This window comes from Gymnoscopelus microlampas (genome assembly GCF_963454915.1).
Source record: "Gymnoscopelus microlampas genome assembly, chromosome: 6".
Lineage (NCBI taxonomy): Eukaryota > Metazoa > Chordata > Actinopteri > Myctophiformes > Myctophidae > Gymnoscopelus > Gymnoscopelus microlampas.
In genome coordinates this window covers 35,290,028-35,362,116 of record NC_139943.1, presented here as the reverse complement: position 1 = coordinate 35,362,116, position 72,089 = coordinate 35,290,028, and the positions used below count along the sequence as shown (strand labels likewise).

The window sequence follows — 72,089 nt, the reverse complement described above, 5'->3', positions numbered from 1 at the left end:
TGACGTTTCGGTCTTTCGACCTTCCTCAGAGTACTCTGAGGAAGGTCGAAAGACCGAAACGTCAGTCAATTTATACTTGCACCTAAACAATAAAGGGCTTAAAATGTCCGTGTTGCTCCAGCGTTGATCTCTTCTCCATTTTAACCATGTTAGAATCATTGAAAACACCTGTCCTTCGTTCTGGGGACTGATATTGGCCTTCTAATGCGTGAGGGGACCGTGTTTTTTCGATTATTTTTTTCATTTATTTTATGAATTGTTTGGAGAAGAAAAAAAGTAATAGAAAAACACGGCCCCTCAAGCATTAGAAGGCCAATATCAGTCACCAGAACCAAGGACGGGTGTTTTCGACGAATCTATCATGGTCAAAATTGATTTAGATATTTTTGGGGCTTTTTCAGCCTTTATTTGATAGTATACAATACACTGACAGGAAATGGGGAGAGAGAGATGGGGAGTGATACGCAGCAAAGGTTGTCGGGATCATTAGCAGCCAACCGTCCGGCCCGGTTAAAATGGAGTTCGTAGTTACAGGGGGTTTTAGGAATATCAAATACCTAAATATTGAATCAAGCAACTTAAAAACTGTCTGGCGTGCTCACAAAAGCCCGACTAGACGTTAAAATGACCCCAAACATGTTTGAAAGTGAAATAACCCTTTAAGCCCTATTGTACGTCTATTCGAAAATAGCCGATCTACGTAATTTGGTAGACTCTTTGAGTAAAATGAACACTCAGGATTTTGCTCTGCGCTGTGCAAGGATGAATAAAACGTTTATTGTTTATCAATCTTTATGATTTTGTCAGCATTTTTAATCTGAAAAGGAGAAAGGGAGGGATAGATATATGGAGAATATTAGAAATAGAGAGACAGCGACAGAACAAGAGAGAGAGAGAGAGAGAGAGAGAGAGAGAGAGAGAGTGAGAGAGAAAAGGGGGAAGGCAGGGTAAGTAGGCCATGATGCTCCCAACTCATCCTCCAGAGCTGGCACAATCATGTGAAAGTCACCCTATGCTGGGAATAAACCAGTTTTTTTTTTTATTCTTTCTTTCTTTCTGACAGGGCCACAGTGAGGGAACATCATGTTTTACCTTCACGTAGGCTACAGCTGCTGCCACACTCCCTGACTCTGTGCACAAAGTCTGACTCAAAATTACATCTTAATCCTTTATTCAACAAAACAAAATCTTCAGGATCACGGCCAGAGAACGAGAATAAGCAAGCCAAAAAAAAGCAAGCGAGAGAAAGAGAATGAGAAATTGACTTTTGTATACAAATTGGGCTTTCTTGAACGCAGACTTCAATTCAGAACGAAGTTGAACACATAATGAAGACTGCCCATCGACTGCTACAGTGATGTCACACCTTAGTACATACAAATAGGGGAAGGAAGTGAGTGTGTTGGAGGTGCAAACAAAAGCTACTGTACGCCTTATGGATTTGGCTCCTTTTTGTGGCTTAGGAGCTTGAGAAACTAATATTTGGACACCCCATCTTCATTTTTCATGTTGCAGGTCAACTACGATACTTTGTGCCGGGATAGAAAATATATCACTGTAAACGATCTGTCTCACAAACTCAATGCTGATACCTGTGTTGTTTGCACCCCAAGGCAATGGACTCGGCAACCTCCCAAATACCCACACCTGTGCGTCAAAGAATTGATTGGCAGCCCTTGTTCAAAGGGCACCTTGCGTATGTGTTCAAATCTGTCTGAAACTAGAAAACTCGACACGGTATATTGCATGTCCTGGGCAAATGCAGCTTTTCAAGCTGTAAAATATAGGAGTCTGTGTTGTAGGGGTTATAAATAATTGAGGAAGGGCCTGACTGAGGAGATTTCAAACGTCTGGCAAAAAACAAAAAAATAAGAATGTGGGTAATGAACTCCTAAACATGCAAGGTTGTGGAGGGGAGGGGAGGTGATGCCCGAGTGTGGAGGGTAAATGCGCATGGGACAAGCTGATTGGAGCCTCCGTGCTCCTAAACTGTCAGATCAAACCGCCTCTTTGGGCATCAAAGACACCTGCAGCAGCAGTGTCTCTGGTGATAAACATGCTTCTATCCCTGCTTCTCCCTCCTCTGTTTTAATTACAAATATTTATAAGCAGCTTAACTGTAAGAACAGGGGATTTTTTTTAACCGGGGAAGGGTGTGGGGGTGTGGAGAGGTGGGGTATCTACGCGGGCTGTTGGGCTCGATAAGATTATTTACATTTTTTTTTATTTGTTTATTTCATTTTAATTATTCATACCCCGCGCACTATCGCCAACCCCACTTACTTCCTCTCAATACATTTAATGAGGGAAAAAAGATACATAAATAAGTCCACGGGATAAACATTCTCACAGGAAAGCTACAGGGTAAACTTCTCTCTCCCTGGAAATCAGAATCTTGTCTTTTGGGTCTGAAAATGAATAATCGTCTCATAATGGATCTTAACCTTCTTCCTGGGAACTTACTGTAAAGTGCTCCACACTGTGCTCCTCACCGTCTACTTTCACAGATGTTACGTAAACACAACTCTACCACCATACTGTAGTTTTGCTGGAATGGATTCAGATAGCAATTTGCTTGAACGACTTGGACTCTGACAAGTTCGCTAAAGCATTGTGAAACAAAAGAGCCTTAAAGCTCCGCTCCATTCAGCTTTGTTTGAAAAGTGTTAGAGAACTGCAAGTCACCTTGTATGAGGGGAATGACAATGACAGACGGGAGAGAGAGAGAGAGAAAGACGGAGAAGCAGAGAGAAAGAGAATAATGATGGATTAGAAGAAAGAACAGGAAACAGCACAAGTGCTTTCGGCTGTCAGAACCATTACATTTCACAAAGCATTTAGCAAAACAAAGTGCGCTCACTCACATGTTCTCCAGTAAGAAAGGCTGAACGTGTCGGTCAGGTGTGTGTGTGTGTGTGTGTGTGTGTGTGTGTGTGTGTGTGTGTGTGTGTGTGTGTGTGTGTGTGTGTGTGTGTGTGTGTGTGTGTGTGTGTGTGTGTGTGTGTGTGTGTGCTGGGGAGCCTCACATTGACAACAAATTTTCTGGAAGTTTTCTGGGATGCTTGAAGCACTATAACAGGATGTGGGTGGGTATTACAGGATACTGTTCAGCGAACAGGTGGGTAGCAGGTGAAGAGATTACATTACATACACAACTGTGATCCAAATCTAAAATGAGTGTGGTTACCACTGCTGATGCCGCACAGCAGAGGCATCCAAACACGAAGGCGATGGAAGGTAATCACAGTCCATGAGTGTGAATGTGATGTGCACACAAATTCAGTATGGATTCTTTGAAGACAGGGAAACTCTTAAGCAAATGAGTCTTGCCGAGTCAAGGATATACAGTAGTTAAAATGTATTTATGGAGTCTAGTCTAGAGCAGTGATTCTCAACCTGTGGGTCGGGACCGCCAGGGGGGTCCGCAGGTGATTTTGGGGAGGTCCCAAAAGTGTATACAGGGTATCTGCTCATTTCTAAAGTGACAATTTAAGGACTTTTAAGACATTTTAATAAAAGTAATCAACACACTATACTATCATTTTTTTTTTATATTGGCCAAATTGTGAAATATTACCTGAGAAAGTGGCTGAAAATAGCCACAACGCAGTGCGAGGCGTTGTGAGCTTGTACATCGGCTATTTTCACAATATTTATCTATGGAACCGGGTCAAACAAAAACCACTGGTCTAGACTCTAGAGCATACTGTAACAAAATTGTAAAAGCCATATAAAGACGCGTCCGGTTTTGACCCACATGGGTCTTCCTCAGGGCTTATGGAAGGAATTGTTAACCTATGTTCAGTCCTTATATACTGGTACACCCACACACAGGAGGCCCAGCTACTGTACATCAGCATATCACAGCAAAATATATGTGACACATTTTGAATAGAGCTGAGTCGTCTAGGAGTTTTGCATTTTTGTTTGTTTGGGTTGCCTTCAGCAGAGAGATGCTCCCCCAAACATCACCATTCGTGAAGGTTGACAGACATCTCTGACTCTAACACTCAGGTAGTGTATGTGATCCAGCCATGTCCTTTTGATTTTCATTTTAAGAAACAAATAGACTTGCATATAGGACGAGGAGTGGGTTGGGTTGGAGCGCTCACTCTCAGAGGGTTCAGAAGGCTTTATGCTTTTAAACTAAGGATAGGTATCTGAATTGGAGATAAACAGAGAATAAAACGTTCAGGCTTTGCTAGGGAGCCCCTATGTTGACAGGAAACATGGGCCTCCTGGCCACTATGTTTGTGCATAGGGACTGCACCTTGACTATTGCTTCTAGCAGTCAAAACCAGTCAGCGTCCATAATATGGAAAAAACACTGAATATTTAGAACAAATATATTTAGAAAATATATTTTAGCTGAGAAACACTGTGTGAAAACAACACAAGATTGACAAACAGAGAAGTCACACAATGGCCATAAACATCAATACCTGCTCTGCTATCAAGCTTAAAGGTAGGGTAAGTTATTTTCTTTGGTTAAAATAATTTAGACCCTCCAGAAAAACGCGGGCAAAAATCCTTGATTATGTGGGCTAAAACTCTTGATGATGCTGGTTAAAATCCTTGATTTTGCTATGAAATATGCAATTTTATGCGGTGAAATTGCGGGAAGTTGTGAAATATGCGGAAAGTTGTGAAATATGTGGCAATGTGCGGAATATTTAAATATGTGAAAAGTTGCGAAAATTTGAAATATGTGAAAAGTTGCGGAATATGCGGTGCGAAGCGCATATTATGCAATGCGCATATTATGCGATGCGATTCGCATATTATGCAATGCGATGCTGCCTTTTTGAAAAAATATCACCCCGCATAATTATGCGCCATTTTGCTGATTATGCGGAGGGTCTATTAAATAGCTGATAGTACTCATTGCTATAGAGTATTTGTAACAGGGGTCTCCATGTCTCCATGTCTCTCCAGCTCTTAATTAAACAGAACATGCATTTTCAGGTCGGGATACCAATTTGATGGAATCAGGATAGAGAACTCAGTCAGGATACAGATTGTGATAAGTGAAATTGGATGACACAAAGAAATGAGCAGACAAAATTGGAACTGGAACTCATGTAAAAATTAAGCTGATAAATGGATACTCTCTCCTGATTGGCTGAAATCTTGTCACCTACCTGAAAATGCATTTTCTGTTAAAAGGGCTAGAGAGACAGGGAGACCTCTGTTACTGAACAAACACTATATACAGTAGCAATGATTACTATCACAATATAGAGCTATTTAACACTGTTACTGAACAAACACTGCAATGATTACTATCACTATATAGAGCTATTTAACACTGTTACTGAACAAACACTGCAATGATTACTATCACTATATAGAGCTATTTAACACTGTTACTGAACAAACACTATATAACAATGATTACTATCAGAAGTGCTTTAACAAAAAACCTTTTGTTTTAACCAAAAATATCACTTACCCTACCTTTAAGACAGAAGCTGTAGTAGATAAACATTCTCAACAAAAATATGGTTATTCTTGGCTATGGCAAGCAGGAATAACGTCTCTTTGACCGTTTCCTGGCACAGTTCCACTCACATGTGGCGATGTCAGCATAGAGTACCATTATTGACTTGATCTCCTTAAGCTGAGAAATATGTTTAATGTGGTAGTTGCACTGTCTGTTAACATTGAATACATTTCTATTTTGCGGAAAGGGAAAGAACAGTCATTCTCTTGGCACACTCACCGTTTGCCAGGATTGAGCTGAAATTGACATTTTGATGAGTACATTTTCTGTGGTTTGGGTTTGTGTCACTCATTCACGTCTGCCTCTTGACCTTGACAGAAAGTCAGTAAAATGACACTTCTAGGGAACAGCTTGGGCCCAAGTTTATTTCCTGTCAGCTATTGAATTGATATTAATAAACAATGAAACAGGAAATGTACTTGTACCTTTTCGTACAGTCATGATATTCTCCCCAAATGTGCAAGGTCCGAGCTATGAGAATCCCTGACACTACGGATATTAGAGAGAACACTTTGGGTCAGGGGTTTCCAAACTTTTTCAGCGCGAGACCCTAAAGAGAATTTGGTGTCTCCTCTGGACCCAAAGGTACAACATTTTTATCAATCAAGCAAAAGCCCCATTTCCAAAATAGCGAAAATAGCCGATCTACAAGCTATATGTTCTCCTTTATCTATTTATCTACTTTTTTTTTCACTGAATATTTACTTAAGAATGGCTCTGCTCCCTCTGTGTTTGGGAAACACTGCTTTGGGGTAGTGTCATATACAGTTTTCTTCCATTTCCCATTTTGTCTAACCACTTAAACCCTATACATTTAGTTAACTGGAGTCCTGCAGGGATCTATACTTGTCCTCCTCCTTTTTTTCCCTCTAAACCAAATCTCTTCACCGGCGAACGTTCACCCCATAATAGGGACGCTATGGTTCATGTTGTGAAGTGGTAAATCTGCACGGATGCCTGGTCTCTTTTACCTGTGTGTCCTTGTTGTCGCACCCATTAGCGACCACATACATATTTGTAACCCTTTTTTAGTTATTGCAAGTTGCCAATTTCATTATGTTATCAAGTTTATATTTCACTAATTACAAATAAACATTTTATCAAGGAATCATTAAGTTTGTGGCAGCACATAATTCACCATTCATGAGTGTTATGTTTAGTCTTCGGGGCCTCATATTTGTTTTCATAAATTGTGCAAATTTGTTATTTATGAAATAATAACAAATATTTCCCGTGGTTGTACTGTTAATTGCTCAATCATGTTTAACTGATGAGGTTGCTTGCAAAACTGAGATCATTCCACACTCACTGGTTCATCTTCAAAGTTACAGCAGGTAAGACAGCATAGCCAAGTTGGGCTTCAAAAAAACTATTTCTATAACTATTAAATGGGATTTCTCTTTCAAGGTCTTTGCCTCCTCTGCCAGGCCACCCATCCTGTTGCACTGCTAATGACTCAACACCTCCTGTAATTCTCTTTTAATCAATCTCACCAGAGGGAAGCCCATGGGCAGAGCTGAGCTGTGCCGTCAAATGCTTTCTCCAGGTTTGTTCTCTTCCTAGTTCACAGTGCCCCAAATGGGAGTGCAGGGGGGTTTATTTTGTTTTCAAATCAGTAGGGGACAGTAATTACATTTAGTCTCATTAGCTGTCCCCCTTGACTCTGCATGGCCATCAAGTTAATGTATGTGGCCCTTCCTGTTTTGGCAAAAATGGATTTGCGCTGCATTAGCTGATGAGACAGGTAAATTACATTATGTTCCCCCAATGTGATCTTAATGTCAGTCATTCTGGAATGGATAAGCCTGTGGACAGGCACAGACTTGTTAGTCTGTCCATTCACCACTCCATCTGCAGTAGATCGGAATGACTGCAACAGCATGCAGAAATTAGCAAATAAAAAATACACTTAAAATAATGATTGTCAGTCATTCTTTGGTATGTTTGACTTTAATTTTGAGCAAAAAGAATAAGCAATCTCAACAAGTTACATAAGAAAGAGAGTGCCTGAGACATAATGGTTAGAGGATCAACTTAAACGTAATGAATGATAACAGTTTGAAAGCTATTTGCCGAAGTCAATTGTATCCTTGCAAAAGATCTCCTGCCACACATGAGCTGCACTTGGTTGAAAATGGCTCATTCTCATTCTAAGGTGCACACATTTTGACTTCCTAATGTAAACGATTCTCTCTGGCTCCCTGGCTGTTTGAGCTTCTCAAAGAATGTTTCACAATCACGAACAACTATAGGTTACTGATATAGAACTGAAAACATGTAATTTTATCAATGGCTGCTACTGTATACTTAGAATGGTTTTAATTCAGTATGGCAATATAACCATGGATCCATCTTTGGGTATGGCCAGATTGGGCCAGAATGACATAAAGCAATATATAGGCCCAAAGATGTTGATGTTATTTTTCAACCATGTAATCATCCATTAAAGTTTAATGAGAACCACAGCTTTAGGCTCTAGATAGCAATGCAGCAACAATGACCACACCTCATTTTAGCCGCTCATGCCCTATACTTTTTTGTACTACAAATAGTGAAAATAATAATAATAATAATAATAGATGTTCTACCACTATGAAACTACTGTCTATATCAGCTACTGGTAACTAAACACATTTAACAGAAAATGAAAACAAACAGAAAATGGGACATGCACCCTAGGGTATCCACATTTTTGGGCACTGCATGAAAAGTGAAAGCAGAAGTACAGAAACAAATGACAGTGTGCGTACACGCCAGGACTAGACATATTGTAGATGGGGAGCCTTCACATAATGATGCTTGAACTTCATGCACAGAGACATGGTTCCATGTACCACGCCGATGACAGTATGAAATTCAACAGAAACACAATTACCCTGCTGACACAAACTTCATGTTGTCTGTTGTCTGTTGTGAGCCACGTTGAGATAATTAAATGCTCATGCCGAAAGACGACTGTCTACTTCACAGCTACTATAGTGACTTCTTAAGTCGCCCACTCACCCACATATGAGGTCACATGGAGCCATTTAATGAAAGGCACAGATAAAGACAGTTGTATGGATGTTCTTAGAAGCTCAGTGAGGGAAAAGAAAAACTTGCAGTATTTGCATCTGAACCAACTACATCCCCCAAATCATATTTTCATGGTTGTTAATATTACATTATCTCTCTTCTGTTTTGTCTTTTATAATTCATCGTACAATGATTCGCAAAAATAGCAGATCAGCTATTATTTTCTATTTTTTATATTGTTTTGCCCAAAATAGGAACACCAAGGTGAAAGTGATTCATGTACAGTAGTTAGAGCTATTCACATATCCCCATTGAGAGGCATCCATCTTGCTTTGCAGCACACATGTATTATTCTGGAGTGGTGTCTATGGATGCAACAAGGTTTGCACAATCCCCAGTGAGGGACTGGCCATCTGGCAAGGTGGGCAAATGCCAGAAAGGACCTCTGACCGGGGGCCGCTTCCGCTCAGAATGGATTATTACTAGGGGCGGACAAGGGCCAGAAATTAGCCTGGGAGTTTAAATTACAGCAGCCTCCATATTTGTCCAAATTAACATCAAAATAATAAATAACTACAAAGCTGTGCTCAGTGGAGAACATATCTCCTGACCCGACTCGAGACCGACCCAAACCATTAATTTTATAGTGGCCGGTCTTGACCTGCCTGCCAGAACCCCAGATAATTGCATCTGAAGCTTACCCGAAACCACCCGCGGGTCGAACCCGGGGCACCCACGGTAACGTCAAACTGCGTCTCTCCCTCTCTCTGTGTTATACGTGACCATATTGTGGACTTGTGAACACAAATTGAGATCTTGCAAAACGTGGCCTAAATACCAGGTTTTAACTCTGTTAATAAACAAACAGCAGTGATTTAAGTTCGGACACGTTATGTGAAGTGCACAAAAACGTCACATATTTCGGTAGGCCACCATGTTCACCATAACCCCGCCATGCTGGAGGACGGAGGAGGCGAAGAGGCAGAAATTATTGTTTTGGGATCTGGCTTTTATCTCACATAGCGGTGAAAACATATAACCTCTGCCTGCTTCCCCTGGGGGAAAACATGTACTCAAGCGTATGTGTGTGTGTGTGTGTGTGTGTGTGTGTGTGTGTGTGTGTGTGTGTGTGTGTGTGTGTGTGTGTGTGTGTGTGTGTGTGTGTGTGTGTGTGTGTGTGTGTGTGTGTGTGTGTTTGCGTGTCCATTAATGCATGCATGCGTGGGTTTGTTGTAAATGCCAGGGCCATGTTTCAATCCCAGTCATCATCACTGACAGTTACTAAGTGTATCTTTACCATACAACAATGTAAGGAGAATGTGTGTGAATATGGAAGCGCATTTTGTTTTCTTTTTATGTTTTCAAATCTTATAATGTTTTCCCCCGATTCAGCTGTTCTGCCATTTCCCTTTGTACTGTACTCCCTTGTCGCTGCTGACCCCTACTGGTTGGTTTGTTAGGGGAGGTCGTAGATGAGCACGTGTCCCCTCCAATACACAAAGTCATCACCAGCCACTTCTTTTCACCGGGAGGACATCATGCATGTGGAGGGAAACACTATTCTTCCCAGTTCTGCCTAGTGCTGGGCACTATAACTTCAAATAAATATCGCGATCATTTAAAACATTTGCCTTGATTACTGGTAATTAACAATCTATAGTGATAATAGCAGATCTACAAGCTCACAAAGTAGATTGGCTATTTTCGCTATTTTGGTTAAGTGGTTAATCAGACTAATCAATTTAGTCGATTATACAAAATCAATTAAACAATGTTTCGTGTCGATATATAATAATAAATAAAAACATGCTTCTGGATTATTCGATTAACCTACACATGAGCAAGATTAAGTTGGTTATTGGTTCTACATTTTGGTTTCAATATATTATTGGTCAATTGCCCAGCCCTAGTTCAGCCCCCCACTGAACAGGCTCCCTGACCAACCTGTAGTGCCACTAGTGCAGAGACAGAGAAGGCCCTCCACGCCTAGCTTCCCCCCTCGAACAACAACAACTCAGATGGTGCAACTTGTCAACATGTGAGGCCCTAAGGGGCGCTCGAGCGATCCGCTCGGCGAGCAAGTGCCCGTGTCGAGCGGGAGATGTTTTCCATTGGCACACTATAGGGCCCTATAAATGATGTCCTAGCACTGTTTACTAAAGAGCTGGAGGTACAGGGTGACCCCTGTTACTGAACAAACACTATAGCAATGATTACTATTGGAATATAGAGCTTTAACTTTTTAACAATACACTCTGAGAGAAATGTACCCTATGTACATGCATTCCAGTCGTGAAACTGCATCCTCCGGTATTATAGAAACCCCGTATTGTCTACACTTGTGTGTACAAGCCCAGTTTCATGGCGTTGTAATGACTTCACATCAGTTTTTGACAGTGACAGAAGATGTATGTAAATAGTTGTTCATTATGGAGCAGAATATTACAATGGGAGTGTTCCATACATGGTAACAGTGGGTCACCTTTGATACAAAATCTGGATGTCTGGCCGGGGAAGATTTACTGCTCGTCAAAGTATAGAGAGAAAGAGAGAGAGAGAGAGATCCTCTTTTTTTCTTTTTTGACTGAAACATTTCAAGGAAGGCATCTGGAACTACACCCCTTGATAGCCGGGAAAGGAAGCTGTCATTGATTGATTGATTGATTTATTGATTGAATACTTTTTAGTCAGAAACGTAAACAGCACTTGAGGTACAGTAAGACATTAAGGCTAAAAGGATAACACAAAAAAGTCCCGGGGACTTGTTTCCATTGTGGTCCTATGTCATCTGTTTCCATTCAGGAAAATATATTTTTAAATATCTTTACAATTTGTTTTAGAATTTCCATTTCTGATACTCAGCAACTAATATAGGCTTTAATTATTTTGATTTATATTAGGACATTTGTGCAACTGCAAAGGCGAAACGGAAGCGGGAGGGGGGCGAGACATCCGATTTCCTTCCGGCTAATTGTCAGCGCTTCCTTTGCACAGACTGTATGACGGAAGCATTTGAAAATTGTGTAGTCAACAGTCTGGCTCAAGAGACTAGCCTTAATCAGAACTGAAAATGTCATGTTTTTGTACATAAATAAATTATTTATTTTGAATGGCGCAAATGTTGTGCCTTTTTCCTTTTTCTGGATTATGTGTGAAGGCAGCAACCAAACAAACCTTTGTAACCACCTGTAACCAAAGTGTGCATTTTAACATCCCAAAAGATGAGCTATACCTTTATGGCCAACTGGTATGCCTTGCGCAGCAAAAAGGGGAGCAGACCTCAAGCTCTGGTTGCAACATCCACTTAAACAACACTGTAGAATCACAAAACAAACTCACAAACTCGGCAGATGAAAGCCTTAATGCACAGCCAACTTCTTGACATCCCAAGAAATCCTTGAAGCATTGTTCTACAGTTACAGCAAATGTGTAGACGGGGGAAAAAAAGAGAGAACAGATGTATATTGAAAAAGCTCCTACACTGTGCTGTCGAGTTCATTTTGTTCTGGTTTGTTTCTTTCAATGATTCTTGTTCTGCTTCCTCCTATGCAGTACCTTCAGTGGCAACAATACAAAAGAAAATCCCTACTGTTCATTTAACCCCATTTGTGTAAATGTAACCGATCGACTCATAGGGTACATTTGCGCTCTCTCAGAGTGTATTGTTAAAAAGTTAAAGCTCTATATTTCAATAGTAATCATTGCTATAGTGTTTGTTCAGTAACAGGGGTCACCCTGTCCCTCCAGCTCTTTAGTAAACATAAAATACATTTTCAGATGAGTTACAAATGTAATCCAATCGGTAGAGAGAACCCCTCAAAGATCATTTATCAGCTTGTGTTCGAGCTCCAATTTTGTCTGCTCATTTATTTATTTCTTCACTCCCAGTTTCACTTGTTTATCCTGTATCCTGTATGAGCTCTCTCTCCTGATTGGATGAAATTGGTATCCCAACTTGAAAATGTATTTTCTGTTTACTAAAAGAGCTGGAGAGACGGGGACAACGTTACTGAAAATGATTAAATATAGCAATGGTTACTATCGGCATATAGAGCCATTTAACACTTATTTTACCCCAAAAATGATATGATAAAGAACCTTTAAATGAACACTTCTCACAACATAGAATGTGGGTTCAGTGTCTGCGGTATCACTGCTCCAATTACACAGGTGTGTTGTTCATTTCCACCCATCCCTTGTTTTCCGCTTTTCTTCTTTATTTGCCCTTATGCTCTCTCCACTGCCGCTGGCACTTTCATCTCTACTCTCCTGAACACCATACTGTACCTCTTCCATCTCACCTACTGTGCCCTTTTTTTTTACCTTTCCCCCCCATTCACAAGGGCATTTTACTTCAAATAACCACCATAATTATCCGCTAGGAAATAGTTACTTGGCTCTGCCAACTGACAAGACGTTGCCAGGCATCTCAGCTGTAAGCGGGTGCCCATTGGGCTTTGAAGATGATCAACTGCATTTATCTCTGATTTATAAAATATGGCTAGAGTCTAATCAGGAGGCCACTCTTCCTTCCACACTCTATTCCTCAGCTTCTTCATTTTGTTTATTCTTCTTTTCAGTCATACTAATTTCCGCTTTTCTCATCCAGCCGAAAGTCATCTGCCAACTTTTTAAGATAAAGTAATTTCTATTTTGCTGCTATTGTGCCAACTGTGTTTCCAAGGTTTTCTCCTGCAGTGCAAATTTAGCATAGATTATGAGGTATTAGTGTTTCCCAAACATAGGGTTGTGACCTCCTTTCCTTCCTCTGTATTATACCTTATTTCCCCCTACAGTACGTGTATTTCTGGCTATGCTTTCATTTCTCCCTTGTCTTCAACTAGTTTTTAGATAGGAAAATCAGCCGCTCATGCCTGCTGGATCTGCTATCCGTTTATGAGAAAATATTTGTATCTTTATTTTTTTAAGAATATGCAAGAATGTATAGATATATTCATATTTCAGTACATGCGCGTGCCGTGCACACACACAGATAGACAGACAGACAGACAGACAGACAGGCAGACAGACAGACAGAGACACACACAGTTGCCAAGTTGTCTGTTCCCAGATGACTTCAAGGATATGTGTCCCACAAAATAATTGAATGTTGAAAGTGTTTCTCTCTCATTGTGAGTTGATCACATTGGCCAGTAGCACTCATTGTCCTTGTGAAGGTAACCTTAGCTCTGCCCTCCTGGATAATTATAATTAAATGATTAGTAATTACAACAATTCATTTGCCTCATTCTTTCATTTAAAAAGACTCTTGTTATCAAGTGTTCAGTCTGGTCTGTCAAATGTGTCTGAGCAGGTTGCGGTGCATTTTGATCAGGAGAATGACTACGGTTTTATTTTGGTATAGACAGTGAACAGAGAGACAGGAAAGGCAGGAGAGAGAGGGGGATGACAAGCAGTAAAGAGTCTCTGGTCAGATTCGAACCCAGGACAGCTCAAGGACGGATTATAGCCTCATTTATGTGGTACAGTATGCACTCTTAGTCAGTGATCCACCGGGGCGCCTAGTGGATCGAACCAAAAATAGGGGGGGGTGGGTATAATTTTAACCGCTTAATCCCTATATACATATGTGTCTGTGCTCTATCCATCACAGAATAGCCGATCTACAACGCGTTGTGTGCATTGTGAGGTTGTATTCTGCAATTGTTTTGCCATTTTGGAATTGTGACAAATTTTGAAGATTTTACAAAAATAATGGTCTGCATGGTTGAACGTGTTTAACTTACATTTTTTATGAAATTGTGACGTTATCAAAAATAATTATCAAACATATCAGACAGTCTACACTTCCTAACAGGATATGCATGTATTTAATTCAGTCTAACCAGACCAGCAGGGATAAAACATATCCCCACTGGCACTGGCGATAGAAATGAATGACCAAAGAGGGCATATCAAAAGCAAAGACATTTCCCCCTCATCCCCCCAGCAAACCCTGCTGCTAACTGCTAACTTTTAACTTGTGTCTTCTCAGCACAAAAAATCCAATACTGCTAGATTCTGGTGAATGTGATTTTTTCTTCTTTTCACTTATTAAAGATTGAAGGCTATGTAGTATTGCGTGGTGATGTACAAATCATGCAGTTCGTGCACAAAATCAGATAGGTGCATCAGAGAAAGCCTATCTCCAAAACATGATCACCAGTCTTACATTTTTAGAGCTTATATGTGCTGATACTGGTGGCTGATATATGCAAGAATCGCTCACTGTGAGAAGAGCTTCCTCCCCTAGAATTACCATTCAATGCCAGCAGTGACATTTGTTTCTCAGCCACCAGTTTGGAAGGCACAATTACAGAGACAGCCAGTCTATTGAGACGGGACATAAAGAACCTTTCGAATTTTCAGACTTTACCTTTTGATAAATTCATCAAAGCTGAGCCAAGGCTGATTTCAAAGAGCACATATCCATAAATCTGAGGGTTCTTAATATCTCGCCATCACTCTTCTTATATCTGCATATCATTGCATTTTTAACCGAGGTGTCTTTCCGAACGCTCATCTCTCCGAGCCAATCTGAATATCTGATTTAATAAGTGAGGAACTAGCCTGAGTGGGGGATTTTATGAGCACGCCGATGTCTCACTCGTGCTTAGGAAGTGTGATGATATCGACAAAGTCTAACGCCTAACTTATACGCCGTAGTATGACGGTGTCGCTTGCTGACAACTTTCTCCCTAGACAGGGTGAAGAAATTGTGGAAGTGCTGATGTGGTTAACTGCTGATTCTAGGGGCCACAGCGAGGTGACAGGATCTTGGCTAGCCCTCATGGCTAGCTCCTCAAACTGCACTGTGGAAAACAGTGACAGCCTGCATCGTAACACCATCTCCATCACGTTATTGATATTCTGCTCAGCCCAACTTCTGCCATGTCGTCGCTGTCCGGGCAAAAACATTGTACAGTATGTCCAAAAGCATTACTTGTCAGGAAATGGGTAAAAATGACCTGTGTTCCAGTGCAATGTACTGTAGTTATTATTTAGTCACAAGCTCTTGCTCATACCTTTAACTGGTTAAATATTTATATACCCACAGACAGGCTTAACCACTTTCGTATCTGGCATTCCTTTTCTGGGCTTCATTCTACTGCGGGTAGTTTCAAATAAAGTACAGAAAAATAGCAGCTATTTTCACTGCTTTTGATTGTCACTGTCATACAAAGAAAACATAAAATGATCATTATGGAGATACAAGGTAGAAACCTTGGCAACAGCAATATGTTTCTCAAAGTCAGACAGTGTCTGACCTTTTACATGAAGTAAATGCGTTTCAGAATTATTTTCTTAATATGGCAAGCATAGCTTTCAGCCAAGCCTGAAGGCACCTAAACAATTGAAACATTCTCACTGTGTGCGAGTGTGATAGCACATGGCGTATATGCTTGCATTTAAGAAAATAAAATGCATGTAGTGTGCATTATCTAACTTTTCAATGCGCTCATTAAATGCAAAATATGTTGTCCTCCGCTCGGAGAAGAGAAGTTTTCCTGAGATGGTACAGTACAGTTAAACAAACACAATTTGTCATTTTAGTACCAAGTGACTGCCTGCTGAGAGCAGAGAGTGATAAAATAATGAAACCCATATAGCTGCGGAACTAAAAGCCATGATTCATCATTTTGGAGATCCTGCTATATTTCTCTTTACTTGCCCGCTAGGGAGACTTTGTCTTGCCATTATAATTAGCATCAAGGCTCACTCCGTCTAGAAGCCAGCCAGCAAGGGCACTCAGGGATGGTTGAGTCAATATGTCTTCTCAGTACTTTTACTGTAATACGTAAGTGACGACTGACTGACAAGTCATTTCAACAGGGCCTGATTCCCAACGTTCCGTACCTCCTCACACTATTCTCTCACGGAGGCATACTGACACAGAGAAACTGCTTTGAGTGACCTTCAGCACGCATTTTATTTCACCTCAAGAAACCATTAAGAAACTAGAAAAAGTGCTCCTCGGAGCACAGGTCTCCGCCAGGTCAGGTAGGCTATTGTGGCCTCCTGGTGGCTATAATGGGCCAATGTGAAAAGGGTGCCATTTATTCTTAGGCCTTGCTCGACAATCGGACACTAACTGCATTCATGATTTGAGGCATTTTGTTAAAAACATGTGTTTCGCTAAATTAGACCTGTTGGTGGCGCTATAACAGGCCAATGTTAAAAGGGTGGCATTTGTTCCTCAACATAGTGTGAATGTGCGTGCAAAGTTTGAGCGCAATTGGACGGTGCATTTGCAGAATTTTGTTCAAAACATGCCAATAATGCAAACTTTAGATGTCAATCTTAGCCAATCAGTGTGGAATATGAAAAATCAAACACATCCGTTGTGATCACATGACTATAGAGATAATGTGTACCGATTTGTGTGAAATTTGGATAAAATTGGAAGGAGTAGTATAAAAAAATGTGTTTTACACAAGTCGGCCTCCTGGTGGCGGTATAAAAGGCAGATGTGAAAAATGCAGGGCAAAGGTTTTTCCTTGACCTATAGGGAGTGTGCATACAAAGTTTTACACAGATCGGTGCAATTATAGGTAAAATCACGAATCGGCCTGTTATAGCGCCACCATGAGGCTGATTTGAAAATGTTCAAATGGTAGTTCTTCCTCTGCCTAATGGGAATGTGCGTGGAAAATTTCACGGAAATTGCATGCTGTGTTCATGATTTGAGGCATTTTGTTCAAAACGGTGCACTCCTGCAAACTTTGGAAGACATTTTTAGCCAATCAGAATGGAATATGAGAAATCTGAAAGACCTGTTTCGTTTAATGACTATAGAGATTCTGTGTACCGATTTGTGGGATTTTTGGACAACATCTGTAGGAGTACTGTCAAAAAATGTGTTTTGCACATATCGGCCTCCTGGTGGCGCTATAACAGGCCCCTGTGAAAAATTTGGGGCAGAGGTTCTGCTCTGGTATCCAGGGACTGTGTGTGCACAGTTTGGCTGCGAGCAAGCCAACGGTGCCGGAGATTAGCTGTACACAGACAGATCGAATGACGGACGGACGGACACACGGACGGACGGACAGGGGGTAAAACATACTCTCTCGCCATGCCTTTCGGCCTGGCGGAGACAATTATCCTAATTTACGATGGTCTTACGAAAATCTAAAATGATTTAGTATTTATTAAAACGCACGCACGCACGCACGCACGCACGATGGAATATGAAAACTCAGACAGATCCGTCTTGATCACTTCACTATAGAGCGTGCGTGCGTGCGTGCGTGCAAACAAAGACAGAATATAAGAAAAGTATGAAAAGAAAATACATTTTGTATTCATTCAGAGGTTAAGGTAACAATCAACAGTAACAATCAAAATGTGCAATAATTTACAATTGTACTTCCACCTGGTTAAATAAAGGAATATGATGATACAAGCTCTGATATCAGGCTTTTGAACAGCTGTATAGAGGCAACAGGTGCTCTGTAGTTGTGTGACAAGTGGATCATGCCATCATGGAGCAAAGCCCTATTTGCAAGTCACTTAGTATTCTGCATTAACCAATACGTTTATTTGTATTGTATTCTTACAGGTAGAGCAGGGCTAAGCAACCTTTATATAAAAAGGAGACAATGGTGTGTGTTGAAACTGTTACCACCGATAAATCTTAATTAGATGGCATCTAATGGTTTCAAGGTGATAGAGTAGCAGCAGCTCATATCGTCCCCTACAGATAAAAGCACCGATTAAACTTCTTTTTTATCCGTAGATTTCATAGTAATTCATCAATGTGACATTTGAAATTAAGTCTCTCATTGACCCAGATTCCTAAACATTTAAGCTGTGGCACTCTGTCAGTACCGTTTAATTAATATCAGGACTTAAATCAGTACACTTGAGAACTCCACATACTGTAGTTTTGTAATCTCCATCTGGAGATTCATGCATTTGCCCCTGTCTGTCTGTCTGTCTGTCTGTCTGTCTGTCTGTCTGTCTGTAGGCCAATTAGTGCTATATTTCTTGCATGCCCTGCAGGCGATTTTGAAAATCGGTCAACAACAACTATGTTATTTTTGTGAATTAACAATCACAGACCAATCATCCCTCCAGGCTATGGGATATGTATCCCAAAAGGCTATGGACCGTAACTAGCCAACCGCATCCCATTTGTCCAGTTCCAGTGCCTTAACTTCATTGTTTTGTAAGATTGTCACTTCTCTGTATTGCCGTTCTGTCTTAAGTGGCCTTAAGAATTGACATTCATAGTCCAGACATAGCATGAAAGGAACGGACTCCGCTGGGATCCACGTGGACTGTGCTCAGAGGAATCCAGTGTGGCCCCCCAGGCTGCCTGTCTGAGGTCAGAGGCACTGCCTGAGTATTAAACAATGCCAAGGACACTGGCACAGATAGATGTTTATTACTTAGGAGAAAGAACCTTGCACACAGTATCTTCAAGCACTTTAAGTGCTAGGCCCTACAGACAAAACAGTTTTGATACTGCAGTTATTCTTTGAATCCCTGATTATTCCTTTTTTTTTGTATTAATTCATTGCTGTGTTGTTTTCATGTTAATTATTATTACTATTATTATTATTACTATGCTACAATGTCAGAGGAAACCAGAATAAAACTAGAAAAAGTGCTCCTTGGAGCACAAGTCTCCGCCAGGTCAGGTAGATTATTGTGGCCTCCTGGTGGCGCTATAATAGGCCAATGTGAAAAGGGTGCCATTTCTTCTTAGGCCTTGCATGACAATCGGACAGTGCATTCATGGTTTGAGGCATTTTGTTCCAAAAATGTGGCTTGCTAAATTAGACCTGCTGGTGGCGCTATAACAGGCCAATGTGAAAACGGTGGCATTTCTTCCTCGGCCTAGTGGGAATGAGCATGCAAAATTTCACGGAATTCGCACACTGCGTTCATGATTTTGTTCAAAAGGGACCCATCCTGCAAACTTTGGAAGCCAATGTTAGCCAAGTAGGATGGAATATGAAATATTGGACACATGACACATGACCATCTTGATCACATGACTATAGAGATACTGTGTACCGATTTGCGTGATTTTTGGACAGAATCTGAAGGAGTAAGAGCAAAAAAATTGTTTTACAAAACTCAGCCTCCTGGTGGCGCTCTAAAAGGCATGTGGAAAATGCAGGGCAAGGGTCTTTCCTTGGCCTCTAGGGAGTGTGCGTGCAAAGTTTGACGCAGATCGGTGCAGTTATAGCTAAAAACGTGAATTGGCCTGTTATAGCGCCACCATGAGGCTGATGTGAACGTTTTCAAGTGGCATTTCTTCCTGGGCCAAGTGGGAATCTTTGTGGAAAATTTCACAGAAATCGCATGCTGCGTGCATGATTTGAGGCATTTTGTTCCAAATGAACCAATCCTGCATACTTTGGAAGACAATTTTAGCCAATCAGGATGGAATATGGAAAATCAAACAGATCCGTGTTGATCGCATGGCTATAGAAATACTGTGTACCGATTTGCGTGTTTTTTGGACAAAATCTGTAGGAGTAATAGCAAAAAATGTGTTTCGCAAAAGTCGGCCTCATGGTGGCGCTATGACAGGCTGATCGAAAAAATGTGGGGCAGAGGTTCTGCTGTGGCATCCAGGGAGTGTGTGTGCGCAGTTTCACAGCGACAGGGCCAACGGTGGCCGAGATTAGCTGGTCGCAGACAGAAGGACGGACACACGGACGGACGGACGGACAGGGGGCAAAACATACTCTCTCGCCATGCCTTTCGGCCTGGCGGAGACAATAATTTGAATAATCTTATGTGCCCGCACAGCAGATGTAATGACTAGAAAAAGTGCTCCTCGGAGCACTTTTTCCGCCAGGTCAGGTAGGTTATTGTGGGCCAGCAATGTTCGGAATTCGCCAGTCAGGATGGAATATGAAAAATCAGACAGATCCGTCTTGATCACTTCACTATAGAGATAATGTGTATCGATTTGCGTGATATTTGGACACAATTTGTATAGGAGTAATATAAAAAGAAATGTGGAAAAAGCGGCCTCCTGATGGCGCTATAATAGGGCAATGTTACGTGTGGCATTTGTTCCTCAACGTAGTGCAAATCTGCATGCAAAGTTTCACCGCAATTGGATGCTGCAGTCATGATTTGCTGCATCTAGTTCAAAACGGGCCACTCCTCCAAACTTTAGATGTCAATCTTAGCCAATCAGTCTTGATCACATTACTATAGAGATCATGTGTATCGATTTGTGAAATAAAATCTGAAGGAGTAATATTAAAAAAAGGCTTTACATAAGTCAGCCTCCTGGTGGCGCTATAAAAAGCAGATGTGAAAAATTCAGAGCAAACGTTTTTCCTTGGCCTCTATTGCGCATACAAAGTTTTACACATATCGGGGCAGTTATAGGTAAAAATTAGAACATTTTCAAGTGGCATTTCTTCCTCGGCCTAGTGGGAATGTGCGTGCAAACTTTCACAGAAATCGCAACCTGTGTTTATGATTTGAGGCATCTTGTTCAAAACGGAGCACTCCTGAAAACTTTGGAAGTTTATCTTGGCCAATCAGGATGGAATATGAAAAAATCGGAAAGACCGGTTTCGTTTAATGACTATAGATGCGTGATGTTTGGACAAAATCTGTAGGAGTACTGTCAAAACATTTGTTTTGCAAAAAACGGCCTCCTGGTGGCGCTATGACAGGCCCATGTGAAAGATTTGGGGCAGAGGTTCTGCTCTGGCATCCAGAGCAAAACCAAAAGAAAAGCCATACACTGTATGTTCTCAATACACAGGCTTTTACCCAGGCAATTGTTTTCTTGAATCTCACACAGTAAAACTAATTGTTGTGGCAAAAGAAAACTCTAGTGTGTCTCAACTACTCTGTGAGCCGATCATTCCTTGTAACTTCAATGTGGAGAGGAGAAAACTCAATGTTGCAGTCAATCGTTGTTGGGGTTGGAGCAAAGAACTAGCAGATCCAAGCACATCTATTCTGTTGAGGAAAACATTTATGGTATGTCATTGTATGGAAATATAGGGACACAGCCCTAACAGATCTGGTTTGTGGGACAACACCCATGATGATGAATTGTGAGAGCAATCAGAGATGGTTGTTTTAAAGCATTGGTTTGTGTCGTTTTACAATAAATGCAGGGAATCTCTGTATGTACGTACGTACGTACACGCGTACACGCGTACACACGTAGGTACACAAACAGAGCACAATTCTTGTTATTTAAAGGGTGTGACATTATTGCAATATTCACCGTGTTCCCTGGCATTCTCAAAAGCCAGGCTCTGACAAGGTTAATGCGAGATTCAAAAATGGGTGCCTGGCACTGGCAGTGTTTCTGCCACAACCTCCTGAGGAGAGTAACTCATGAAAATTCAATCATGTGGACGTTGGGATCCACAAGGGAACGGTGTGATAATATGGATCTGGTGGATCCATATTGGATCTCAGTATGGATCCCAGATATGGATCTCAGACTTTACGCTTCATTTTTCAAAAACTATTAAACATATGTGATAACAAATTAGTGGAGGTACTTCTGCGGCCTATGGGCAGCGTGCACAATAATCTTGGTGCTGATCGGTCCACACACACACACACACACACACACACACACACGGTGTTGAAGTGGATGTAACACATAAAAGACGGCTCTTATAGACGGCTAGCCTCCAGCAGAGCCACGCCAATAAAATGTTTCAAAAGTGCCCGGGACTGAAAACTACGACTATTAAGAGATGAGCAAGCCAAAAAGGCTGTACCGTTGCAGTTTTATCATGTTTATTATGGAACGAGTCCTGCCTTAGAACTCTGATAGCGCGGTGCATTCCTGCCACCCTCACGCTGGGCGCACTGCGTGGATACACGACATGCAGCTGCAGCTGCGGTGGCCCAGTGCCTTTTATCCTCTACTGTGTTTTTCTTTTCTTTTTTTTGTCTGTCCTGCCATTGTAATGTATCTGTGAGTATAATGAAAACAAATAGAACAAACCAACCTCAGTGGATTGAGTTGAGTAATGAGGGAGGCAGAAAATAAGGGATGGATCGGTGTAGTTATGTAAAAGGCAAACGCAACTGGAGCGTATCTCCCTGGTCCCCTGAAGGTTATGGAACAACAAGATTAAAGGAGTGTCAGTCGGCAACCTTAAATGGCTGGCAGTGAATGCATCTCTCCTTCCTTCTAAGAAAATGAGCGCGCAACAGCCGGGGAGGCACGGCAGGGTGGTGGGTGTGTGCCGGGGGAGAGCCGCGTGCGGGTGGTGGGAACAATGGAGTGAGAAGTGAGAGATATTGGGGGAGTTTGGCAAGACATTTAGAAGAAGACGACAGTGTGATGATGGGTGAGGAGGCAAATGATGGATGAGCGAGCGAGAGGGTGCAACAGAGAGAGAGGGAGGGAGGGAGGGGAGGGGAGAGCAATTGTGCTGTTCTTGACACCTCCACAGAAAACACCTTGGCAGGCTGTCAATCAGGCGAGTTCGCCTGATTGATTTTCTTCTCTTTTCAATCAGCATTTCACTTTGCTTCCTGCTACTCTTTCAGAGCATGCTCTGATGCCACCGCCATATGGTACCACAGAGAGACCAGTCCAATAAACCAGTGATTCTCAAGCTTTTTCATTTTGAAGGACCCCCAGTTGTGATTTTTTTTTTCTTGGAGACCCAAATATCTCCACTGTAAAATAGTCAGTATTCATTTAATTCTGAGAATGTATGAGTGGAACCAAATGCACTGGTTCCATTTGTACAGTCTCTCAGAGCTACAGACCCGAAAAGGTCCATTTAGCGGAGGACCCCCTTGAACACCCTCTTGGGGGTCCAAAAACCCTGCTGCTCTTGGGGGTCCAAAAACCCTGCTGCTAGTTATCTAGCAGCAGGATGGTATTTAAGAGCCTCCCCTTCTTAACCACATCAACCCTGGCGTCCCTATTTGGGAATATTTTCAATTTTTTCGGAAATTTAAAAACATGAAAAAGCTAAAATAAAAAGATCTACAAGCTTATAGATCAGCTATTTTCGCTATTTGGAAGTTACTGACTGCACAATTCACCTATTTTGCTGCAATGTATCGTGTTCGTTTCCATATACTTCATATTCAGGACCGGGGGAAGATGCTCTGAAAATGTAGCTTGTAAACAACTAATACGTTTTTAAAATGTATTGGGTGAGAGAGTATGGAACGAGGGAGATGAAACAGAGAGGGCTTATGGCAGAATTATAAAGAAATGTGTGAAAACAATGAGGTTCAAGGTTATGAATTTTGAAGTATAACAAATACACAGAATACAGTCTAAAATTATGTGGCCTCCCTGTCACAATATTATTGACAGTAAGTTATAGTAAGTACAGTATGTGCTTACTCACAATGTGGTGTTCAGTGCAAAGCCACACTCTACAGGCTGGCTGCTTTTGTGCATGTCCCATGTGGGGATGCTATATGCCTTATTTGACCAAAAGGAAATATTATTATAAATACTGTACCCATAAAGTCATGTGTAACTTTTTCAATTAAAGAAAAGTTGGTATAGTTTTCACAATATCCATTCTATATAAATGTATTTTCTGACAACTTCTCTAAACATTATTTTTATTCGCAAGCCCCTGACACTCATATCAAAATGACGCAGGCACCAGAAATGTCCCGGATACATACGGAATACATACGTTCCAAAACAACCTCTGCGGCAGGAAAAACCTTTAAACCCTCTATACGTAGTAAACTAACACTTAGTTGACCGGAGGTAGGTACTTGGTCCCCTCTACACCAAATCTCTTTGCCGAAAACAGATGATCTACAAGCACACGGGACAGGTTGTGAGCTTGCATAGCTGCTAGTTTCGGCTTCAGTTTTGTGATGTCACGGCTTGAGCTGCAATTGGTCTGCTTTTGAGGGGGGACACACATAATTAAACAAGCCTTGTTCTAGGAGGCTTGGCCAGCAGCCACGCCATAAAAAAAAAGCTGCTGTACTGTCGGACTGTAATCAATGATTACATGCAAATGACCAATAATGACTACACAAATAGACCACCTCTCCGCTCACTACAACATACTGTACCTGCCACACTCCCCTCTGTAAAATACATCATGGTAACAAGTCTGTTTCACACGGTTGTAAATGATGAAGCCACATAACAACACAGACTGCGGGAAGAGATAAATGACAATCAATTCCTTTTCATAGCATAGAAGAGCTACAAGAGCAGCTTGTATTTTTGTATTAGAGGACGCACCTGTTTCAGTTCAGCTGTCTCTACAAGCAAACATAGGAGAGAAAACTGATAAATCAGAGGGGGGGGGGGGGGGGGGGGGGGACAAACAATGAGCAACCTTTTCATTGCCAACTAAAAGGTTAACAAGCAGACAATAAATTCTCAGGCAAACACACTTGTCTTTTCTGAAGAAGAACCAAACTCTGTACGGGCCTTCACACAGGACACACATGTGGCATTGATATCAGTGAAGAGTTGTTTGACAATTTCCAGAATCACTGCCTGTTTTTTAAACCAAAACGTGCATCTGTTCCCCGATTATTATATGTTTTTTGGCATCTGTTGCATCTACTTTTTGCATCTGCCAAATCTCTGTGGACATTCCCAGGTTTCCCCCCCCCCCAAAGTTTTACAAAACGAACTAAAACGAACTAAAACCACAGAGAAAAAGTCCTTGGTTTCATCATATACTGTAAACTGAAAAGTCAATACAAAATAAAATAAAAATGCACTCACAAAATTCGTTGAGACACATAACTAGAAAAAGTGCTCTTCGGAGAACAGGTCTCCGCCAAGTCAGGTAAGTTAGTGTGGGCCAGCAATGTTCGGAATGCGCTAATCAGGTTGGAATTTGAAAAAATTGGCCTCCTAGTGGCGCTATAATAGGGCAATGTTGTCTTGATCACATGACTATAGAGATCATGTGTACCAATTTGCGTGAAATGTGGATAAAATCTGAAGGAGTAATATCCAAAAATGTGTTTCATAAGTCTGCCTCCTGGTGGTGCTATGAAAGGCAGATGTGCAAAATGCAGGCCAGTTTTACACAGATCGGTGCAGTTATAGGTAAAAACACAAATCGGCCTGTTATAGCGCCACCATGAGGCTGATTTGAAAATGTTCAAGTGGCATTTCTTCCTTGGCCTAGTGAGAATGTGTGTGCAAAGTTTTACGGAAATTGCATGCTGTGTTCATGATTTGAGGCATTTGGTGTTTGGATAACATCTGTAGGAGTACTGTCAAAAAATGTGTTTTGCAAAAAGCGGCCTCCTGATGGCGCTATTAACACATCGGGTGCCAGCATTTTTTCATAACAACTTACCGTGGGTGCCAGCATTCTCCCCATTGACTGCGCTTTGCTGTTTAAAGCTTCCGTGTGCTTTACAAGCAAATCCACGCAAAAAAAAGCATCGATTCATGTTGTGCCATGAGCCTGGCTACAGCCTGGAACCATAACATTTCCCTCGCGAGTTACAACGGGGGGGCATCGCGCATGACCGGTTTTCCCCACAGGAAACAGATTCGGAGATATAGGCGTTTCAAAGTAGGAAATAGACAGGAAGCGGATGGGATTAATTTTTTTGTTTCCGGTGAGCGATCTGGCACTTCCTTCGCAGGATTACAATGGGTGCTCCCAGAGCTGCTCTAGCCCCGCCCGCACGGAGAAAAACGAAAAAAACAAAAACACTAAACTCACGGTTCAGACCGTGTTCGGCACCGGAGCGCTACTATGTAAACACACGGTTCAGACCGTGTTCGGCACCCGATGTGTTAACAGGCCCATGTGAAAAATCTGAGGCAGAGGTTCGGAATTGGCATCCAGGGAGTGTGTGTGCACAGTTTCCCTGCGATCAAGCCAACAGTGCCGGAGATTAGCTGATCACAGATGGAGGGGGCAACGGACAAACACACAGACGGACACACGGACGCACGGACAGGGTGCAAGACATAGTCTCTCGACCATGCCTTTTGGCCTGGTGGAGACAATAAGGATATTTGATATTTGGACAATAAGGATAGGTCTGGCTTGTAGCAGACCTACAAGCCAAGTCTGCTATTGCCTTGTAGGTGCAAACAGCAAATGCATCACCATTCAGAATGTATACCGTGTTAAATTTAGATGTTTATTTTTCCTATACTAGCGCAAAGCTATGCATGCTGCAACATGGAAAATGAAGACTGGATGTTCAAATATTAGTTTTTCTGGCTCAGGCCAAATCCAAGAAAGAAACACCTTTGTTTACACACTCACGTGATGTCGATTCCCTTGTCCTATCCTGTTTGCCCATAGTAGGCGTGGCATCACTGTAGCTAAAATAATTATTTGTGTGTGTGACCAAATTCCCAGAGTTCTACCAGTCATACACTCGGGACCACCATGATTTGCAAATATTTGGCAAAATAAAAATGGTGCATGGTGAAACATCAATTTTCATTTGGAGCTGCCAGGTTTGTAACAAATAAAAACTACTACGATATCTACCTTACCAGACAGCACTAGCTTGCTACGTTGGAGGATGATAGTACTAAATAAACAAATGTGGCTTGCCACTGTAGGCTCTCTGCCCGGCCCGCACTGACCATAATAGCAAGCAGAGTGCATTGTTGCCACCTATTGTATGCACATCCTGTGTGAAAGGCGTGATTTATACTATGTCGTACGACTGTGCTGCACACAGAAAATAGCCCATCTATAAGCTCCTAGGTCTGCTATTTTTGGTGAGTGTAAAGAAAGCATTAGATATACACAGACAGACAGACAATCATCCTTATGCTGTCAGTCAATGTGTCCGTCAATCTAATCTAGGCTCTAACTTGAGATACTGATCATAAACATTTCAGCTGATCCCAATCTTGCTCCACTGTGACAGTGAATGAATAGAAAAGAAACGGTTTAAAGACATTATCATTCCCGATGGGACTTATGGACTGGAGGTGACAGCTTTTGCAGCAACAGTGGAAGTTCGTGCCCCTGCATCAACAGTGGGGATTGCTGCCCTGGCAGCAATAGTGGGCATTGCTGCCCTGGCAGCAACAGTGGGCATTGCTGCCCTGGTAGCAAGAGATGGTATTTGTACCCCTGTGGAAACAGTGGCTATTGCTGCCCCTACAGCATCACTGGGCTTTGGTACCCCTGAGGTAACAGGGGGTATTTGTACCCCAGCAGCAACAGGTGGTATTTGCACCCCTGCAGCAAAGTGGGCATTGATGCCCCTACAGCAACGGTGGGCATTGATGCCCCTGCCAATCTCCACTTCACACTTGTGCTGCTGACTCAGATGGAGGGCAGGGTTCTTGTTGTATATTTTAAAAAGAGAGAAAAAAGAAAAGTGATCTTGGACGGCGAGGGCGTGTCTGGAAGACAGACTCCATTGATTTCTGTGCGGATGGATGAATAGATTAAACACTTTTGCTTTTTCCTCCTCAATTCCCCCTGTGTGCGTGAAGGCCAAGGCCAATCAAACAGACACCCATTGTTTTGGCTTCCCGGTGAACCAAGTGGGAGCAGACTTAATATTAATCAGAGAGACAAACGGGAAAGTGCATGAGGGAGATGTCTCGGGAGAGAAATTCTGCAGCTCAAAAGAGGCATCAGAGGCCCCTTCCCTCCAAAAGAAAAATAAATGAAAGGAACAAAGAGGAGGGCTAAATACTAAACAATGATGGACAGTGTGTTAAGTGGAGGTTTGTATTATTTAACTCCCACCTTCTTCCTTCCCCCAAAAAGAAAAAAAGATATTTCTAAAGATGATAGGACTAACCACTTGCAAGAGCATCAGCTGAGAAAAAATATAGACAGATAAGAGAGTGGTGGATACAGCAATAATTGAACATATGTGTTGATCATACAAAATTAAAATGAGCAGAGAGAGAGAGAGAGAGAGAGAGCACTTGAAGAAGAGATTCGTGATTTGTTTGTTCTCTGCCGTCGTGATAAAAAACAGGCAGCTACTGTAAGCTTTCTTTTTCCTTGGATGATGTCATCTATCCATCATTCAGTACGCATCTTCACACCTCCTCAGAGTGTCAATCACTCCGTCCTCTCCTCCAGCCTCACACCCCAACAGCAGACACAAACAGACGGAGAGACTATAGGAGGTGAAATCAATTATCTCCCCCGTCCTCCTTCCCAATGGCTCTTGACCTGTTGCTTTTTAGCATTTACCATAAATAGAATATACATGGTATAGATTACGTTCTCGATAGCCGAATGGCGGTCTTCGTTTACCTCCGCCAGTCGCAGGTAGATGTAATCGGAAGCGTGTTGGCAAAGGGAGTCCTCATTTAGTTTGTGAGTGAAGATAGCGAGACGGAAATGAAAAGCCGTCTCATTTCCTGGCTGCTGCCGCATCTATGAGGCTTCAAAGCGCAGAATGCTCCTCTGGTGATACATATCGCTCAGCTCCCCCAGACTCTGTAAACAGTAAACTGAACAGCAAATTACTTCCCCTCCACACCCCCCTTTCTTCACTGGCCACCACAGAGGTCTTCATACAATTTCCGTTTGTCCTCAAGAGACAGTTGAGGTCCTTGAATCCTGGTTCACCAGGGGACAAAAGAGAAATGCATGACTCCTAATTAGTTCAGAGGAAGTAAAGTAGCCTTCGTTGCAATTTCAGATTCTGTCCGCAACAGGCGCAGGCTGTGTAAGTGTAGTAAGTACTACGCTGTACATCAGACAGTTATGAAAAATGGATAAGAGTGGCTGACCTCCACAAAGTACCATAAATGTGCTGCTGTTGTGCTGTGTCTCGGCGGGGCCTCCCCGGGCGGTGAAGGATGAGTGACCCTTCAGAGGCTCCGCTCCACCGCCGTGTTAAAGATCCCTCACTCCTAATTTTCCCCCGAATGAAACAAGAGTTGATTGCCAGAGCCCAAGAATGCCCACTGGAGAGAAAGGCTAGCGATTAAGGTTGGCAAGTCAGTCCCCCTTGTGAGAAAAAAAAAACACATTTACGACCGCACAACAGTGTCACAGCGGGCTCTCTAAAGGAGACAGTGCTGAATCACTGCCTTTTTACGGAAACCACAATATTCCGTAGTGTGACGGGATGCTACTAATATCTAAGGCAGGCACCCAGCCATCATTTTCCTCTCACAAGCAGTTGCTGTGCCTCCTTCCTCTCTGGGACAGGTAAATGAGTCAGAGTGATGGAGAATAATGGAGAATCAATATAGGCAAATTGAATTAGACAGCTAAAACTCAAACTCAAATTGTGGGTTGTTCAAACCTGGGTCTCTCCTGCATTAAAACATCTACCAGTCAACTAAGACGAAATCCCTCCTTGGCCAGGGTATACAGTATATTGCACTTATGAGCTCCAGGCAGTACTACTTGCCAACCAGTAGGTGTCCTACGTACCTGACACCAGGGTTTACATTTCTCAGTAGAAGATCAGGGAGTCCACCTCCAACCACTGCAGATGTGCTAGTTACAGACAGTATTATTGTCAAAAAAGTGTTCATATAGGCCCGGATCGCTGGCATAGCGGTCTGCATGGGCACCTAGGCTACAATGGCCACAGTTACATGGACACTCATGTATTCATTCAGAATGAATTCATTCCGAATGAACTCATTCTGAATAGAGGAATCTGATCCACTCACCTGTTTACATGGGACCTGAATAAAAGTATTCCTCGTTTATATGACCAAAGCATTCATTCAGAATATAACTTTTGACATGCGCAAAGTGGTTCCCGCCTACGCCCGGGCATGGACCAGGGGCCACTACCCGGAGCAGAGCTTCCCCTGGTGGGCATGGGAGGAGGCAATAGCCCCCTTGTGCCTCCGCGGCGGAGGTCTATCGGTCGTAGGCAGGCCGGTAAGCAACGCACCGACTCCTGGCCAGGCAGCGTTGTATGCGGTGCAAGCCTGTGTTCCTTTGTCATCGCCGTTTTAATGCAAAAGTAGCAGATCTACAAGTTCAGACCAGTTTCTTTTTTTGTATTGGTACCAGACACGGTAAAACGTAGGCTAGCCTATAGTATTTGTCACATTTCTCATGTAGGTACCGTACGATGATGTCATCGCGCATTCGCACATGGTCATTATAATAATAAAAGGAGAGAGAGAGAGAGAGAGAGAGAGAGAGAGAGAGAGAGAGAGAGAGAGAGAGAGAGAGAGAGAGAGAGAGAGAGAGAGAGAGAGAGAGAGAGAGAGAGAGAGAGAGAGAGAGAGAGAGAGAGAGAGAGAGAGAGAGAGAGAGAGAGAGAGAGAGAGAGAGAGCGCGCGCGCAACACTACAGTCTATGATCAATGCGTTTCTGCGTTTACGTGTGGATAGGGATTTTAAAAAAAAATCTTTGTCATGTGGCCAGGGATTCTTTTTAAAAACTGAGGACTAAAATACCTGTTTAGAAAAAGATCCATATAAGTGTAGCCTAGGTCAGCAATCCTCGGAGCGTCCGTTCTCCTGGACAAGTCTGGGCTTAACCATTACAGGCTTATTAAATGACGCTATTAGAATCATTCATTTTATCCCGCAGGAGCGAGCGCTTCTCAGCACCAACCGTGGCCGAATTAGAGATTTGATAGGTCATTTTTGGACAATTCTGACAGCCCTGCTAAGCACGGACATGCGCAAAGGAATGCATGTATTCCAAACAGACAGGAGCGTTTGGAATAAAGTGTTTACATGGTCAATTCCGATTGATTTAACCCGATTCAAACGGTCTATACCACCCCTCCTATTCCGAATGAAAATGCATTCGGGTCAGACTGGAATGGAATATTCTATTCCAATTGGGGTGTTTACATGAGCAAATCTATTCGGAATGAATTCATCCATTCATTCATTCCGAATAGAAGTGTATTCATTCCGAATACAACTGTCCATGTAACCGCAGCCACTGTAGCCTGACAACACGTCGCAGGTTCGAGTCCCGATCCCGACGGCCTTTGCTGCGTGTCACTCCCCATCTCTCTCTCCCCATCTCTCTCTCCCCATTTACTGTCCTATCAATAATTAAAAAACACTTTTTACAAAAATCCAAAATAAATCATTAAAAAAAGAATTGTTAAAAAAGGTTTTATTTATGAAAATAAGTCCACTTTAAATGTAAACTTTAAACATTTAATGTCAAGCAAACAACAATGGTAACAAGCACATGGCAGGATTTTCTTTTCATTTAAACATTGATTTAATGTGCCGTTATAAAAAGAAATGTCATCTAATGATACGTATACGTAATTAAAGTGGTTTGCAGGTGGCCCACGCAAGGCCAAGAGAGGATGTTGTCAACATAATTTTGTCATGGTAATGACTTGTTGTCATATCCCATCATCAGTGACCTTTGGTCGCGACCTATCCGATGTTTCATGTGCAAGGGTCAGGATCGCTCTCCGAGTGTAATGATGAATGCAATTAAAGTCAAGCTGCATTAGGGGGAAAAAGTCCATTATGTCAGCAGATTTCAAGCTTTCATTATAAATCATCTGGCAGAGCAACTAACAGTTTTATTTAATGACTTCTAAAGTGTTGTATAACATCTAAATTTGAGATGCCCTTCCACAGACACACACGTGTGCGCACACACGCACGCATGCACCATTGCTGTCCTGCAGTCTACCTCCTGTCACATCTTCATCAGTATTCAGACAGGCGCAGAAACCAAACCGAGTTTTCCACACAGCATACAGTATATCGGAGACATACAGTAGCAGGCTGCGTGTGCCTGTAAATCCCATTGATCCCCACAAAATCCAGTCCCGACCAGAAAGGGCTCTGTCTGGGGCCCAAGGCAAGCCCTGACAGTTGGTGCCATCGTGGCTTTTGGCAAGGTGACTGTCTGCCTCAGAGGGACACAGAAAATATTGCTTTAGAGATCAACAGCCCTCACACTAAACCAGGCACGAGCCTCTCTCCTTCTATCGCTCTCTATTTTCCCATGCTGGCATGATGCTTTACTATCATACGTTTTTATTACTGCATCATTTCATTCCTCCGTAAATCAGCCTAGCCTTAGCCCTGATCACTCGGATATAAACGTGTTTTGAGGGAGTGCAAGTGGCAAGGAAATCAAATCACACAAAAATACCATGTTCACCTAATATCACAGAGAGTAATGACATAAACATAAATCTCAGCCACTGCAGTCCATTTATCTAAGGCTCTAAATGACATCAGAGACCGTTATGACAATAATGTTGGGGGTTTATGTCTCCAGGAGCTGTGAAATGTACTTGCTATTTGCAGATATTTTATACCAAATGCTTAGATTCCGGTCTGTAGTAAATGATAAGTTCCGCCTCAACAGACTCTCAGAGAAGGACTGCAGAGCCTTACTCTGCACCACTGAAATCTCTGTAATTTGTGTTGATACAGCACATGATCGCACACAGAGGCACACCGACGCATGTGAAAAGCCAGAATGTCCACGGCATGCGCATGCATGTGCGTGTGGTGTACCCAGTGTTCCAGTGACATTTGGTTGTCTCTGAGCAGCAGCTATACTCAACAAGACTCATCATCAGTGCAGGTGGACCACTGGTTGAGCCTCAGTGTCAGAGATGTGGCAACAGTGACACCCACAGGGAGAAGCGTACCCTGCAGGAAACAAACTCCCAGCTCCCTTCACTGATTATACGCTGGGTGCAAGGAGTTCATAGAGACATATTGAGCAAGGGCAAAATAATAAAATATTAATGGTGCCCATTTTTTATCCCTATCTTAAATGGGCCAGGAGAAAACTTACAGAGTATTACAAATGATGCGATATGCTACCAACCTTGGCTGTGTGTACCAAGCTATAGCACTCCTCCATACAAGCCAGCCCCTTCTTTCATCCGGCTACCAACTTGCAGGGATAATTATTGAAAAAATAATCCCCTGAGGATAAGTCTTGTGATCTCTGTCATCCTCGCACATTATCTCGGGGAGTCATTAAAATGATCATGCATATCAATAAATGGTTTTGCTTTGGGTTAGTGGGACGAGAGAGCAGTGAGAAGTGTGTTCACCAAGTTACACTATAGAGCTGAGGGCTGCAGACATGATAAGCAGCACTCGTCCACAGAAAGTAAACAGTTTGTAGTAGATTGTGTTTACCGCTGTTATACCACAGACTATTCCAATTTAGTCTCTTCTTTAGTTTTGAAATCTCAATTTAAAGCCTGTATTAGCTCATTTACCTAAGTCAAGGCAAGTAAAATTAATTTATAAAGCCCATTTAAAAACAACTCGTCGACCAAAGTGCTGTATAGAACAGGAGGTAAGAAACATAAACGAGACATACAATCAGAGGCAAAAGAGAGGGGTTAGGGAGGGGAATGCTGTTCCATAGTCTAGGGACTGCGACAGCAAAGGAGCTGTCAGCCCTGAGCTGAGTTTAGTTCTCTGGACAACTAGTAGCCCCAAGTCAGCTGACCTGAGGGACCTGGAGGTAGGAGGGAAGGGTTAAAAGGTCAACGTTGTAGGAGGGGGTCAATCCGTTTAGAGTTTTATAAACAAACAAGGGGAAGTTTACCATTGATTCTAAACCATACTGGCAGCCAGTGGAGAGAGGCCAGGATAGGGGTAATAATATGGTCCCTGGCTCTTCTTGGTACCAGCCTGACTGCAGCGATTTGGACCAGTTGCAGACGGCACAGGGATGACTGATTAATCCCAGTGTACAGGGAATTGCAGTAATACAAGCGGGATGATATGAGGGGGTGGATGACTTTCTCAAGGTCTCAGACAGAGAGAAACGGCTTGATTTTTACGATGGTACAAAGCTGAAAGAAACTGCCTTTTGCCAATGCATGTCAAACTTAAATGCAGAATCAAAGAGCACACCTAGGTTTTTGATATTTAACCACATGAACCCAAGCACCCTATTCTGGGCTTGTTAAAATAGACAAACATTCGGCAAAAATAAGTGGAAATTCTACCAGAATTGGCCAATATGCAAGTTGGCAATGTGCCGCGTCACATTGTGAGTTCGTACATCGGCTATTTTCGGCAAAGACACGTATAGAGGGAAAAGGAGGGTGCCAAGTATAGCCCTGGGGAACCCTGGTCAACGAAGTACATAGGGTTTAAGCGGCTAAGTGACCGCACAAAATGTATTTTGTAGTGTGAAAGAACATGCCACGCAGTGCACTTACTGTATGTTTGGACTTCATGGGGACATTAATAAAAGAAGACCTGGGACTGGATAGAGCATATACTGTAGTAGCAAGGCAAACATGAATTAAAGTGAATCATTCACCAACTCTGCATCTGACTTTCCGACTTAATCTAACTCTCAACACAGCAGGGCCAGCGTTTCTCAGTGGAACCATCTAAATTCTGCCAGAGTGCTTAAATTGAGGATTTAAGTTTTTGGACTGAAGTTCCAAGACTCTGAGCCAACAGTGGAAAGAGGGCCACTGAATCCTACTTCACAACCCTGTCACACTCACACAATGTAAGTAAGCTTATAAACTGTAAAGACTATAAATCTGTATATTTGGCAAAACCGTCAACTTTCTTTCACCTCTTTAAGTGACACAACCGCACAAACCTAATGTTTACAACAATTCATTGGGCTACATGTTGATATTTTATGTTTTTATGTTTTCATTATGGGCTTCTACTCCCTTGTTTTTCCTTCTTCCAGACAGAAAGATGTTTTTACAGTATGTGTTGCCTTGTGTATATTCTTGGCATATTTAGTGAAATTCTGTTCTAAATGTCAATGCTGCTACAGTATAGCTAATCCATGTTGAGCTGGGCCACATTGAGGCCCTATGTGTCTCTTCAGTTGAATTTGGTCTCTCTCTCTCAGCCTCACACAGTTTGGTCTCTCTCTCTCTCTCTCAGCCTCGTCATACAGTGCAATCCTAAATGTTAATTCCACCCCTACACTCTCAGATTTAACCACTTAAGCCCCATTTTATATTTCGTTGTCTGATGGGGTCATGCGGCGAAAATAGCCGATCCACAAGCTCATTGTGTGAGCTTGTTGATCGGCTATTATATATTTTTTTCCAAAATAGGGACGCCAAGTTGAAAGGGGTTAAATTAACACACAGGATTTTACAGTGCACCTGGAGTTTACTGTTGGTGCCCCACTAAAAGCGCACCTGTGCACACTGATGGGGTCGGTGGGGGGGTTGCCCCTCTATCTCTGTCCCCCATCACTCCTGGTGGGGTAGCACCAACTGAAAGGCTGTGGTCATGGCCCTCACTCTACTATCACCACAGGGAGCACCACCTGGAGAGAGGTGAGCCTACTCCATCTGTATGTCCCCTGCAGAACAAAAGACAATTTTGTCCGTGTGCAGTCTCTGTATCACATGCACGCACGCACACACAAAATAACAAAATACCACAAAAACAAAGTAAAACTGTAAGACTCCTGAGCAGCTGCTCAAAATGCACAATGTAGACATGTGATTTTGATGTGTATATGTACAGTATGCCTTCTGCTCTTGCACATGTTGACACTGCTGCTAAAAGATATCATACCTGACGTTCTACCAGTAGTTTAACTTTATTTATTCTGAGCATGTCATATACTGTAGATGAACATTCATCAAACATAGGAGAAAATTCTGCAAAGATAGGTGAAAATGCTGCAAAAAATAGACAAACATTTGCCAAGGTTAAATATGAACTTACTGTATGAAGCAAGCCTCTCTGAACAATACCGTGTTCATAATATTTGTGATATACTGTATATCCAGACCAGTACTGTATTATTTTATTTCAAGATTCAAGATAAATGATTACAGTCATGTGTTAAAGACATGAACAATTCATGGGTTTAACTAGTAGTAAAATAATTGACAGTAAGTATAACAGTTATATAATTATCACGCCAGTTATCAGGATAAATGGATACACATCATGCAGTTAATATGATTTAATGATTTATAAATGTACCAACAACGATGGGCTAGACAAGAAATAAACCAAATGTTTTGTGATTTCAATAAGGTGAACAGATCTTACATAAACTAATGATGTACTTAATACAACTGAATGACTGCAGTGGGGTAGGCGGGGAGGAAACTGAACTAGGGGTTGAAGTACCCAATAAAACAAACATGAAAAGGTCTCGTCCAGCCCTGCCAGCCACCAATTAAATTTAAGGTGACAGAAACGAGTGCTTCAGGCTGAGCAGGCATAACACATCTCTAGAAGTAAAATAAAGTAACATGCATGCTGGAAAATACGTTCCTATTTTCTGCCATACAGTATGAACACTTGCCCTAAAACCTAATACACATTTTGGAGGTGATTTATCTAGCAGCCCCATACAATCACAGGCGTGCAGAAACACACACAAGCAGGCACATCCACACAATCGCAGGTGGGTAGCGGGATAAAAGACAACAAGCATCAAAGAAAGATGGATAAGACAGCAGCTCATAACCGAGGGCAACGCGCCCTCGCGGCAAAAAGACAAGGGAATGAAAGATATTTGCACGCAATGTTGAAATCGCATTAAACGTCGAACCTCAAAAGGCCCCACTGACACAACAGTGTGCTGCAGTCTGTATTAAATCAGGTTACACGGGTAATATTTGCAATCACTTCTCAGGTATCACATTTAGTAGCAGTAGTCTTCACCCCAAAAAAATAAAAGCCTTTCTAAGTGGGTTGTTTCAGTGAAAAAGCACATTGAGACACACAGGCTGTAGCAACATGAAATTAATTACAGTACTGTGTGTTCGCCCCGGTGGGAAACAAACACGGCAACGCTGTCAAGTGCGCCAGCCTGCACGCACAGACACACACGGCTCTAATTCACAGCTACTGAAAGGATGTTTCACTGATAAAACATCACAGACGTTTTTTTGCACCCGCCCGGATTGATTCCCCCCCTCACATTTGCATAATTGATTCCATGCAAATCTTTACAAAAATGGCTAATTCATGACTTGTTTGTTGTCTTTGTTCTGATTTTTAATTTGCGCACAGTAGTTTGCTATTTATCCATTTGTAACTCTGAGAGTGTACAAACGGGACCAAATGGACTCCTACGGGTTCATTTGGTTCCATTTGTGCACTCCCAGAGTTAAATTATCACAGAGGATTTTACTGTGCTCTCTCCTCAGAAAATACCCCCTCCTCTCAACTTAAAACATGCTGAAGCCTCCATATCCCTCAGCGGGAATCTGGACTAAGCGTTTTTTTCTGGGGAAGCCAGCATTTAACATCCCCATCATGCATCTACAGAATGCTGATTCCATCTCCCATTAGTAGTATTAGAGTGGCTATCAAAGCCTTTTCCTTTTTAAAAAGAACTCAGTAGGCACAGAATAAAACTAAAGTTGTGTATGGTTGCAAAACAGTTCCTTTGCTCCTCAACAAAAAAAAACTTGTTTTTTGGGATGAAGGAACAGCGCCTCAGGAGTCTATGCAACATTTGTACAGATTTCAGCATTTCTGGTTGATAAATTCAAACTCATTAATCCTATTCTCTCTAGTCATTCTCAAAACAAATCAAGTATGCAAGACTGCTTATATGTTACAGTGCATAATAACACCTACTAACTAAAGTGTTTTCCAGTTTTTATATTAGCATGCATGCCAGCTTATGCTAGAGCAAGGGTGCTGGGAAGCACTCAGAGAGCATGTGTGTGTGTGTGTGTGTGTGTGTGTGTGTGTGTGTGTGTGTGTGTGTGTGTGTGTGTGTGTGTGTGTGTGTGTGTGTGTGTGTGTGTGTGTGTGTGTGTGTGTGTGTGCACATTTTCTTCTCCGGTATAACAAAGTTGACCTTACTTTACCATAGGTGTGCCTTAGTGAATCACTGTGAATAAGCCGTACAGTTGTAAGCAGATACTCTTTGAGGTCGCACTCTGTGACTATTCTCCTAGCATTAATTTGTCAGAGCTCTCTGATCTGTATGCTGTTCAAACATTGTTCTGTGTTTTGTTCTGACATAAAGAGTATTGAATATGAAAGAATCTTGACTGTTACGTGTCGTGCACCAGAAGAAGGGATGTTGTTGACAATGCCGTTTATCATGCCGTTGTCATGCTTTACATGTCATCAGCACAATACATAAAAAGTCAAGCAAAATGTTAATAATACACATTCAAATGATGCAATTTAGAATAAGCTGTGTAAAACAGTAGGCAATTTAACCAGCAGCTGCAAGTGGATATTAAGGCAACCTATAAAGTTTGTAGTAGCGTATAGTCCGAGATAAATTCTGAGCTTTACAGAACACACCCAGATCCTGTAGTTGTTTTCTGTCTTCCAGGATTTGCTTCAGAATTACGGTCGCAACCTAATTTACGGTAACAGTAATTAGACTTAATTAGAATTACGCCTTTAGAATTAAAGGCGTAATTAGAATTACTGCTACTGTAAATTAGGCTTCTACCCGATTCCAGAATTACTTATTTGGGCAAGAGAATGACATCATATTTTAGTCCATTGGTTCTCAAAGTGGTGTCCTGGGACCCCCAGAGTCCTTAAAGGGGTTCCAGGCACCGGGCGGTCCCAAGCTAATCTTCTCTTATGGGGGTCCCCGGAACAAAATCTTTTCAAATGGGGGTCCCGTAAAGTTGAGATGCAAAACAAGTCTTTAACGATTTGTCTAAGAGGTCAACGCCCTTCCACACTGGCTGTCAGACTTGACCGCTGCCACAGTTCTTCATCATGGGGTGCTTGTTAGACAGCATGACATGGTCATAGTCAAAGTCTTCCTCCAGAGTAAAAGGCACAACCTCTTCACTTTGACTCTATGGGGGAGTGAATACATGCTGTGATGCTGAAGTCGTTAAACTAGGGGTTGCAACATTTAATCAAACTAATCATATTTAATTGATTATTAAAACATTATAATATAAACAATTTTGGGGAAAACGATTTCAATTCCTTTCTTTTCAGCATAAATTGACTGTGAAGTCCAATATCACTATTTTGAGCACGTCAGTATTCTACTATAAAATAATGCTTAAATGGTTAATCGATTTGTTGATATAGTTTTTTTGTTATATAAAAAAAAACGCACTTCTCGATTACTCCATTAATCGAAAATGTAATCAATGGGATAATTGCTAAGAAGATAACCGATAGTTGCAGCCCTATATCTTACCATTCCTTCCTGTGTATCCTGCTGCTGCCTTGTTCCCTCTGCCAGGCCTGTGGTGGTCACCTCCAGACAGGTCATGTGACAGGAGGGCACGGAGGCCGGCGAAACATTTTCCACCTCCCCTGGTAGGACACCACTACCATCTCAAAAGACAAGGGACAGAACCAAGTAAGGAAGGGACAATATGAAAATGACATGTCACGATTATTGTGGCAAAAATAATTGCGATTAGTGATATTATCACGATAATCAAAATACGCTTAAAACTTAAAATGCTACTTTTATTAACCACTTGGAACACCCAGCATCCCTATTCTTGGGGGAACGTTCGCCAAAAACAGCCGATCTACAAGCTCACAGCGCGTTGCTTACACACACACACACACACACGCACACACAAAGTATTGGTTGGCAGGGGAGTTTTATTGCTTTCACCTTCAGTCACTCCAGGTACAGCACATCCCACATAATGGATATCGCCAAGCAGAGAATAAAGGATGCTTAATTGGATTCAGACAGGCACACAGAGACGTGGACTTGGAAAGTCATTACGTCCCTTTTCCAGAGCTATGCTTATCTTTGCTAGTGATGCTCCAGTGGCTCGCTCCCGATTTGGAATGACAGGCTCTCTTTACCTGCGTGGCTTAGCTGTTGTATTAGTGAAGATTAAAATAAGTGCGGCATTACACTGCAAATGATTATCTCAGTGGCTTTGTTTTTATGTGATCATCAAACGCAATTCAGGAGCGTGACAATCAAATTACAGGAAATGAGAGCCGACTCGCTGTTCAATTAAAATCAGGCTCCACTTGTTCTGAAAGGTCTGCTTGTCAATGTAATTGAATTGTATCACTAGGAAATCATGTAAAGGAATTATATTATTATTTTATATATTTTAATAAAATAAAAGTCTTTAGTTTTTAACTTCTCTACTTCTGCACACTACAAGTAACGCCCGAGTTATACTTTATATATACGCGTTGTTCGCCAAAAATAGACGATCTACAAGCTCACAGTGCGTCAAGCTTATATATTGGCTATTTTCCGCAAGCGACATCATCCTACAACGGAAAATAAATTAAGCCTTTTCTGAATGGAAAATGGCACCCAGTGCCAGCAGGAGCCACCAAACACAGCACTTCGTTTTGACAGGAACTGTCTCTCAGCTCCACCCACAAACTCGTATAAACAGCACTCATACTGCAAGAAAACATAGGCTTCAGCCAGTGTCTGAACTGAAAGCCAATTTCATCCAAATGAAAGGTCTTATCAGACAGACAACTCTTGGTTGAAATACAAAAATATTTATATTGAGCATGAGAATGTCAATTTACAATGTGTTATCACAAATCGCTCCTGTATAAGCATTTATAATGAAAGGGCATCCGGATGGCGCAGGTGTAAAGTTCCTGCCCACCACCATGGAGACTGGGGCCTCCACAGTGCGTCCGGCTTGGCCGAACGTTCCAATAAACACAAATTGGCATGTGTTCACGACTGGGAAGCCAGCAGGGGAGAGGGTGATCTCTGTCGCTGCACTAGCTACAGGTTGGTAAGAGTGGCTGTTCAGCGGGGAGTGGAACTGGGGAGGAGAGCCTGTTCCTCCGCATGCGCTACGTCCTCCTGGTGAAACTCCTCACTGTCGGGTGAAAAGAAGCAGCTGGCGACGTTGTGGTTTTCTACACCCTCCCCAAGACCAAAACAGTAAGTGACAGCAGCAGTGACAGGGACTATATGGGGGAATTGGCATAGCAACTAAAATTTAACAAAATACATAAAATAAGACTAGGGAGGCGGTGGGAGTGCAAAATTTCACTAGAGGCAATAACACAATTGCAGTAGGGACAGCACAATATAAAATAGCGCTTCATTGGCTAAATATCCCACCCCAATTAGGTGTAGGGTGCATGTCACTGACTGATCGCCTGATGGTTAGATGGTGGTGCTACTTTGAGTTCTGCCTGATCTAGCTACATAGGCATCACATCATCAGCGCCATGCTGACATGCTGATATTCACCATGGCAAAGTGCACAGAATAAATACAGATGCCATTATAGGACCATACAGAAGGGCAGATCAGTGTAGCTCGAGAAAAAAAGAGTCCTTGGACAATAAGTGACGTGTGGAGCGATGGCAGGCATATGAAAGGCATCAAGGATCACGGTTGACGTCTAATCTGTATTAAAAGGCCTGGGCCGGCTGTAATCACCTCGCCGCCACAAGCTAATGGAATCCAAAAGGCAGATAACAGACACGGAGAGAGGCAGGCGGCAAAAACAGTGCACCCCCCACCCCCACCCACTCCACACAAAAAAATGAATTTGTGATAACAGCAGCCATACAGAAACGTCAGGGCAGCCATGAGGACCCAAACAGAGCAAACCGAAAGGGAAGCAGCAGGCAACTGTCAAAGACCGGCAAGGGTGTATTATTATGTATCCCCCTCGTGTTCATAAAAGGGAATTTAAATCCATTTAAAGGAGACAAACCGTTAAATATTGACACTCCACTCCCCTCCCCCTTGCCTGCAAACCCCTCCTCCGCCTCGTGTTTGGCGGTGACAGAGCCGATGTTGATCTTAATTAAACAGCTAATTACTCTGACTGTGAAAGTGACACTGCAGGAAGGAAGAACGCAGGCCATGGAGGAAAGGCAATGTGCGCAGGTTTGGGGGGTGGGGGGTTACACAGAAGACTCTACACAGCAAAACAATGCATGGATGAGTTGCTGGACAGTGCAGCAGAGGAACAGTAATTATATTCTGTTGACAAACAACTCGAAACTCAACTTGCATAAAGCTGCTTGAAAATGTGGTTAATGAAAATGACAAAGCAAAGAAGTAGGCTAATGGAAAATACTTTTGACAGACAGACATTTTCAATCAATGATAAGTTAATTATTCAGCTTTTTCTTGTCTGGGATTCAACAGTTTTATCCAGTTAAATTCCGTTTTGTTTGGACTTTCATTAGACCCGTATACAGAGATGTCAGTGAATAATTTGCTGGAATTTGTGGGTGACGCACGGCATACGCCCAGTGCAAATTAGCATGCATTTCCTTCTTGGCATGTAATCACCAATCTACAAGCTCACACAACGAATCACATTGTGATGAATTGTGAGCTTGTAGATCAGGTATTTTCGCCTAATATGACATGCCCAGAATAAGAATGCGAGGGTTCATGTGGTTAAATAAGTGTCAATACACCATAAATTGTGTGGAATAGTTGAGCATCTTGAATGAGACAGGCACAGAATAAATTACTTATACTAATACTGTACAGTACATTAGAGTTTGAAGATGGCCTAAATCTTTGCAGATCATCCAGACGGGCTGATTCTTCCAGATAGCAGATGCTGAGCGCTCATTGATTGTGCGGTCGAGGCAATTAGGCAGCTCAGTGTCAAGGAGACATCGCCACTCTACAGAATGCATCCTTTAAGGCTGTTTTTTACGCTCACCGCAGCACATTCATAATTACACATGCTAATCAAGGTGGGAGTTCACAGTCCGCTGTTTCATTTTGTCAGCATCTCTTGAGCGGCTGCAGGGAGACAACAACCAAATCATTTCTACACTGTTTGGCAGCGGCGATGATGACGATGGCCTCCGGCGCTCCCCATGCCCTACTGTTCACACAGCATGCCTGCGTCACTACAGCTGCAATGTCATCAGTGATGCACACAATGGCCATGCTACATGTTCTCCTATGTGCATGCACTCGAAAGTACAATAGAAAACATCCAGGTGACCACACACACACACACACACACACACACACACACACACACACACACACACACACACACACACACACACACACACACACACACACACACACACACACACACACACACACACACACACACACACACACACACACACACACACACACACACACACACACACACACCCCTTTATCCAGCGCATAAAATGGAACTTCAGCCCTCAACACTAACGATCGGGCAGCTTGGCAATTCGTATTTTTACCTCGCCAGGCTGACAGGCTGGGAGGTGGAGATTATGTTTTTGTCCCCGTCTGCCCATACGTGTGTCCGTGTCGTTGTCTACAGCTAATCTCAGACACCGCTAGATCGATCAACATCAAGCTTTGCATGCATACTCCCAGTAGGCCATGTATCGGCCTTATGGTGGCACTATAACAGGCACTTTACATTTTGGCCTATAACCTGTAGGTCGTGCAATCAAAAAAAAGCACCTCTTGCCATTGAACATGTAAAAAAAACTAAACAGAAATAACTATACAGTACATACAATGAAAAAAATAAACAAAAGCTAGGTAGGCACTGCTGTCCAAGACACACTATTTAAAGAATTGAGACATTTTGGGGTGTAGTACACACAGGTCGCTACAGACCATCTCACATTTCCTGCTGTTTGTTGAACACCAGCTGTGTAGTTTTCCAAATCAGCTCAACTCTACTCTCTTTACTTTGTTTTCCACTGCATGATACCGGCTCGGCTCAACTCACTGTACTTGCTTTACTTCATTTTCCACTGATTTATTTTAAGCCTTTTTGGTATTTATATTATCTATTTCAGGTGGCATTTCAGGAGAAGAGTGATGAATGACAGGACCTGTATATTTTATCTTATTACTTTTCTGTTTATTTTTCTTCAAAAAGTGCTAGTCTTGCGATGTGAAAATAATTTTAAAATTGGATTCAGGCTAAGAAAGTTATATTTCATTTTTTCTTGGTGTTGTGAGGTCTGATACAGAAACAAAGCAGCACTGAAGTGTTAGTTATCTCCGACAGGCCGGTAGGCAGAGATGTTGATTTCATCCCTGTGTGAGTGTGAGTGTGACTGAGTGCGTGTGCGTGTGCGTGTGTGTGTGCGCGTGCGCAACATGTAATCAACCCCAAATTGGAACTGCATGTTGAGGAGCCTCTATACAGCACACCTCCAAAAGCAACTCAGGACTTATGGCAACTCAGCCTGGCGGAGGTATGGGCTCTGCAGAGCGCCCTTTTCTAGGTTGAATATACATTAAAATGGTAATGTAGACTATTTAAAGTGAGGGAAATGACTTGCTTAATCACAGAAATAATATGCACATAACATTATCTAAATCCTATTAAATGAAAGTCGGACTCTTAAACGCAGTTCATGAGTCTACTGAGTGGCCCTTTCATCCGTTAGCCTCTTACTTGGATTAAGAAATGCATTACTTTTATTGAGTTCTTTACACTCTTTTAGTGCAAAACGTTAAGAACGTTTGTGAATGCAATTTACTGTCAAAGAAGCATTGATTAAAGGAACCATTCTCCGTGAAATAGCATTGTAGCTAATTCAAATCCTCACATCAATGCCGGGTGGCAAAGCTACCCTTCTAACTCCAGCATAATCACAAATGATTAGTAGAAATTGAAATTAATGAGGATCCATATGCACAATTAGACAGCCTTATTTTCAGATAACAAGAATGCCATTACCACGCCGTTCTAACGCAACACCTTCCACCACATTAAGCCCGATTATACTTGGTTGCCGTTGTCGCGCGCCGAAAATATCAGATCGACAAGCTCACAGCACGTCACAGTGCGACACGGTGTGAGCATGTCGATCCACCATTTCCGGGGCGCTGCGACACCGGCACGCGACCAAATACAACCCTGATCACCCTGTTTCACAATTTAGGGGAACGTTTTTCGAGTGAGCTGAGCACAAAGGGTGATTCATGTTACCTGGATCACTGGTCACGACCGCCTCGTCCTCCAGACTGCGATGGCGGACAGATGAGCAGTCATCCATCTGCAGGAAAACATAAAGGGTTTGGCTTGATCGATACCCGCTGGTGGACAAAGTACTCAAAGTCAAAGTATAGATAGTTCTGGTCAAATATTCCTGCAAGTGAATGTAGGCTCTGTCAAATGTTTTACTTGAGTTGAAGTACTGTAGCCTACTTAATACTTAAGTATTCAAAAGTAAAAATTAACAAATAACATCTTTTTAATATCAATGCATACAGAAAGTTTGATTTTGCAGAAATTTTCAAAAAATACAAATAATAGTGTAAATAGAAGATTTACAATTTTATATGTTTTGTCTTTGAAAGGTAGTGGAGTTATCCAAAATCACAAACACTGAAGTAAAGAACAGATACTATAAAATGTACTCAAGTAAATGCACTTTGTTACTGTTCACCACTGTAAATACTTCTTCATTCACAAGACCAGCGCTTGAAAGCAACCAAACATCTCTCAATTCAAATGTGGGTGTAATCGACACTCATCCATGTACTCCACGAACTGTATGTATCACTGAAGCTTAGTAGATGTAATCTCTGCAAATCCACATTTAAATAATCCGTACATCACATAACAAACAACAAAATAAAACAAAACAGACAGTATTTACTTACATTACATACAGTATTTTGGCTGGATGCATGTAATTGGAGGAATAAATTTGATTTTGTTCAAGTATTCTGCAGCAAAACATGCAAGTGCAATATCCTTATCTATATTGTCTGTTCTGTTCCTTAAATTATGTATTAATACATAAATTAAAGGCACACAATAGAGAGCTGTAAACCTGCACTGAATGCTGAAAAGCCCATTAATGATACTGTAGGTTTGTTAACTACTTTCAACCTGGTGGCCTTATTTTGACACATGAAAATTCAGTTTTCAATAAATAAAATAATAATCAAATTCTTTCAATTTTCAGAAAATGTATATAGGGCTTAAGTGCTTATAAGACACTCTGCATCGTAAGCTGTGTATGGAGAGCATCTTTTATCCTCGTCATGCCATTCACTTGTGCAACGCTATCAATTCCAAACATGAATGTCAAGTACGTTTACGGACTGCATTTACATGAACGGTCCAATGTAATTGGACAGTTGATTGTCCCTTGTACTGAACTGTTTTCATGCCTAAAGGATCCCCTGCTCAGTCAACTGCCTTTTAATCTTCGAAATAATCAACAGCATGATTAATTGGAAACCAAATATGGGATCCTATCCGAGACCATCAGTTTCACTGCGCAGTCCGCTGATGTATTGTATTGATTGCGACAGGGAGCCCTCTAATCAGAATCATGGTAAAATCAATAGCTGGCATAGCCTGAGGTCCCGTTCATGCTCCAATGTACACATTTGAAGTAAACTCCCCATCTGCTGAAACAACCCGGCCATTAGCTTTAAGAAAATCGAGAATCTCTGAAATAGGGAGGACGGCGGAGATAAACAAGAGGAGACAGATGGAGAGGAAAGGGGCAGAGGCGATGAGACTGGTGACGAAGACGAGGGGTTAATAAAGTGAGGCCCTCGATGTGATTGAAGCCTGCGGTGCGATCTTCCACTCTCTGCAGAGCTTCAGTCCGTCAGGTCTGCACGACAGAACCGAGGATCCATAGTTAAACGGCTCACTCCCTCTGAGAGCAGCATTATGTCTCTTGTTGAGTGGCATCCTCCACGTAATTGTATCCCTGGCCCTCCCCCCCCACTTCCTTTTTGTACGTTATTGTCATGAATTGTTTTAAACTGCATATTCTAGTATGCATCTTTTGTATTGTTTGTGTATTGCATGCGATGTGCGACGTCTGAACACATAAATCCGATCACTTGCAAATAACACTGTGGACAGTCTGTCCTAAAGATGAGATTTGAGAAACAAATTGGATCGCACTGCAGTCTGAACAAAGCCCATGAGTCACTCACTGACGTGCTCCTGATAAGCACGCCAGATGCAGCCACCGGGCTGTCTGTCCGGTGACAGGCCACTTTCCTTCGCCACATCGACCGGCCTGGTCCCCCCCCCCCCGCCGGTCCCCCCCCGGTCCCCCCCCACACACACACACACACACACACACACACACACACTCTGTCTACCATCTCCTGATCTCTCCACTCTCCGCAACCCCGTCACCCCCACCCCAAGTTAAGGCATGGCGTGGCAGTTGTGGTGGGAAAAGAAGGCCAAGTATGGGGTTAAATTCAAACTGTAAGCTGTCCAATGTGTTACCGTGAGCCTGACCTGGAAAACGAGTGCGTGAATGAGACCAAGAACCGGTCACAGGGCGGCTCTGAGGAGCCGCGGACGCACTCCGGGGGCTTCCACCGCCATTTGGTTGCATGCCCGGGGCATCTGTGCCACTCTCCAACCCCTGGCAGCCTGCCACACACACACACACTGAGGCGAGTGGACCCAAGTTGCCGCTGTTCACCTGCAGAGAGAAAGGACAATGAGAGGAGAAACTTACTCAGTGATGCAGGGGAAATAGAAAGGGGGATACAACAGGAACAACGGGGGGATAACGGAAGATAAAGACAGATTGGGAACTGAGGAGCAATAAGCAGGGCGTTGGGGGGGAGGGGTAAGGTGGAACGAAGCAGGGGAGTGTTAGTAGAATCGAAAGATTGGGATTTAATTTGAAAAGGCGCGGCACAGTCCGACTGCCGTCATTAAGCGAGGCGGCATTGCGACCTCCATTCCGATTACCATGAGGAGAGCAGTTACCGCGGCATTAAAGAGTGATAAACACTATGGTGCGCGCCAATCGTCGGAACGTCAGAGCAGTCATGGCCTCATCCGTCAAATCTCCGCCGTGGGGTAGGAGTCGTCAGGTAGTGAAACATTACAAGGGACAGGAACAGGTGCTGCCATAGATCCTAATTACACTGTTCTATCAATTATGCACAAATGCCTGTGTGGCCCGGGGTTCTGACGCACACACACCACTGTGCCTGCTACTCGCACGCTGCGTTACACCAGCTGCACTGTAGCAGCATAGCATGCACAGTCTTCAATAGTGAGATTTGTTGTTGTTGTTGTTTAAATGTCCAACAGTTAACACATTGAGTGACAAAACTCGTGATTTTTATGTTTTTGTTTTTTTCGTTTATTTCCATGCGGGAGGGGCTAGAGCAGCTCTGGGATCACCCTAGGCGATTCTGAGAAAGAAGGGCCAGATGGATCATCGTGTGAAAAACATGGCTCCCCATCCGCTTCCGGTCTATTTCCATCTCTACAATGCCTATAACTCAGAAACTTTTTTCTATGGGGAAAACAACTCATTTTGCATCGGCGATCGCTCCGCCATTGTTACTCGCGTGAGAGATGTTATCGTTCCAGCCGTTAGCCAGAACCATCGGGTAAAATGGAGGCATGCTTTTTTTTCATGAATTGCTCGTCATGGAGTCTACAGCTTTAAACAGCACAATGGAGCTTAACGGTGAGATTCCCGGCACCGAACGTATTCTGTTATTATAAAATTCTGGCACCCAATGTGTTAATCTAACTAATCGATTTGATATGATTTATTTTCAGTATAAAAAAAATATCGTATCGCAGTGTGATGCATTGGGAGCTACTAGTACTACTGTAGATTTTTTGCGTAATACCATTCTAGTATAAAATAGGGCTTAAGTGGTTAATTAGACGTAACCAGTTTAGCTGAATATTCTTTTTATCAATCAGATTTGTTTTGTACGGAAAATGTTAATTATCCTGAAAAACGCTTGATTATTATTTTAATCAACAAAGTAATTTATAGAATCGCTAAGAAGATCATTGATAGTTGCAGCCCTATTGTTGTTGCCGTTTTTTTTGTCATCGTTGCCTTGAAATGTGGCTGTGCAGGGTTTCTATTTTCAGTGTTTATTTGGATGCAACGTTTCTCAACCCGTAAGGGGTGGGATAACACATTTCTGCTCTGCATATATTCCACAGTTAGAGGCATGGTGCATTATTTCCTCTCTAGCACTACGGGTAAATGCCTTTGTCCTCCACAACGCCTTCTGAACATCAGCTCTGGCACAGGTGCACGGTTCTTTGTCGTTTTGAGTCGTGAGGCACTCACTATGGGAAACAGCGCCATCTGGCGATGCAACAGAGCTACACAATACGCTCCCGGGGCCCATTTCATTGGGCTAGAGGGTATGTCACGTAACCGGCTGTCCCTTCCCCTTTCCGGAAGGACATATAAGGGCTGGTCGTGACGTAGTACTTCCTCTTCAGTTCCTCTGTTCGCAGATGTTACAAGGCTACACGCTTGTTAAAAACTGAATTCTACATTTATTCGACAATTACTACACTTCAGGACCCAAAGTGAGAAACCAGCTTTAGCCCTAAAAGCGGAGACTAGGATAAGTCACCCACGGGTTTTCTCGCTCGACTAAACTCCAGGAAACTAACTTTATTCTACCTCGTGGTGAGCCGGTGTTAGCCCTTAGCTGCCTCTGAGCCTAGCCGCTAGCTGTTACTAGCTTCGGCTACCTCCACAGCGCTAACCCCCTTTCCCGCTGAGAAACTAACTTTATTCTACCTCGTGGTGAGCCGGTGTTAGCCCTTAGCTGCCTCTGAGCCTAGTCGCTAGCTGTTACTAGCTTCGGCTACCTCCGCAGCGCTAACCCCCTTTCCCGCTGAGCTAACTCCCCGAACAGAGCTGTTAGCCTAGCTTTTTGTGAGCCGACGTTAGCTTAAAGCTGTTCTTAGCCTAGCCGCTAACTTACTAGCTTAGCTGTTTGGCTACTTCCACAGCGCTAACCCCCTATCCGTTGAGCTAACTCCCCGAATAGAGCTGTTAGCCTAGCTTTTTGTCGCTCTTTTCCACGATACTCGAACTGTGTTGCTCGTCTCGTCCGGCTCCCGGTGAGGCTGCTTCGTCACAGATACGGCCTGTGCCGGTAGTTTTAGTGGACACCAGCGGCTCTCGCTCTGTCCCCCCGAAACTAGCGGAGACTAGGATAAGTCACCCACGGGTTTTCTCGCTCGACTAAACTCCAGGAAACTAACTTTATTCTACCTCGTGATGAGCCGGTGTTAGCCCTTAGCTGCCTCTGAGCCTAGCCGCTAGCTGTTACTAGCTTCGGCTACCTCCACAGCGCTAACCCCCTTTCCCGCTGAGCTAACTCCCCGAACAGAGCTGTTAGCCTAGCTTTTTGTGAGCCGACGTTAGCTTAAAGCTGTTCTTAGCCTAGCCGCTAACTTACTAGCTTAGCTGTTTGGCTACTTCCACAGCGCTAACCCCCTATCCGTTGAGCTAACTCCCCGAATAGAGCTGTTAGCCTAGCTTTTTGTCGCTCTTTTCCACGATACTCGAACTGTGTTGCTTGTCTCGTCCGGCTCCCGGTGAGGCTGCTTCGTCACAGATACGGCCTGTGCCGGTAGTTTTAGTGGACACCAGCGGCTCTCGCTCTGTCCCCCCGAAACCCTCCCGCGATACTCGAACTGTGTTGCTTGTCTCGCCCGGCTCTCGGTGAGGCTGCTTCGTCACAGATACGGCCTGGCTTTAACCAGCTTAACTGTTTCGGCTACAGCCGCAGCTGCTTCTTTCACCACGCGATGGCTCGCTACGGTCAGGCCAGGGCCTGTACGGGGAACGCCGAAGGTGCTAGCGGTGCTCGCCCAGCACCACCGCGACACTCCCGCCTCCCTACCCCAACTCCAGCTGCCACGAGCGGTGGCCCGCGGTAAGCTAGCCCGACCCCCTTCGTGAGCGGAGTACGCGACGTTGACCGCCCTGTTCCTCCCAGTGTCTACAGAGCAGAAGCAGGGTAGTTGTTTGCACATTCTGTGAGGTCAGTACAGAATATAATGCCTGTTTTTTGTGCCAATAAAATTTGTTACAAATAACCAAACCTTTGCATTATTCAAACCATGTCGACATGAGTCCACAATGCTAGGAAAATGGTCGGTGCTCGTCCTCCTACACTGTCGGATACAACATGTTATGCATATCAACGTCAGTATATTGTGGTACTTAATGCTTATCACTGTGCCAATATGTCTGTCACACTTGTCACATATTGCATTTCCAAATACGGCTGGGATACGATATAATGCCTTAATGTCAATATATTGTTTTTATTGCCTGTTTTTGTGCTATTATGGTTGTTCTTTCACCACACCCTGCATGGTTCAGACACTATCTGAAATAAACCCATAGTGATTGGACGGAACCGGTTTCTCGGCCTTCCAAACACTGACGGGATACGAAGTATAATGCGTTTATCCATTATTTATATATAATGTTCGCCATTATGCCAATGTGTTTGCTACACTGAATTGACTAACTCTGAACTAAGCCCTTAATGATTGGACGGAACCGGTTTGTCGGCCTTCCAAACACTGACGGGATACGAAGTATAATGCGTTTCTCCATTATTTTTATATAATGTTCGCCATTATGCCAATGTGTTTGCTACACTGAATTGAATAACTCCAGTGCAGATGGGAAAACCAGTCTCCAGCCTCCACAGCCAAACAGAGGAGCATGTCGCACTTACTGTAAGATCTGTGAAGAAATACCCTGTGATTGTGGTTTTACATGCGTTGAAAAGTACAAAACCTTGTCTTTTTCCAACTCCGCCTGTGTGCCAGGGTGAACGAGGACCGTTCTCGATGGTCTGCCTTTGGGCCCACAGTATCCGAAAAACCCCTCGTCGGTTTTTCAGATACGTGTGGGACAAGCAATCTGACCCCCCCCATGAGCCCACAGTATTTGGTAAAGCCGGTTCTCGTTTTTCCAAATACGTGTGGGACAGAAACACTGCATGTACTGACTCCATTGAAGGTAACAATAAAACCAGTTGTAAAATCAATTGTAAGAACGGTACCACCCCTGTCCGCCAGAGGGCGCCTTTGCACCTTGGCACAGGCGTCACGCCCGTTTTTACAACCGATTCCACCATCTTGGAGAGGGCGCCAAAACGCTTCTGCATCACAGGGCCCTCTCAAGATGGCCGAACGGAAGGTAAACAAGTGACATACTTCCGTGTCCGACCGGAGACGGACGTCGAGCGTCCCCCACCGGATGTTGACGTCGGGGAGGTACCGCGCACTGTCTCACGTGACCTCCCCGAATCCAACTGTTTCCTTTTCCGACCGGAGACGGACAAGGGGCTTCTCCGACCGGATACCAATGTTGGGGAGGCACCGCGCGCGGGGTCACGTGACTTTCCCGAATCCTTCTGTCAATCAGGTAACACCCGTACTGCCTCTATCGAGCGTCACACGTTTGGCAACGCCAGAGCGTGCGAGCGCGTCACTGGTCTCCATGACAACGGGCAGACAGTCGGTGGAGCGAGCAGTTTCTTTAACTCGCCTCAACCCACTAGCTCGCTGTCTAGCGAAATGGAAAGCTTGCGACCCGTCTCATTGGGTGCTGCGCACCATACAGAAGGGTTACAAGTTACAGTTTTGCATGAAACCCCCGATGTCAGACAAAGTGATTTTCTCCAGCGCGACGGGCGCAGCGGCAGTTACGTTACGAGAGGAGGTTCTCTCTCTCCTAAACAATGGCGCAATAGGAGAGTTCTCCCCAGATCGGAAACGCCTGGGTTTTTACTCAAAGTTTTTCCTGGTTCAGAAAAAGGGGGGGGGGGTGTACGTCCCATACTGGACCTGAGAGGTCTCAATAAATTTCTAACGAAATTCAATTTTCGCATGCTGACGAACGCAGCGTTACTACGCACGGTGCGTCAGGGCGACGGATGGACCAGCATAGACTTAAAGGATGCGTGTTTCCACGTTCCCGTCTACCCGGTGCACAGGACATTTCTGCTGTTGTTTTCACCTAGCGGCTACCTAGCCTCGCTTACGACAACACTGTGTTGCTTAATGCAGCAGGTACGTCAGTGTTACACTGGTTTTCTGTACTGGTCAGGCTCAGTACAGCAGTAACACACTGTGGTTGTACCGGTCAGCTCCCCTGGACAACAACGTGATTTTCCACGTACCTTTACATGCCTCCTATGTCAGACACAGGATGTTCCTCTCATGCGGAGAGGTAATGCAGCCATGTCTCTGAGAGAGAGGGACTCTCTCTACTGAGCAAGGGCATCTTCAGAAAACCGTCTACGAATTGGAACCTAGAGGTTACTTAGGTAACCCCGGTTTTTTTCCCAGTTTTTGGTACAACTGGTTTTCGTGTGTTTTCTGGCCAAAGAAGGAGGGGGGAGGCTATGTGACCCTTTCTGGATGAAGGGGTCTCATCAAGTCTCTTACGAAATTCAGGTTTCGTATGCTGATGACCGTGGCGCTCCTGCGCACGTTCGGTCAGGGGGACAGGTGGACCAACGTAGCCCTGAGGCGCGATTACTGTCGGTTTTTCACTGTCGGTTTCTAGAAGGAGCGTTTTGGTTCCGTCCCAGCAGTCCTCCCTTATAGGGTTCTCACTGGACTCGACCACGCTCGCAGCACGTCTGTCTCAGGAGTGGTTAGACGGCTTCCTGTCCTGTGTGAGGCCTTTCCACGTAGGAAAGACAGTCACTTACAGGCTGTGCGTGCAGGTGGCGGGTCTCATGACTTCAGCCATACACCTGACCTGCCTAAGTAGGCTATTTTGGGACCTTTCAGAGGTGGATGCGGGCTCTCAGGATCCCACCTACCGTGGACCCTCGACAAGGTCTGGTGTCTCCACTTGCGTGGATTCACTTAGGCTGTGCTCATGCGCACCCTTTCTGTCAGAAGGCGTCAGGGGAGGCGCTGTGATCTCACGGACGGCTGTCACGACGGACGCCAGCCTGATTTGGACCAGGTTCGATCGACCACAGGTCGATTTGTTTGCCTCAACAGAGAACGCGAAGTGTTCTCGCTTTTTCTCGGTGAAGGCAGCGGACTTTTCGTTGGGACTGGACGCGTTGGCTCACAGCTGGCCGAGGGAACTGCTTTATGCATTCCTGCCGCTGGAGTTGTTCCGCCCGACGTTGGAAAAGGTCAGGCCCCAGGGCCTGACTGTACTGCCAGTTGCTCCAGGTTGGGGCGTGTGGGGATCGGAGATAACTTCTCTACTCCACGCCGAACCCGGGTCCCTTCCTCCGATCGCGGACCTGCTGACGCAGGTGGGGACCGAGATCAACCACCCCAGCCCCTGGGACCTAGATCTGTGGCTCTGGCCTGTGTGAGGGCCAACCTAGATTCGTGTGGTCTGCCCCCTGACGTGGTGGTTACCATCCAGAGGGCGAGGGCCGTTTTCTACTAGGGCTGCCTATGACGTCAAATGGAATATTTTCGTGTCATGGTGCCAGGGGCAGTCACCAGTGGTGGTGGCTTTTCGGGCCCCGGTACGCGGCTTCCTTTTTCTCTTGCAGAGCAAGCTGAATCAGGGTTTGACCTTCTCGACGGTCATGGTGTTGGATGCCATCTCCGTCTGCCACGAAGGTTTTCGAAGGCGGGACGGTTGGCGATCGTCACCTGGTACGGCGGTTCTTGGGCGGGGCCAGACGGACCAGGCCGGGTAACAGGCCTCTGTTTCCGGCTTGGAATCTGGCGGTGGTGCTGAATGCACTCTGCCTTCCCCCCGTTTGAACGTCTCGAGACTGGGAGCCTCAAGGTGTTGAGTCTGAAAACAGTCTTTTTGGTGACCCTGGCTATGGCCAAGAGGGTCGGTGACCTGCATGCACTCCCGGTGAGTTCGGAGTGCTTGAGGTGCTCTGGGGATAGCAGACGGGTTCTGCTGACGCCAAACTTGGCGTTCGTTACCAAGACCGGGGGGGTTGCACCGGCTCCGGTCGGATTGGTTGCGTTTCATCCACCTCCTTTCGCTTCGGCGGTGGATGAGTGGTCACTTTGTTTCTGTCCAGTGAGGGCTTTGAGGCTCTACTGTCAGGTGACGGCGCCTGGTAGGTCGTAAACACGATTGTTTGTCACCTACGGCTGGGGTGACCAGCGGAAAGCGATGGCCAAGTCAACGCTTTCCAGGTGGATAGTTGAGGCCGTAAGGCTCGCCTATACTAGTAGTGGGGCCCCAGTACCTGTTGGATTGGGGGCGCACTCGACTAGGGGATTGGCTGCTTCCTGGGCCCTCTCTAGAGAGGTTTTCGGTCCAGGAGATTTGCAGGGCTGCTGACTGGTCGTCTCCTTCGACCTTTGCAGCTTTCTACAGCCTGGACATGGCGGCTTCCTCGGTGACGCACGCAGTCCTTGGCGTGGCAGCCTCATCTACTTGAGGTGCCTTTCTCCCCCTGATGTGATCCCGTGGGGCTAACAATCTGTTGGGTCCTAGGGAGCAGGGGGGCCCTGTTCCCTTACTAGGAGGTTAGTAGGTGACGAGCCTTGTCTTCTATTAGCTGAATGGGGAAGACTTCGGTCTGTCAGGGTTTTCGTTTATCTCATCCCTTGTGCCGTGTCCAGGCCCGGTGGGCCTGGGCGTCCCTGAAGCGGGGGCCCGCCGTGTGCGGGTCCCTGAGCCAGTAGGGGACGTGCGTTTTTTTCTGGGGATACAATGTTTTTAACGCTTCCGGGGGGTTTATAGATCCCATAGTGAGTGCCTCACGACTCAAAACGACAAAGAACTAGAGGTTACGTAGGTAACCCCGGTTCTTTTAGTTTAGGAGTGAGGCACTCACCAAACACCCCTTTGTTTCGCCACTGCGAACAGAGGACCTGTGGTAAGAGGAAGTACTACGTCACGACCAGCCCTTATATGTCCTTCCGGAAAGGGGAAGGGACAGCCGGTTACGTGACATACCCTCTAGCCCAATGAAATGGGCCCCGGGAGCGTATTGTGTAGCTCTGTTGCATCGCCAGATGGCGCTGTTTCCCATAGTGAGTGCCTCACTCCTAAACTAAAAGAACCGGGGTTACCTACGTAACCTCTAGTTTCCGTGTTTTTCAAGCCGTAGCGTTCTTCCAGGCACACTCGTTGTAATACAGTCTTTGTTTTGCACACTCCCCGGATTTTCTCCGCCGCCACACAATGCAACAAAAAAAAAAATCACAAAAACATTATGCTAATGACGAGGTAGACATCTGCTCAGTGCTCGCCTAAGTGTTGCTGTGTGTGTGTGTGTGTGTGTGTGTGTGTGTGTGTGTGTGTGTGTGTGTGTGTGTGTGTGTGTGTGTGTGTGTGTGTGTGTCCGTGCGTGCGTGACGACTATACAAGTGTTACCCATACATAAGCCAGTGATTTGAAAATCCGGCCTTAGCGGAGAGCCGTCTCAGACATAACCTGGAATTAAACAGAACACGTCACTCGATAAGACGGAGGGCCTCGCTGTTCTCTCTCTCTCTCTCCTTCCCCTCGTAGAACAGCATGATAATATGTGAGTCACGCATTACGTTCAGTAGCCTACACGGTGTGAGAGACCATGAATCACAGCTCCCACTCACTGTATATGGTAAAACATGTCACTCAACTCTGCCATGAGAGAAAATGTCAGACTGTTCACTGGCAGCATAATGATGGCTCTACAGCTCGTGGCCAGGTGAGGATTTTATGTGATACATGCACTTAAGCCACAGACGCTATGCTGCGAGATAAGCTGCACCCAATAGTCACATCCATTTAGGTGGGAAACGTACAAGAGAAGAGTCAGTGGTCTCGACTGTCTGTAAGGTTGTGTGCAGCGCAGGAGTCAGGACCACTATATGTGAGGAAAAACACTGAATCTTCGAGACAGATTTATTGAACAAATCTGACATTTCTTCATGAGTAAACCAGAAAAACAAAAGCTCGAATTGAATTGAATAGTGCATAGCAGTTTGTTCAGAATATCTTATAAAGCTTGGACCGATGTATCAGTTTGGCCAATATCATCGGTAGTATCAGTGCAGCTGATTTGTCCTGATTTTTTAACTAAAAGATGATTCAACTAAAAAAATATAAATAGCAGATCTTCAAGCTCATAACATGTCCGAAAGTGAGCTTGTAGATGGACTATTTTTGAATATGGCTTAAGTGGTTAGATAAAATAAAGTCAGTTCAGTTTATGTGTATTTGTATGTGCTTGTTTGCCAATTCATTGTATAATTAATGTTCTTTTCATATATATATATATATATATATATATATATATATATATATATATATATATATATATATATATATATATATATACACACACACACACACAATATATATATAATATTTGTTTTATCTATCAAATCTTCTCAAACAGCGAGAACTTAAACTTTTTTGTTTTACAAAATGTCAGTCAAAAATACATCTCCAAAAGAGTATATAGTATATAAAGAGTATATATATCCAAAAACGGGATCGACATCAGACCCAAAAAGCTTGCATCGGTAAGGCTTTAATATATTAGTGGACAATTTAGGCTTAAGCTGAATCTATTACATGACAGTGCCCCTCACCAAAAATACTAATAATATTTCAAGTGAATAATTTAGCTTGAAAAATCCTGTATTTTTGGTGACCGACGCCATAGTGCGATAAAGTATTTAGGCTTTCTTTCTTCACTATACAAGACAGACACTGTCTTTCAATAAATAGCCCGTTGTAACTTCTGTGCTGCAGTCTTTTCAGTGATATTGCCACAGAAGTGACTTAACTGCACTGAAGCAGAACACCTGGCAATGAGCAACCGTCACAGACTGTTAACCTCAAGCTCCAAAAATCTTTCTTAGTCAATGAAGCTTCCTAAACTCTGTCGCCTATCGTCTTTGTCAAAGTTAGGCTACATAAAGAACACCTTAAGAACATCTATCCACCGATAAGCTACCTTCGAAAGTGATTTGCTGGATAGCATCCTGTTACTGACCATAAGGTAAGCAATCCTTGAATTATGATCCCAAATTTCAGGTAAACATGTATTAGACTATAGTTTATGTACTTTATCTAATTTATCTAAATACAGTGTGGTATCTGTGAAAACGGAGCCTGTATGGAATTGAGTTATACTGCTGATGCAGAGCTACTATACATAACAAATACAGCAATGCCAAAATACAACAATATATTAGCTGTCTATTAAAGTGGCAGAACTAGAGGCTAAAAATACATCTCAAATAAGCAATCTGCTGTTTTTCTTATGGACAGTTAACTTACCATTTAGGAAGTTTCACAGCTAAAGTTATAATTAAACTAATCTCATTTGCTGGGTCAAACTTTTCTTCCACATTGCTCCAGGGGAGCACTCATGATCATCATTAGCAGGGGGGGTTTCAAATGAACCTTACAGATCTGTAACTCTGACTCTTACGGGGTCCATTTGGTTTTATTTGTATGCATTCAGAGTTATGGGGGTCCTTAAAATGTTTAAGTTGGAGAACCACTGTCCTATGACATATACCTATTCCATATAAATAGCTAATAATAAAATCCTCCTGGGAACTGGTGTCCACAAAGTTGATGAAAAGGTTGGCATTTCAGTCTCAAAACCTTTGTATTGTCTGTCTAGTTTGTGGACTAAATATGAGAATAAGTTGAGGCAATGACATTTAAGTGATATTAAAGTGAAATGTTGCATTAATGCAGGATGTTTGTGACTCTCTAAAATTACAACTTTATAATTACATGAACTAGCAAGCAGACTATAATCTATAATTAAGCACAGACTCTCTGTTGCTTTCAAATATATCAGATTGCTTATCATGCACTCTGTGAGCTAGCTATCAGCCTAGCCATGGATCCAAGACGGTCATCTGTCATGACCGTCATGGATGAACTTCAACATAGTATTTACACTTTCTCCCTTTTGACCCGTACATCTACATAAACGTTCATATTTCAAAAATAAAGTGCTTACCCAATGGCCACGGATGTTAAAATGATGTACGGGCCCTCAGAAGTACCCGTATTCCGTATTGTTCAATAAAAAAGCATTTTAATCCGATCGGTGGCCATTTTCTCATGTATCAGAGTGCAATACACCTCCCAACCGATAGGGTTATGTCGTTGAAAGCATATGGGAAAATACGGAGAAAATGGCCACCAATCGGATTAAAATGCTTTTTATTGAACAATACGGATGATACGGGTACTTCTGAGGGCGTGCACATAATTGTAACATCCATGGCCATGAGGTACGGGCCAAAAAGGGAGAAAATGCAAACACTACGTTGAAGTTCATCCATGACTGTCATATAATCAGGGCTAGCTATCAGCCTAACGTTAGAGCAGATATATATTTGGCCTACTGCTAAAAGTATTCTGACTAACAAATCAACTGCATAAAACTTACCGAAAACTTTTTGCACACAACATAACTTAAATGCACGAAGCTTACCCGTTGGTTTGATACTCTGACAGTTTGTCTCAGCGTCTTCCTCTTTTCTCGGATCCTAGCAACCAGTGGCCACGTTGAGCAGTGAGTGGTTGCTGCTGGCTGCTGGGTAATGTTGTTTTCAGACCAACACCTGTCTCCACTGTTAAAATCATAGAGAAACATGATGTATACGTGATTAAATGTATGCAACAACACAACACTCTACTTCAATATACTTTATAAGAAAAATAACAAGAAAATGTACGTAGTAATACATAATAATAATAATAATTAGTATTACTATTATTATTACAACAATAATAATTCATTGGGCTATATTAATACTAGTATATAATACATAATTAATTGAATTATGTCTTGCATACATTTCAAATATTCATATTGCATTTAATATTTAGCACACAGTATATAATATATAACATTATTAAAAAAAATCTCACTAGTAAACAGGAAGAATCATGGAGTTCCTAAAATGCATATGATCAAAACAATCAACAGCTGACTGACCCCATTGTGTTTGTGTGTTGTTGTTTTCTCACAGACACCTGTTGCAGAATGTCCCTGCAGCCATTAACTCCAGTGAACTGTGGAGCCCTCCTACAGCCTGGGTGCTCCCTGCTACAGCTGGATGGGGAGGCGCTTCTGTTTGGCCAAAAAGGCTGGCCCAAGCGCTCTTGTCCAACGGGAGTGTTTGGAGTGCGGCTGAAAAACGGAGAGCTTAAGCTGAGGCCCATCTCCTTCTCTAACGACTCCTGTTACCTGCCTCCGTTGCGCTGCCCAGCTGTTGCCCGCCTTGACCCCCATGACGGCTACCCAGAGAGCTACCTAATCCATGGTGGCCGCACTCCAAATAACGAGATCTCGGCCAGCCTCTACCAGCTGACCCTGGATAGCCGCGGCTGTAATCGCAAAGTCACTCTGAGGTGTCAAGAGAAAGAGCTAGTTGGCGAGCTGCCAGGGGCCCGATATGGCCACACTATCAGCATGGTTCATAGCCGGGGAAAGACGGCCTGTGTGCTGTTTGGGGGCAGATCATACATGCCTGCAGGAGAGCGGACCACTGAAAACTGGAACAGCGTTATAGACTGCCCTCCTCAGGTGTTCCTTATTGACCTGGAATTTGGCATCTGCTCCACCCACACATTATCTGAGCTCAGTGGTGGACAGTCCTTTCACCTGGGCCTCGCCAGAGAAGACTGCGTCTACTTCCTTGGTGGTCACTCGCTCTCCTCCGACTCACGCCCCCCTCGCCTTTTCCGACTCCGTGTCGAGCTTCTACAGGGCAACCCCCTGCTCTCCTGTGAGGCCCTGGGTACGGGTTTGTCTGTCACGAGTGCCATTGTCACCCGTACGGGTCCCGCTCACAACTACATTATCTTGGGAGGATATCAGGCTGACTCTCAGAAGAGGCTGGAATGTAGCACTGTCATCCTGGATGAAAAAGGGATCCACATCGAGGCTTTAGAACCACCTCAGTGGACTGCGGATATCAATCAGAGCCGCACGTGGTTCGGTGGCAGCCTGGGCGAGGGAAGTGCCCTGATAGGGGTTCCATCGGAGGGAAGGTCAGCCCAGCCAGATGCACATTATTTCTATCAGGTGTGCTTCCAGACGGAGGGGGGCGAAGCGGGGGAGGGCACCCAGGGCTGCAGCCAAGAATCCACCGACTATGAAGATTCCACTCCGCTCGAGGACTCAGAGGAGTTGTACTTTGGCCGAGAGCCTCACGAGCTCGAGGACAGCAGCGACGGAGAAGAATACAAGTACAACGAGGACGACGAAGAGGACGAGTCCAAAACGGGCTACTGGATGAAATGCTGCCTGGGCTGCCACGTGGATGTCAACACATGGGATCCATACTACTCCACTGAGCTCCACCGTCCTGCCATGATCTTCTGTTCCAGGGGAGAAGGAGGCCACTGGGTGCATGCCCAGTGCATGGAGCTGTCCGAGACCCTGCTAGTGAGGCTCTCTGAAGGGAACAGCAAGTACTTCTGCATGGACCACGGAGGTCTGCCCCGCCAGGAAATGACGCCACCTCGACGAGCGTTAGCCCTGAAGCGCACGGCCATGAAAATGCAGAATAAGAAGAAGACTCCTCCATCACTGAGGATGACACCGGCTAAAAAGAGCTTCCTCAGAAGATTGTTTGACTGATGAATGGGAAAACATTGTTTAACCGCTTTTAGTGTTTACATGTATTTTTTATCTTAACTGCTCAGCTACTGTAACTGACTCTTGAGAGGACACCTGTTGTGTTCATATTCTGTGGAATGTTTGAAACAAAAAAATGCTTTAAAAAACTATGTAATATTCTAGTAAATGTTTGTTGAAAAAAAGAATCAATAAAATGTATTTAAAACTGATATCTATGCTTTGTTTGAAATTACTTACACCCTAGCTTGTGTAAATAAAGCAATATTGAAAACACTTTAGAAAGCACAAAAAAAATGTAATTTAAAACGGCACAAATCATGTTTAAAGCCTGGAATAATAGTTTACCTGGAAACGTTCAAAAGCTTTCTAAGGAGAGAGATGGTAATTATGTTTTAAGAAACAAACACAATTTTAAACAGCCAATTATGCACACAACACTGAAAAAAATTATTTCATTATGCCACAGTTATACCACATTTCAATATGTGGTATAACTCTCTGGAATAATCTGGATAAAAAATATTAAGTTTGCAATAATATTAAACAGTTCAAGCGCTACTATAAGCAATCACTCAAACAAAATTATGGACAGTTGATTTTATATAGACTATGATTCTTTACTTTATATGATGTCTTTTTTATTCTTTACTTTATATGTCTTTTTTATTACTTGTATTATGATTGATTTACATTTACTATATGTAAAACTATTTATGGTATTTCGTAAACTTGTTTTCTGTATTATAACATTGTTTTACAATATATTGTTATATGACAAGGTTAGAAGGGGGCTGGACAAAATAAGCTTTTGCTTCTCTCTGTCCAATCTTGAAAAAAAATGGTTGTGCTTTGTTGTTGATGATGCATGGAGTATGGAGTTTTCTGTACTTTTTATTGTTCAAGATAAATAAAGATCAAATCAAATCAAATCAAAAGAGCATGATGACTTGCAGCAATTCCTTTATGCATTAGAATAAGAAGAATCCAGAATATACAGTAATTTCAAATTTTGTATTTATTCATTTTTTGACATGACAAATATTTGTCCACAAGAAAACTCCTAGACTTGCACACTACATACAGCAAGGTTTTGTCCTCATCACCACAGATATACATACATAGTAAAATCCATAGTGTTAATTTATCCATTTGTAACGCGAGTGTGTTAGAGTGTCTTAGAGTAAAATTAACACTGAGGATTGTATTGTGCAGCATTGTAGGTCTTCTGCTTCAGTGCAAGTAGCCTACACTGGAAATATGGAAGACTGAACATTTTTACATCAAACATTTTCTACGTATTACCTTAAAACAGACTACTCAAAGTTCTCTCCATCCACAGAATGCAATTTTCTTTATATTCAAAATGGTGTTGTAAAAACAGAAAGAAATGATGAAGTGCACTGTGCAAAGTGAACCAGTGGAATTTCATGACTCATCCATCATCCATTAGTTTGGAAATGCAATTCATTATATGGACAAACACAAATATGAGACACAGCACAACAATACACTATACTGTAAAGCATGACGTTATTGTAGGATTCTGACAACTGTCAAATGAAAATGTGTATACTTCACACTGCTGTCATGTGGTAAAAGTTATGACAGGGAAAACGAACCAAGAACATTCAATCAAATAAGAAAATAAAAATTGCCTGTCACAATACAAAATAGTCAGGGGCTGAACGGGAGAAAATAATCAATCAATCAAACAAATGTATAAACTCAAACAATGCAGTTTACATCCACTTTCTCCTATTGTCGTCCATCATCCTCCCCTCGCTGAGAAAAACATTGGCAAAATATGACAAAGTCGAGCCTGCAAGGAAGTCCACACGGTACTGGGCTTAGTAATGAACCATACCATATTTCTATGATATCAACAAAAAAGGTCAGTATATGTTTTATTTTGTGTGAAGAAGAGGTAGAATAAGTATCATTTTCTCTGCCACTGTGCAAAAGCTCTATAGAGATAAAACTGGTTCAAAGTGACCCGGCATCTATTAAATCCCCTCAGGGATCCCACCATAAAGCACTAAAATAATCTTTTTCTGAGGGCACTCATGAAACAAAGAGCATTTGGGTCCTGCTGATTCCATTTTGCTCCAGCCCAAAAGATAAATTAATACAGCGGTCATAAATTTGGTCTCTTTAACACAATTTCCCTACCATGACTTACAGTGCTTTCATCTGTTTCCATAAATATCCCTTCTGTATAAATGTATAAATGTGTCATAACCCCACAACACAATAAACTGCACCATATTTCACAGGAAGCTGGAGATAAAAAACAAAATCTCTCCTGCTAAAAGAAAGGAGAAAGACCTCTATGTTACCTCTGTGCACTGGCCTGCTTTTGAACTGTGATCATTAACTTGAAATTAACAAGTATGGACCAAATATAAAGGCTGGAATTACATAATACGATAATGTAATGTATTATATTATATTCCACAGCCTTCTTGAAATTAAGCAAGTAAATTAGATGGGACATTTAAAGGAGAAAACATTTTTAAATCATGTACTTTAAATGAAGTGTAAACGATTTCCTTCAGTTACGGCAATAAACCTCAATGTCATAGATAATAGATTATATTGCTACAAGTCCAAATGTTGCAATAAAAAGTAATCCAGTCATTAATTCCTCATAATGTTTATGTAAGAAATACTTAACAGCTTCAGATCACAATCCCGGTATTGAGATTATAAAATCAATCAAGCCTTAACATTGTCAAACATGAGAAGCGTCAGGGGAGATATCTTCACCTTCCAGGATCTCCCCTGGGTCAATGGTAGCTTTCAGAGCTGTGGCAGAGTCTTTATGAGCCTCCATGAACTTCTGCAGGTACTTGGAGGTGTAGAGCCAGTGGTGTTTCAACACATCCTCCAGCTCAAAAGCCTTGGACTGACGAGCATTCATCTTACGGAAGCGCCTGAATAGTTTGTTTGCTGACTCGTTCCCCTCACTGGCCCATGCTCCGATAGAGCCATCCCTTTCTATGATTTCAGGGACGTGGGCCAGGGTCTTGTGCAGGTAATTGGTAATCTTTCCGTCATACCTGTATTTGAAGGTGGTGGAGAGGAGGTCCGCAAAGCGCTGGGAGTTGAAGCTGTAGCGGCACAGTTGGTCAGGGCATTCTTTGGCTGGGTTGCTGGCACGCCACACAGGTTTCATCTGGATGTAAAGCCCCATTAGCTCCCTCAGAGCCTCCCGCCTTTCCTCTGAGGGCACCAGTTCGCACACCACGTCCACGGTCTCCTCGGACATCAGCCTCCGGGCGTAGTTCCCGTTCATCCGCATCACCGGCTTGAGCTTGAGTTTTTTCCTCAGCTGCTTGTCGAGGGCGGCCCTCCAGCGTCGCCTTTCCTCTCGGCTGGGGTTGGCCTTCTGGAACACCTCCCCGATCTCGTCCTGGAAGATCTTGTAGAACTCAGTGGCGTTACCAATGTCGCAGTGCAACGCATCCAGAGTGGGCTGTGTTTCCATGAAGGGCTTGGCGGAGACCCCCTTCACCCGATCTCGCAGCTCATCGACAGACTCCGAAAAGGGGTTGCTCCGCCATGTCTCGTAGCGCTCCAGGTTCTCGCTGTGGCTGCGGGTGATGGAATGGAGCACCATGTTGTGAGAGGCCTCCGCCCGGGTGGAGTCGCACAGGGTGCAGACGTAGGTGGAGCCTGATGCCTCCAAGCCCTCCATCTCACGCACCATCTTCTCATCATAGCCTGTGCCTCTGAAGTAGAAGCGGAACGAGCGGGGGAGGCCCCCCATGGACAGGATGAGTCGGCTCTCTGTCATTGCCGTCCGCTCTGCGACCACGGGCCCCAAGACGGCAGTGAGCATCTCGTGGTCCGACTCGTCCACAAACATCAGGCACATGGGCTTACAGGACAGCTCGGAGTTGGGCTTCGGCTCTGTGAAAATGGTAACCGCCTCCGCTTTCCCATCCGGCATCACGGAGATGGACATGACGGTGAAAGAGAAACGGACCGCTTTCTCAGGGATGGCGGGGCCCCCGCCATGCTTCTCGCTGACATCTCCCATGCCATCGCAGGACTCTTTGATCATTACACTGAAGCCTGAGGTGCAAGCACTGTCATCTAGCCCGCACTCTCTCAGTCCCTCCATCACCTCCTCTTCCAGGTCCTTCAAGGCAGACGCAAGGGCCACGTCGTAGCGAAACCTCCGGCTGATCGTGTCCGCCGGTGAGTCATCCACCGAGTCAGCCCAGCCCGAGAGCCCGTTGATGATGCCCACGTGGCAAGAGGGGGACACGCTCTTGAGGGCTGGCTGCCATTCAAACGGGTGGTAGCCAGGGAGGAGCTCCTTCTCTGCCGCACGGAGCGTGTGCAGGGGCTGGAAGATCTGGCGGCCGCTGGTGGCCTTCACGGTCCGGTACATCTTGTGGTACTGACTGCAGCTCAGAAAGGTATTAACCCGAATGGCAAGGCACACAGCAGGGTGCAGCCCAAAGCCTCTGCCTGTAAAAGAAAAAAGAAGTGAGGGAAAAGAGAGAGAGAGAGATTAGGAACGAAGACAATAATCGAGGAGCAAAAGGGAGAGAAAGAGAAAGGAGACAGGCAGTGAAGCCTTTGTTTAATATGTTTAAGTGTATTCTGCTGCTGATAATAACTTCCTTATCTAACATTTCATTACAGTAATTGCATGCCCTGCATTTGCTGTCCATATAATAAGATATTGGCTAAATGTTATCTGACGGAGAGGGACACCTGAATCTAACTGGCACATAAATGAGGGTCCATTGTCCAAAACTCCCCATAAGCCTGTTTTTGTGTTTTTCATGATAATAACAAAATGCAATATTTCCTAATTTCAAAAATGTTACAGGGGGGATATGAGGGTGAGTCATTGGAGCTGGCAAAAGTGATGTATTGGCTGCAAATGAAAAGAGACACCAGCTGGCCCCTGTTCCCCAGAGAGGAGGATGGTGCTGTCTGTGTAATTTGCAGATACAAGAGCCGCTGATGTTGTTTTGATATTAACAGCCCCTTGACAAGAGTTGTTATTGTGTATAAAAGGAAGAGTGAGAATGAGAGAGAACCAGGGAGGAGCCTGGGTGTGTAACAAGACAGAAGCAGTTCAAAAGACAGGCAAATAATGAAAGAAAAAAGCTTTTCAATTAGTCTCCCAGACAAGTTCCTCCATTGTCATGTAATAGTGAACTTTTCAACTCATTGTTATTTATGAGATGGTTGCTTTTCTCTGCGGTACACAGAAATATTAATGAGCAAAGGTCGCTGCACTTTCATTCTCTTTTTCAAAGGATTTAAGGGATCTGTTCTGCATATTGACATTATTGGGTGGAAACCTTGTATGTCCAAAACAGTTGCTTTTCAGGAAATGGAAAAAAAGAAGCTGTGTTCTAATGGATCCAAGTACTTTAAATTGGTTAAATATCTATCAAACCCACAGAGAGACTTAACCACTTTCAACCTGGCATCCCTATTTTGGGCATGTCATTATAGTTGAAAATGAAAACCTTTTTAGCTAATCAAAAACAGCAAAAATAGCACATCTACAAGCTCACAAAGCATGTGACACGTGACCCATTGTGAGCTTATAGGCTATATATAATACGCTATTTTTGCTACTTTTGCGAGACACAGGCATACGACAAAGTATAAAATAGTGCTTAAATGGATGAAGGATGACCAATAGCATTCATTTATGAAAAAAACAAAAAGATGAACAGAATGGCTCTATTACCTTGCATCAGGGCCTCCAGCTCGTCTGCCTGCCTGTGCTCGTTTCCGGCCCTCAAGGCGAGCAGGAACAGTGTGAGACACACTGACCTCATGTCGCCTCCTTCCTCTTTGTCAGCAAACACCTTCACCTGGCTCTTCAGGTCTCTGAGTCGATGCTTCTGGGCGCGACGGGTCAGTGACAGCAAGTGCTGACGGGGTCGGCCTCCCTTGTTAATCGGAAGGTAGTCGTCTGTGTGACTCTCTTCCAGCTCCTCTTGCCGGTGTGCTAGACAGTGGGCCCTGAAAGTGTCCAACCTCACTAGCTCCCCACAGCCGTCTCTCGGGCAGACGAGAGGGAGGGAGTGCAGCACCGCCAGGAAGGCCTTGGTGGGCGGGGTGAGGTCAGCAGGGGCACAGTGCAGGTAGCAGGACGGGCAGTGGGGTCCCAGCGCACGGGTATATTTCATAATACAGCTGCGGCAGAAGAGATGTCTGCACGGGGACTGAACTGGGTCAGAGAGCAGATGGTCACAAACCAGGCAGGTGAGGGAGCAGAGGAAGTCCACGGGAAGTCCCTCGGAGATCAGCCCGGCACTGAGGTGGTCTTTCTGACAGTGAGTAATGCTTTTCACCCACAGTTCCTTCTGAATGTTGGGCTTCACCCAGGCTTTGTCCGCAGGACCTTGGCGGTGACCTGCTTTTGGTCTCAGAGATCTCCTCTCACCAGGGACAGGGTGATCAGAGAGGTCCAACTTGGCTCTCTTGGCCATGTGTTGGGCTCCATAACGACGCTTCCTCCTCTTCCTCCCACTCCGTTGGAGTGAACGCTTCCTGGGAAAGCAAAGGGAGCAGAGTGAAGAGTGGGGCGTCCACTCAGGTACCCGTCTCCTGGAGAAGCTGCAGAAGCCTCCTCCCCGCATGACGACCGTCCAACAACGATGGCAGAAGGATGGGGGGTGGATGGCCTCTGTGTCCTCCTCCACGTCCACTTTGAAGACCTTGAGGACGACCTGTGGCCAGGTCGTGAACTTGCAGCTCATTTTACGCAGGGCAGACCTGCTTGCCACATCCAAAGAACCCTGCACCTCATGCTCTGTGCCTTTAACTTTCCTTAGAGCAACGCCACAGAGCCGACAGAGACACCTTCAAACAAGACAATTATACAGCCAGTCAGTATAGTATAGTACAGCATAGTATAGTATAGTATAGTATAGTATAGTATAGTATAGTATAGTATAGTATAGTATAGTATAGTATAGTATATATAGTATAGTATAGTATAGTATAGTATAGTATAGTATAGTATAGTATAGTATATCGTTAGCCTTATAGCATAATTGCCGACCTAATTTCGTGGCCAAATTGCCATTCTGCCTAACTTTACTCTCCTAACACTGCTGCTTCATTGTGGCAGCGGTGGCCTAGTGGTTAGAGGGGCGGCCTTGATACCGGAAGGTCCCTAGTTCGATTCCCCAATTCATCACATCAATCATGAATCACCGCTGAATAGCCCTTGAGCAAGGCTTCCATGCAGGGTCCGGCTGGAAACAAGCTTCGTGCTTAGTCCGACACCCTGGGTAAACAACAAACTTTGCTTTTGCTTTGCTTTGCCTTATTGCCTATATCCTCAGCCTATCAGAATGCTTGTTAAATTACACAAATGACTTAGGCCACATCTACACGGAGACGTTTAAAAAAATGTCACAGAGTCGTTTTCCAAAAGTTTACCGTACACACGGAATCGTCTGTGTGTCCACACAAAACCACTGAAAACATCACTAATCCACTGAAAACACTGTAGTATATATGCCCGGCCGGTGGGTGGTGCTGTGCTGGAAAGTAACAAGGTACATTTACTCAAGTACTGTACTTAAGTAAAATTCTGAGGTATTTTTACTTTACTGGAGTATTTACAATTTGTAATACTTTTACTTCTACTCCACTACATCTCAGAGGAAAATATTGTACTTTTACTCCACTACAATAATTTGAAAGCTTTAGTTACTAGTTACTTTGCAGATATAAAGGTATTACATTATAAAACATACATTAACCACTTTAGCCCTATTTTATACATAGGCTATTTGAAAATAGCCGATCTACAAGCTCACAACGCGCATCGAGAAGCATTGTGAGCTTGTAGATCAGCTATTTTAAAACATTTTATAGTACTTTTACTTTTGGTACTTTAAGTATATTTTGATGCCAATACTTTTGTACTTTTACTTTGATTGATTGGGGGGGGGGGTCGGCGCAAGCGGGTTAAGCGAGAGGTGGAGCTATAGCGTCATCGGTTCAGGAAAGATGTGTCTTTAGGTGTACACACGGAGACACAAGCGTGGCGTTATTCACTAAAAACTTTGCCGGATTCACCTAAAAACGTCTATGTGTAGACGTGGCCTTAGGCAATTATGCTATGAGCCTGAGGCTAACTTTTTGACTTAGGCAGAAATTATTTTGAACGTAACAAGCATTCTGCTGAGAACTGTTGAAACTCAGATTTGATGTGGTTCAGTGATGCATAAAGACATAAATGGCTTTTTGAACACAAGGTATTTGCATTTGCTGAATAATTAGAGAAAGCTTGGGATACGTTTGTATAATTATGTCATAAATATTATTTTGTCTTAGTGTCTTATAATCGTGTCTTGTCCTGACACGAAAATAAAAATGTAATTAATTAATTTATATAGTTCTATAAAACACAGTATAGTATAGTATGGTATAGTATAATGTACAACAGCTGTAGTATAGTACAGGAAAGTATGGTACAGTAGTATAGCTATATTGAGTGTGTGCACTGTGCATTCACCTGAGGTGGTTCATGTGAGTGTCCATCTCCTGTAGTTTCAGATCTACTCTCCGGCCTGGACCCTCTATGTACTCTTTACTTTTGCCTCCAAGGCACAGTTTCATCACACTCCCAGGAAGAGGCTCACTATCATCTGCAGGGGGCGAGATGCCAGAGGCTGCTTTCTCGGGCCCCGTCTCACTGGGGAGAGGGGCCTTCTCCATGGACTTCACCCGAAACAGTTTGAACTTCCAGTGTGAGAACTTGGAATGATCGTGATGGAGTTCAGCTGGCATGGAGGATCTGGGGCCATCTGTCTCCAGGCCCTGCTCCGCCATGATGGGAGAAATGTTGTGGGCCCTGGAGAGGAGAGAATAGAATAGGAGAGGAGAGGAGAGAATAGAATAGGAGAGGAGAGGAGAGGAGGAGAGGAGAGCGTAGTTAGCCATATAACAAAAGTATTAAATAATGTCAGCTCCCTGCAGTGAGAAGCCCATTAAAACATACAGAGAAGAGATTTAACTGTAAAAAATCCCCAGATTTCCCAAGTGCCTTTTTCACGTTTAAGCCCAAGACACAACCTATCAGCTTTACTTGATTCCTGTTGAATTTATACATCAAGTCATCTAAAATCCCCCTGCACAGACAGGGAGGCATGTAGAGCCTTGACACTGAGTGCTGTATTATATCATAAGTGCCATTTAGGTCTTCTGTAAAATGCATGAGACAAGCATTGGGGATCAATACAGCAACGAAATCTTCATTTCTCTTATCTCCAATTCCATCGCTCAGGGAGCCATTGTGCCTTTTTTTTTTACTTTGACACAGCGATTTGCTAAATGGACAACCTTACCCCTGTAAGGCTGTCTCTCACGTACATTAGTCATTTTGTGGCTGAAGAATTGGGAGCCTCCAGCTTCCAATTCTCGCCAGCTCGACTGGCATTTAAAAACACAAGAAAGGATGGGGTGATGGGAAACAAAGTGATTGACCCCACAGGAGAAAAGGTCAACAAGAACCCACCATATTAAAACAAATGCATTCCTATTCCCATATGTCCCAAACCAACCCAGATTTGATCAATTTCAATTAAAAAATGTGCATAGTCTGGAAGTTCAGTCACAGTTCGCAGTTCATTCGCAGTTCAAAGAATGAATCATGTAAACAAGCCTATAAACTCTTAATTCCACTGGTGAGTCTTACCATTGCACACCAATAGTGCACACATTTCAGCATGGTCCCTCTATCCATCTTTCTATCTGCCCCTGTGCGTTGTATCCCTGGGAGGCTGGAATCTGGCGGCCCCCTTCATTCCCCAGCTCTGTGTGTGTGTTTGTATGTGTTTGCTGTGTTGAACTGTCCTCTGAGACAAACAGCTAAGGCTGTGTGCATGTGTTTGTCAGCTGGGCCCCTACCTTGTTTTTCAGTCTCAGCTGGCGTTTGTCTCCCCCGGGGGTTGGGGGTCTTCTCCGCATGGGAGCACAGGGGAAGCCCGGGAGCCGATGTGACACACAGCGTGTACTCTTTATCTGTCTCCAAGTGTCTCCCAGCTTGGTGCTACGAAGGATTGTCTTTGCATGCAGCGGGGATCCCTTCATTGTCTCTCCTTCGTGTCTGGTATTTATACCCTCACTGGTGTGGGATCCCAACAGTCAGTTGATGCCACCTGATCCATACAGCTGATGAGGGAGAGAGAGAGAGAGAGAGAGAGAACAAGGTTAACCCCAAAAAACACAACACAACACAACACACACACACACACACACACACACACACACACACACACACACACACACACACACACACACACACACACACACACACACACACACACACACACACACACACACACACACACACACACACACACACACACACACACACACACCAACAGTAACCCCCAAACAAACAATTGTGCATGCCACCGCACGGCACCTCAGCTGGAGAAGCCATCATGTCATCATTATCTCCCATGTCTGAAGGTTCACCTCAGCCAGGTGGCCTC

The 72,089-nt window shown here is 43.6% G+C and overlaps 3 protein-coding genes across 3 annotated transcripts; 1 reads left to right on the top strand and 2 right to left on the bottom strand.

Annotated features, from left to right (window-relative positions):
* Window positions 1-38,535: 38,535 nt before the first annotated feature.
* Window positions 38,536-59,485, bottom strand: iftap (intraflagellar transport associated protein). Its single transcript, XM_084060479.1, has 5 exons — window positions 59,434-59,485; window positions 47,498-47,687; window positions 45,203-45,269; window positions 39,496-39,635; window positions 38,536-39,139 (listed from the first exon to the last, which is right to left on the bottom strand). The coding sequence occupies exons 3-5, from the start codon at window positions 45,267-45,269 to the stop codon at window positions 39,026-39,028; spliced, it is 321 nt and encodes a 106-aa protein (XP_083916605.1). The 5' UTR covers window positions 47,498-47,687; window positions 59,434-59,485; the 3' UTR covers window positions 38,536-39,025.
* Window positions 59,486-59,988: 503 nt separating this feature from the next.
* Window positions 59,989-61,590, top strand: rag2 (recombination activating gene 2; the record flags this gene model as incomplete). The annotated part of the gene is made up of 1 exon (XM_084059389.1): window positions 59,989-61,590. One exon carries the CDS (start codon window positions 59,989-59,991, stop codon window positions 61,588-61,590), a length of 1,602 nt encoding a protein of 533 aa, XP_083915515.1.
* Window positions 61,591-64,321: 2,731 nt separating this feature from the next.
* Window positions 64,322-71,628, bottom strand: rag1 (recombination activating 1; the record flags this gene model as incomplete). Its single annotated transcript, XM_084059552.1, has 4 exons — window positions 71,500-71,628; window positions 70,106-70,444; window positions 67,316-68,436; window positions 64,322-66,069 (listed from the first exon to the last, which is right to left on the bottom strand). The coding sequence occupies exons 2-4, from the start codon at window positions 70,420-70,422 to the stop codon at window positions 64,322-64,324; spliced, it is 3,186 nt and encodes a 1,061-aa protein (XP_083915678.1). The 5' UTR covers window positions 70,423-70,444; window positions 71,500-71,628.
* Window positions 71,629-72,089: the final 461 nt, after the last annotated feature.

What these genes read in the sequence shown, in the direction of transcription:
- iftap (XM_084060479.1), bottom strand. Translation starts at nt 45,269, where the DNA reads ATGGATGACTGCTCATCTGTCCGCCATCGCAGTCTGGAGGACGAGGCG. An exon ending in GGTCGTGACCAGTGATCCAG is followed by an intron (nt 39,636 to 45,202) that starts GTAACATGAATC and finishes TTGTCTTTTGAG; the next exon opens with ATGGTAGTGGTGTCCTACCA. An exon ending in AGGATACACAGGAAGGAATG is followed by an intron (nt 39,140 to 39,495) that starts GTAAGATATAGG and finishes ACTCCCCCATAG; the next exon opens with AGTCAAAGTGAAGAGGTTGT.